The following is a 72089-nucleotide window of genomic DNA, read 5'->3' as shown; positions in this document are numbered from 1 at the left end:
TTACTGCCGCCGCCGCTTGCAAACACGTCCAGCTTCCAGCTCCCTCCTTCTCCTGCTCCTCCTTTTCCTCCTCTGGCTCCAAACGCCAACCCAGCAACAGACAACTAGCCGCCGCGGCAGTTGCTATCACCCCCAGCGGAACGCAGCGGCAACCTCTGGGAAGCGCTGCCTGAGTTTATTACCTAAGGGGGCTGCTCGGGACTCCCTTGGAAGACTGCCCTTTCCCAGCCCCTCACGGTCTCTCCTTCAAGGACCTTCTCTCTTAGGGTAGGGAGACGCTCGCCGCCCCTTCTGAAATAACACTTTTTTCTGTAGCCAGGCAGTCCTTCAAATTGTTTCCTAGACCATTATGCTGTGTTCTCCCTCTCTTTTCCTCTGTTTTCACTTGGCGTTTCTCTCTCTGAGCTTCTGAAGTTCAACTTGGAGGGTACTGCTGCCAGCAGATAACATCACGATCTAGCTGGGGAGGTGAGATTTATAAATTCTCTCTGAACCACGTGTTTGCTTACAGCAAAGTGACGTGCTAGGATTACAGTTAGAAATCTCTTTAACTTAGACCTCCAACTCTCCCCTTAAGGGTGAAGGGGTGTGGAAATGTGGATAGCTGTGGGGGAGGGAGGGAGGGAGGAGGTGGAGTGTGCGCCCTGACAACAGTGATTTACGGTATTTATATAGTCATTTGGGGCCCATCTGCTGAAGAGCAACTATCAAGACTCCCGTTTTAACTTAGTGTGGTTCACTCACTGTCTCCACAGTGGAGTTAACTCGTTAGAATGGAAGTCTTCTATCCTGTATGTGTGTATACACACACACACACACACACACACACACACACACACTCACTCACACTCTCTCTCTCTCTCTCTATGCACACCTCTATGCCAAGATAGTATGTACAATCAATCGACTTGGGCCCGAGTCAGACTTGAGGCCAACCTCCCAATGTAAAATATTTAGAATTTTTTTTTAAATCCTATAATTTTCTAAAATTTCCATCCTACTCTTAATCTGGGGGAACTCTTATAGCCTAGTGGATAAATTGTGCTGCCAATTCAAGGGCAGGAAGTTTGAATCCACAAACAGCTCCTGGGGAGAAAGACATGCAGTCTCCTCCCACTGGATTAAGTGCCACTACCAAAGGGCAATGGTGTCTCTCTGGAGACTAAGGTGCATCTGATACAGGCCATGGTCTTTGCTATCACATGTTATGCATCAGAGAGTTGTACAATGACTAAGGAGGATAGAAGAATTGATGCCTTTGAGCTCTGGTGCTGGAGAAGAGTATTGAAGGTACCATGGACTGCTAGGAAAAGTTTCATCCTGGAGAGGGTTAACCTGGGCTGCTCCTTGGAGGCAAGGATTCTGAGGCTTCGTCTGACATGCTCTGGACATGTTGTGAGGAGGGACCGGTCCTTGGAGAGGGACATCATGCTTGGTAGGATGTAGGGACAGTGCAGGAGGGGAAGGCCTTCTATGAAGTGGATTTATTCAGTGACTGGGGTAATCTGTATGGGAGTGTCAGAGACAGTGCGACTGGCACAGGACAGAGCATATTTTAGGGCTGTTGAATATAGGGTCGCTATGAGTCGCAAGCCACTCGATGGCACATAACAACCACCACCACCAAAGGGTTAGCTATGAGTCAGTTCCAACTCAGTGGCACATAACAACTTTTAATCTTACCATTTTCTGAGATTCCATGACCTGTCACCAACCTTTGTCTTAGTCCTTATTTTTTAAGTTCTTTTCCATCGAGCACTTGACTGTGCTGTAGTCTTTTGTTGGTGATCTGCAGAAAAGCAAGAGCTCCATCTCCTTCCCTACAGAAGAAGGTGTGTTTGTTTTACTATTTCAATGATTACCTTCTTGATTTGCTGCTTAAACCACTTTTTGATGTGGCTATCTCTTCACCTTCCTCCTAGGCTAGACCTTATCAGCCAGCTTCATTCTTTCCATAGCATACATGCAGGAAACTGGAATTTTAAGTGTTTGATATCTACTGTTATACACTGTGCATAACTTTTTTCTATTTCAGGCTAGTCCAAATGAGATGAATACAATTCTTGCCACTGTTCAATTTTCCTTTTTTACCTCGAGTTAGGCAGAGTCAACATCTTCATTTCCTTTATGACCCTAGCCATGCTGACAAGTATGAGGATTTAAACTGGAAACTATTTCGTTTTCCCTGAACTGAAAGTCTCTATATTATTCCTACTTCTAATAATTTTTACTATTAGGGGGAAAACCCTAAAACCCCAAAAAGTCACTAGGAACCTTCTAGAACTTTTGGAATATAAGTTTTCAATATGTATCTTTAGTAAACAGAGAGCTGAGTAACAGTGTTGTGTGTCCTCTAGCGGATTACAAATCATAGTAAGATAAAGCTTTGTATGATAAAGTTGATTCCAACTCACAATAGGATGAAGTAAAAGTACCTTTTAGATTTTCCAGGCTGTAATCTTTAAGGGAACAGATGTGCAGGACAATTCTCCTTGGAATAACTGAGTGGGAGATTTTCTGACAGCAGCTATTGTACCACTAAGACTCCTGATAATAACAACAGTTACACAGCACCCTACTGTGCCAGTCATTATTTTAAGTGGACAGACAGATAGGGTCTTATTCTCACAACCACATTATAGAATATTATTACTATTCCTATTTTGCAGATGAAGAGATTGAGGCACAGAGAGGTTAAGTTCAAGATCACAATGAGTGGTGGCAGAGATGGGTTTTGCTGTCAGAATCCGCTGTCAATATTCTCACCATGTGTTTTAAGGGAACACTGGAGGCCTAGTATCAAGCAGCTGTGATGCCAACCAAAGGGCACAATGTTTGAATTCACCAGCTGCTCCACGTGAGAAAGATGGCTTCTCCCATGCGATCTACTGCCCCTGAAAACCGACTGGAGGGTAAGCTGAGTCAGTTTCAGCTCAGGAGTACACAAAAACAAGTGCTTCTAAGGGAGCTCTGGTGATGTAGTCCATAAGGAGTTGTGATTCTAACCCAAAAGCCTCTATTCTCTGGTGTTTCAAATACAGTGACTCCACAGGAGAAAGATGGGTGGGTCAATCTCCTCTCACATGTGTGATCAAGTCTCTGCAACCCAAGGAAGGAGCAGCTGAGCAATTCTGAATGGACAGCAAGGAGTTTTGGGTTTTCTGTTGGGTTGGGGTTGGTCTCCCCCCCTCCCCTTTTTTGTTAATATGCTTTTAAAGGAGCCCTGGTAGCCTAGTGGTTAGAAGCTGCACTGCCAACCCAAAGTCTCTGGCAGAAAGATGTGTGATCTGCTGCCTCTGAAAACGCAATGGACAGTGAGCTATGGGTTGGTTCTGACTTGATGGCAAACAAAAACAAAAGCATAGAGGGTCAGCTATGAGTCATTTCTAACTCTAGGGTACATGACAACAAAAGGGCGCTGGCAGTGTGTGTGCTAACTAAGAAGTCAATGCTGAGCAATGGTCAATATGAGTGAGAACTGACTTGTTGGCAGTGGAGATGTACTTCTAAGAGAAAACACCCCAGAATACATTCTGAGAAACAGGGATTCTGTAGTCAAGATGAAAGTGGGCAATAGCAGGTACTTTCTTGCCCTCCTATAGATTGATAATGTCCATTATCATGCTAAAATATCTGATTATCACCAAGAAAATTGCTTTTACTTTTCTAATACAGCATTTTACAAACTCTAAATATGGAATTTCCTCCTCTATGATAGGTGAGTTGAATACTTTGAGCTGTGATGCAAGAGAAGAGTACTGAATATACCATGGACTGCTAGGAGAACAAACAAGTTTGTCCTGGAGAGGGTGAGACCAGGCTGCTCCTTGGAGGCAACGATTCTGAAGCTTTGTCTGACATACTTTCAGCACGTTGCAAGGCAGAATCAGTCCTTGGAGAGGGACATCATGCTTGGGAGGGTAGAGAAACAGTGCAAGAGAGGAAGACTTTCGATGAGATGGATTGATTCAGTGACTGGGGAAATGGGGGTAGGTGTGTCAGAGACTGTGAGATTGGCATAGGATAGGGCAGGGTTTAGGGCTTTTGTACATGGGGTTGGTATGAGTCACAGGCAACTCGACTACATATTAACAATTTTGAAACCATAGAATAAAGAAATAGACCTAATCCATTTCTAAATAATCTTCAAAAGTATGTATAAATGAGCATTATCAAGTTTATTTCCTTGTGGCAAGTACCTTAGGAGGGGTTAGAAATAGTTACCATCCCCAAACACAGAACAATATATCAAGAGGAATTGGTCTGAGCCTGGTAGCTGCTTCATGGGAAGTTCACCCTTTTGGGTTCTGTTTGAGAACTATAGGTATCTAGTTGTATAGAGATCAAAAGTGACTACTCTTACGTAAGCCCATAGATGTTACTGGTAAGATACAACTTAAGCCAGAAAAGCAACAAGTCCCTTCCCAATATAAACATATACATTTTTGTTTATAACACTTAGTTTGGTGAACAGTCACTGCTTATTTTCTAGAGCTTTAAAGCTGAGGCCCCTGACTTGTAAAAGACTACTTCAGAGTCCTGGAAGGTTAGACAGGGGCTAGTTGGTTAAATCTTCTAATAGAAAACAATGTGAAGACAGCAGGGGAGGGGCCTCCTGCTATCCTCATGGCAGATATCTTTTAAAAAGGTAAGAAGTAGAACTGCAAGAGAGGAGCTTGAATGGCTGCCCATGCATAGACACACTGCAATTATGCTGCCAATGTAAAGAGACACATAGTTCGAATCCACCAGCTGTTCTGTGACAGAAAGCTAGGCAATCAAGCTTCATGTGATTTACTGCTTCTGAAAACCCACTGGAGGATCCGCTCTCTTCTGACTAGATGGACAATAACAGAACTGTAAGAGTGATCTTCTAGGTAAACAGAGATGAATCCTTTATGCCAGTAAGTAACCCTGCGGAGCCTTTTTACCTCTATAAACAAGAATCAAAGATTCACTAAGTTCACTGAAATCGTATGAGGTGCTAGGGTCCTCCAGAAAGTCTTCATAGTAAGACAGTATTGAACCAATAATAGCTCATCTCAATTATCACAAAAGGGAGAAGAAGATAGTGGTGAGTCTTGCCAAATTACTCAAACCCTTAATTTTGGTTTCTTTATCTGCAAAATGAGTATTACTGCCATCATAAAATTGTGAGGATTAATTATTATCCATGACTTCTTTCAATTGTAAAATCACTGAATGAATTTATTGTAGCCTCCACTCTTTCTCCATTGCCAGTAAACAAAGGAGCCAGGGAAGACAAGAATGATTTGCTTCCTGGTTGTTTCCTAGCAGTGTCTAAGTACATGCTCAATTATTTTAAACATAACAGTATTTTTCCTATGAAAATACAACTAAAATGGAGGGGTTTTTCCCTTTCTAGATCAGAGAGGTGAAGGTTGCAGCTGTTTCAAGCACTAACCCCTCTCTGCTCATTAATGGGTCTATTCATTTAAGTAATCTGGAATTCCTACAAGGGGCTAAACAAATGTTTGATATCAAAACAATCACTCATCCCTGCCCTGAAGTCAGACCCTATGGATCCCAGGAGTAAGATGATGATTATCTAAGAGCTGCTTCCTAACTCAGAAAAAAGAGTAACTTCATTTTCAAAATTTTGACAGTATTCTAGAGAGAGTAAGAAAAAGTAACTATTATAATTTATTAGATTCTATGGTGACTCTTAACAAATACAAGGCAATAATTTAAAATAAAAATATACCACCTTTAAATTCTTTTCAGTCTATTTTTTGACTGCACAGTTTGAACATTTGGTCTGTAACAATTTTTGTCCCATGTTGGTTTACACTGCTACAAATAAACAAATTTATTCTCTTAGAATAATGAAATGGGAAGGTGATTTCCTCATGAAAAGCCCCCACTTAGCATTGCCATCTTCTGTCTAAAGTTTAATAGAGGGAGTAAAGATGTACAGGAAAAGAAATGTACACAGACAGGAACATGGAAAGAGAAAGAGGTCAGAGAAATGATCAGAAATCACAGAATCAGAAATGGCACAAGACAAACTTCAGATAGAAGGGAAAAGCAGAGCACGACAGTAGGTTGTGAAGTTTTACGAAGAAAAACTCATCACACTTTCTAACTCACTTGCTGGACTTTGGATTAGCTGATTGCTCTGTGGGTTTTGGGCCAATGGTGTCTCTATTCAGCCGTGAGAGATATACCAAGAAGAAACTCTCTCTGGCATCCAGTTTCTCAGTGGCCAGGGCTATTATCCCCATGGTCTACTGAAATCGCTACCAACTCCAATCTCATTACCTAGTTGAAATTCATCACTAAATTCTGGTTGATATAAATAAACAAACATACAGGGACAGTAGTATATGACATACAAAATACTGATGCAGATAAAAAGAAGCCAGTAGAATGCCTTGGCTTTTAGGGAGATGTTGGACAGCAGGGAGAAAAAATAAATAATAATAATAGAATTCTCTATTGCTGCAGTATTCACAATAACAAAGAGATGGAAGTGCCCATCAGCGAACAAATGGACAGAAAAACTACAAATATATTCACACAATGGAGTATTATGCAGCACTGACATATAATGAACTTTGCAACTACGACACAAGGGTAAGCCTGGAAGACATCATACTGAGTGAAATATCTCAGTCACAAAAGGACGAATGCAGCATAAATAACAGCACTATTATAAAATAAACTGACCTAGGAGGTTGGACATAATATAGGAAAAGAGAAGATAGATGATGAAAAAATGCATTGGAACAGATGAGGGGAAGAAAGGAATGTACAATTAGGCATTATATGTATGACAGTAATCTGGAACAAGGGGTGCACTGCAAAGTGGATGGGGGAGGGAGGAAAATGTGCAGCAATGAAACCCAACCTTTCTGTAAACCTTCATTACAATTACAATGAAAAAAAATACAAAAAATTAATAATTTTCCATGATTATTGCATTTAAACTACAATCCAACAGTCTATAGATATACTTTATGAACCAAGGAAACAAAATTAAGTGAAACTACCAAAAAAGAGAGGAGAGGAAATGATATGCATATACAAATAGTACAAAAAAGATCACGTTTTCATAATTAACATGAGTATGACTTGATCTAACAAAGTTACTTTCTAAGTAACTTTAAGTGAATTTGTCATCTTACTGCAGTTCATGGGTTGTGTAAAATTAAAACTGTGTAAATCTCCATTGACAAAATTAAAAACATGTCTTTTTCACAACCTTGCTTTTCTGCTACCTCGTTTCATCTGCAATTAAAAAAAAGCAATTGTACATAGAAGACATTTAAATGTTAGATGATAAAATCTACAATCTATTTTTTAAAGGTAAAAGGATGCCATTTATAAATACATCAGGAGGGCTGTTTTCCACTTACTTAGAGGGGAGGAACTTTCAAGTCCAAGTCTGTAACAATACTTCAGACTTACATCTTTTTTGTTGTTAAAATGGTGACCCTATATTTTCCATATCCCTATGATTTCTATTCCTTTGCCTATGATTCTAATAATTACTGTCAGAGCTGTTTGGTTTCTTTTTTTAAGAAAAAACTTTTATTTGCCTTGACTTTGCATCAAGAGCTGCTTTGTGAAAATAGTTAATTGTATAATATTAACAATGATAGACATCTCCACAGCCACAAAAAAATAATGCTCCTTAAGAGCAGCTTGGTCTGAGGTTAACACAGATGAGAAGGGAAGAAAAGGAGAGCAAACGAACAAACAGGAGCTTGGTCAAGATTCTGAATTCTTTGAAAGCCAATCTTCCACATGGAAATGAAGCTTAAGATACTGATGTCTAAAGGGGAAGAAGCATTTTATCCATGCCTTCAATGCACAGCCAAGGAAATGTACTTATAAGTTTCAGAAAATGAAACCTAGTTACCCTTTAGAGAAAAAAAAATGTAAAAAATGAATTCTACCCCTTTGTCGTTTTAGTTGCAAGACAACAGAGAGAGAGATGAGAGGTGTGGGGATAAGGGAGGGGAGGGGAGGGAAAGAGAGAAGAGGAGAGGAGAAAAAAAGAGGAGAATGAACACAGAATGTACTGGTTGCCATTTAGCGAGTATGGGTCACAAAATAAAATAGTAACTGCCTCATAAATGCAGTGATACCTGGATGTTAACTTCATGTAATTGGAAAACTTTCTGATCAAGATTCCAGTAATTCCTGGCTTCTCTTTTAGATTATTTCAGTTTTATGTGTCCTTTCTAGTAAGTACAAATGCAGTAACCTTCATAGTTCTCAGACTTTATAAAAAAACACTGAAATAGATCAGAAATACCTTTTACTGTGACCTGAAGACACTGCAGTGTTACTAAAAAGGATTGTGGCTACCGAGCTATTAGAGATAATTACATCTTTTTTTGTTGATTTTTGTCTTATAAACAACAGGCTGTTAAACAGAATATTAAGCAAAGTTATTCTGGCTATTGATCAAGTCTACCAAGTAATCTAATCAATACTGCAAGTGTACAGATCGTTCAGAGAGTAGCCACTCATCTGATGATGGAAAAAGATTTATCAGTTGATTCATAACAATCTAAATTACGCCACCTAGAGGAGAGAGGCTGTACGTCTTAGAACTTCATATTTGGGGGAAAACCACCCTGTTCAAGTGTCTGTGAATATTCTCATCACAATTTATTAACTAATCAAATAATAGTATTACTTGTCTAAGTTTTTTAAAACTGTAATATATTGAAGTTTAATCTTAACAGTATCTTCTGTTGATTTCTGGTTTTATTTCCAGAGGAAAAACACTTTTTGAAAAAATGCTGCACATTAAATTTAAAAAACCTACAATTTTACACAAATGCTATAGGATATACTTTATTTTTTCAAATTAGATTAATAATAATGGGACTTTTCTGCTTAGAAAGTTTCAGTTACCTCTTATTTTGCAGCTAGTAACATTCCAAGCTAAGGCTAGACTTCAATCATAAAGCATCATTTGATAAATCCTTAATTTTTATATTTACAATTAATGAGTCATGGAAGAGCATTAAATAATAAACTCTCATTAAATAATAAACTTCAGGATATTGGCAAATACTCTGTAGTAAATGGAACAAAAGCAAAAAGAAAGATGACTAGTAATCACTCCAGTGGTACGTTAGTTACATTTCTGCCACATGCAGATAATTAAAATGCTAAAATTTAATTTTCAAGCTTGTTCAGGTAATATCTAGAATATATCTTCAATAGCATATTACGTAATAAACTGACAACAGCTACCAAATGATACCTGAGATATGGCTTACTTTCTAACATAAATACACAAAGATTCCTTGTGGGTAGGGCAGTTATGTGACTTATTTCTGCCTTTGAAGATTTTAACTGTGTAACCTTGGAGAAGCTATTTGACCTATTGCCTCGTTTTTCATCGGTACTAATAGGAACATTAAGAACCCATCTATCATAGGGTGATTGTTAAGGACCATCAAGTGAGAACTGACTCATAGCTAACCTTCTGGTGAGTTTTTGGTGCCTATAAATCACAGGAATTTGCCTATCTTTCTCCTGGGGAGAAGCTGGTAGAATTGAACCAAAGGTGATGTGTGCCTGTGTGCTGGCAGTACAACTCCTTACCACTAAGCCACCAGAGCTCCCTATAGGGTTAGTAGAAAGATTCAAGGACCCTTTCAAACTTTTTAATCTGGCAGATAGGAAATGCTGTTATGTTTGCTGTTGTTATTATATGTTGTATCCCAATTTTTTATGAATGATTCTGCAAAAGGTGATGCTTTAAAATGAAATGGTAACAATATTTTAAAAATAGAGCTGTGATCCCAATTTCAAAAGAGCTTTTCAGTAATAAAGAGGTATGTGAAAGAGGTGAAAGCTGAGAGGGGAAAATATCATTTCTTTTACATTCAATTTTCACTGCACAGTAACTTCTTATGTACCATCAACTCAGAACTCACAGCTGACCCTCCAGCAGCATTTCAGAGGTAGCAAATCACACAGGAGATTGCCATCTTTCTCCTACAGAGTAGCTGATGAATCCAGACCTGTGCCTTTGGGCTGGCAGCACAACTCCTTACTACTAAGCCATCAATAAAATGCAAAAGATAAAAATAAGGTCCTTAACAAATAGGACTCTGTAGAAGTTATCTACTGCAGCTCTCCCTTTCAACTCTTTCAGATTCATTAGGGTTAGGTGGGTTCTGCATCCTAGATGCCCCCACTGGACTTCTGAACTTTCTCCTGGAGAACAACAGCTGGTATATTTGAACTGCAGATTTTTTGGTTAGCAGAGTAACACTAACACAATAAATAGAATTTGGGAGCTGAAACACAGACATCCATAAAACCATGTTTTTAACATCTCAGATCTTTTCACTCAGTGTAAGATTTATTTTTTTAGAGTGACAAAAGTTCCATTCCTATAAAAAAAAATAAACTGTTGTATACTTCTATTCATATAATACATTTTTTATATTAAAAAAATTTCTTACTATTAGTATACCAATTACAGTAATTTTCATTTTACATATTCAGTTAACACATAAGATACATGTTTCTACTAGCTTTAAGTCATCATTTGAAATGTAATAGAAAAGTAGAAGCATGAGCTTATCTCCTCTAATCACTAACTGGTTGGCTGCTATCAACATGCTCACACAGCACTCTATAATCAGCATCGTTCCTAGTTGTAGCAAAGGGTCTCCTCAAACAGCATTAGTGGGTCACAATAAGCTATCTGCCAGCCTTTATGTTTTTGTGGGGTAACCCTTAACTCGGAGAAATGCGTGACAAATTTATGTATAGAGCACCTACTTTGCCTCATATCTAATAAAGGAGAACTTCGTTTGAGCCTCTACTACATTTCAGGCCCTGTGCTAGATAATATAAATACATTATTCTAATCCTTTTGAATCATATTATGTCTGATTTATAGGCAGCCTCAAAAAGTTTGTACGAGGCCAGTGCAAAAGAGGAAGCCACTCAATGAGATAGACTGGTACACTGGCTGTGTCAATGGGCTCATAGAAATGATTGTGAGAATGGTACAGAACTAAGCAGATTTCACTTTGATGTACAGAGTATCACCATGAGTTGAAATCAACTGGATTGCACTTTTCAACTCGTTTAACAGTGAATATTAACATTTCCAAAACTGTCCAGTGTAAAAGTTGAATTTGAACAACTTTAAACTATGGGTTAACATTTGGCATGTGTCACATGGCGTTAGTTATCTGGACCATTCCTGCCATTTGTAGAGAAGGATTATCACACCGAAACCTCCTGAACTATGAGCTTTTATATTTATAATACACTTAAGAGAACCCAGAGTTATCCTCCAAAACCAAATATTATGGTGTAGAAACAGCTCTGATGTTATACTTGGTACTGCTCAGTATTTCAGGGAGACTGCTGTGTCTGGCCGCCTCACTGATGTTTTGAGAGCTGATGTGAATCCATTGTTTATGTCCATTCCATGAGAGGGGATATATTTTTACCTAAGATTGGAGTCTGGTTCTTCCACAGCAAAGCAGCAACTGTTTAGCAGCCTGAGGGTGGATCAACAGCTGCGAGGCCACCCACAGATAAGGACACAATTCTCAGCTGTCTCTCTATTCACAGCCCCAGTTGGTCCTGACCCCATACAAATTTGGTATTCCTGCTTTGATGTTTATGAACTCACCGCATTGAAAATGCAGGATAATGAATCAGGGGTTAAAGAAACTGTTATTGATACAAATGTGGTTTAACGCTTTATCATTTTAACCTGGCTGTGCTAATAATGTTCATTGTGCTTTTTATTTTGGGGGAATGGGGAGAGGGTTGCCCCAATCTTTAACCTACATTTGCTCTGGCAAGATGTCAGATGTGTCATAACACTGGAGCTGGTGGACAACTCTAGGATCCGGCAGTCCTGTGACTAAGACACTGCATTTCAGGAAACCTCCCAAGTTAGTATGTTACCAGATACGTGTCCAAAACATTGGAAGCACTGGAATAGATGCTATCAGATGTCTGTTGCTGTGAGAGTCAAATGTATCATTTCTAGTGCATCATAAGATGAAGAGAAAAACAACAATAAAAAAAAATCCTCCACCCTGGGGTCCATTCTGAGGTGTGGCAATCCTCCCTTGGGTAGCCAAGTCGATAAATGGGAGGAGACTGCCCTTCTCCCATGAAGTGGGGGCTGGATTATAACTTTTTCAGGGAGCAGTGCTTACATGTTATTTGCTACCTCATGAGGGTTAGAAATCTACCCTATCAGAGTAGAGCAATAAGACATTTATTACATTTAGTGTAGTAATTATGAAAGTTACAGATAAATCTTAAAAAATAACCACTACAAAAGCCCCAAAACGGACACTATTAACAAATGCCCTGATATTTAAGGACAATAAATACCTCTGGAAAGAATTTCTACTTTAGTGTCACTCTTATCCAAAATATTAATAGTGGAAAAAAGAGAAATTAACAATAACTTGAATCAATAATCTTATACCAGTATTTACATATGCTTCAATCATATCCCTAATAGCTTATGAGAAAAGCTCAGGACAAGATTCAGTATTCCCAAGTTTACTGATATAAGACTAAATACATACTATGTAGCCTTATTTTTTTTCATAGAGAATAGATCACTGTAAGCCACAAAGTGTTTCTAGCTGCCACTGAGTCACTCCCCACTCACAGTGAGCCTGTGTGTGATCGGAGTAGACAGAGCTCCTTCACTGGGTTTTCAGAAGCAGGCTGCCCATCTGTCTGCTGAAGAGCCTCTGGATGGGCTCCAACAGCCAGCTTTTCTGCGAGTGATCAAGTGTTTCACCATCTGCACCCTGGGGGCTCTCCAGGCCACAGGCAGCTTTTAAAGTAGAATTTAAAGTAATTAATAAAATTTATATTGAGTTCTTTCACAGTACACAATTTAATCACTATCTGTGCTAGTGGCCATATTATGGGCAACACAGATAAAAAAATATTTCCATCATCACTAAAAAATTCTATCAGGCAGACATTGCTGTTTGACTAAAATTGTAAAGATCAATGTCTGTCTATTCATCTAATATCCTTCTTTCCTTCACCCAGAAGAAAACTAAAGAGCTTTCAACAGAAAGTCAAATATGTACTTCTGTTACAGAAGGGGAGGGCAAGAAGGAAAGAGAAGTGGGGTGAACAATATCCAACCAGATACCCTTGGAAAGCCAAGTATTCATGTTTTGAAACTGACTCTGAGGACACTTCTGAGGATGAAAAGTTATCTACATAAAAAGTCCTAAATCACAATACCCTATGATGTAACATACAAACTAGTGTCTTTTTCCTAAGCTAGAAAATACTTTAGAAAACTTACTATATTTGTTAAAAGATAACACTCACCATGTCTAAAATATGATTAGAACCATGAGAAGTCTTAGTATTTAGTTAAGAACAATTATTAAATTATTAATGTCCAATCACCTGCCTCAAATATCATTACTTGTAATATGTTCAATGAAGCTTCAGAAAAGGGTCACTAAGCCAACCTCTGCCCCAACAGCGAGATTCCTCTACCCAGCTGGACAAACTTCACACTCCTGTTTTCTTAGGGAGGGAATGAGAGAAGCAAAGAGTTTGTAGGCAGAGTTGTTCTTTCCCTCGTTTCCAAGGTTTGTGTTCACTGCCAATTCACCTCAAATAGTCTTCACACTCCTATATGCAGGGTTGATCAGACGCTATCAATCACTGGCATACAGAGCAGAGTCGATTATCAGCTACAATGATTCTAAATAGATGACTCTAAAGAAAAAAGCAGGATGAATTTTGCTTCCTTCAACTGAAAAATCTTCTCAAATAAAAATGAAGCAAATCAAATCCCTGTTCTCAACAGGCTCTGTTAGAATAGCATCCTTAGTGACAAAACCCTTAAGATTTTTTTGTAATAGTTTTTAGAAAGGTTGCATCTTAAAGATTTTTAAATCCTGGTAGAAGAATTCTAACACTGTTATATTAAGACAAAGGAGAGTAGGAAAGGTAGACGAAGAGTTCTCCTTCCCTCCTTCAAACACAATTAAAATGCAGGGTAGAAAAATGGGGGAGATACAAAACTATTTACCAGATTGATATCATAAAATTTAAATGCTGTAGTTAAAAATATTTATGTTTGGAGGTGACAAAGCTAAAACAGACTCTTGAAAATATTCGTCTGAAGATTTAGTTTATAAAATAATGTACTCACCCTTAGATTCAAATTCGCACATGATGGTGTTTTGCTTAAACACTTTATAGCCAAGAGGAATAAACACTAATATGAAATATTCCAGTTATATGTAAAATTATTTCATGTAATTTACATGGGGCTTCTTAACCTAACAGATTTCTTTTTTACTGATTGCTCTATTTTGGAGTAAAATAACATTTAAAAGAAAAAAAATCTGCAAATATTATTGTTTATTATAAGTTTAAATTTTTTGTTGATTTCCTAAATTGAAAAAAAAATAAGTATTTTCAATAAGAGTGTGTTTTCAAATAAATTAAAATTTACTCATTTCCTTTACCCAAATGTACTAACCCAACAAATTACTTGAAATCTTTAATATGATCCAGAAATAGATTAACAGCAAGAATTAAGCATAATCTTTAGTTTTGAGGAGAGAAAAGTTTTTCTTCTACAAAATAAGTGCCAAAAATACTTTTAAAAAATTATGGTATAAAAAAAATCTGTTCTTTTACAGTAGAGTTGCTGTTGTGGTGGTCCACAGGGTGGTACCCTGCTAGCCTAAAGAGAGTTCTTCTCTGCCACTCTGAAACTACCAGCCGCTTCGAGGAAGAAAGATGGGCATTCTCCTTCCCTGAGAATTACAGCCTCTGAAAGATCCTCTGGAGGCTGAGCTGTGAGTAGGTTCTGACTTGACAGTGAGTTTAGATGTTATACTGAAATATTTATCTGTATTTTAGGTGTACACCTTCTTTTCAGATAAGAAACCTCCTGTTACAATATAATTAAATTTTAGTTATATAATGCTTTTAACACTCAAATAAGTTAGAAAAGATAAGCATCTCTGTTCTAGCACATCGATTTGGGGAAGGATTATCTTTCAGTGTGTACCAGATGCAAGTACGTGGGAATAGGAAGGAACTATTTTTATTCTGGAAGAGTAGAGAAAAGGAAGGAGTCTTCTTAAAAGGTAACAAATCATATCTAGTAAGTAATTCCTTCGAAAATTTTAAATCCTGGACCTAATATCACATAAATTTTGGAATGATACTAAACAGGCTTAGTTTCTATTTTCTTTTTGTTTAGCAACAAGATACTGTAAATCACTGAATTAAATCATCTTAAAGGTGTCAGTAAGAAATATCAAGCTTCAAATCCAACATACTATTCTGATGCAGACTACCTGTTGTCTAACTCCATTTTACAGGTCAATCTAGGAAAGAAACTAACTCAAAGATCTTGAAAGAAAAAATGAATGATGTCAAATATTTTTTTAGGATGCTAATGACTAACTGTATAGCTTAAGCATGAAAGTTTCAAGTTTAGTAAATCTAATATGCAAAACCAATCTAACATGTTTTAAAAAATAGATCTGAGTAATTGATATTAATAAACTAGAAAATGAAATAAAATTAGTGTACGTACCAGATTATCTAAAATCACCACTACAAATCCTCATTTTAACTAACTACTTAGTTTTCTAAGCAGCTCACCAAAAACATATGCAACTCAAAATACTCTTAACACACCAGACTTAGAAACTGGACAGGAGTCCTGGTGGCTTAATGATAAGGAATTGTGCTGCCAACTCAAAGGCCAACACTTTGAATCCACCAGCTGCTCTATGGGAAAAAGAAGGGCAATCAATCTTCCCCCTAGTTATTTACAGCTTCTGAAAACCCACTAGAAGGTCAGCTATGAGTCAGTTCTGACTTGATGGTACATAACATCTATTGGATGTCAGAGAAGTATTAACTTAAAATTATTTTATTTATGAATTAATATTGCTGTTTCTAGAAACACTAATGACATTAACACAATATCTATAACAGTTAAACTTGTAAAAAATTTTATAATATATTGGTCAGGTAGATATTTTATGTTTACAAAATGTTTTAAGGAACAATGTTTAAAATATTTACATGGTGTGAAAACAATTTTAACAAAATTTAATAATGTTGAAGAAGTAAACCCCAGAGTTGATCAGAATAAGTCTTTGGGCTTTCATTATTATCTATTTTGAGGTTTCCTTTTTCCATATTAAACTTTAGTTTTATTGTATCACTATAATGGCATTCATTATAATTCCTCAACTATCAGAGTGTCAAGCGTTTTTCTAAGGGAAAGAAAGATGGCTGCCAATTCTCCTTCTCCATCTCTTCACTCATCAGATTCACTTCCTGCTCCGGGCTGTGGCTGGCCGTCATCTGAGCCATCACTCTCCTTGTCCCAGTCCTTCATAGATGCTCCCATCATGAAATCATCACGAAGAATACTCCAGCCTGGATTATCTCCTGATTTCTCTTCATTCTGAAGGAAATTACAGAATTAAAATATTAAGATTAAATTTAAACAAAAGGAAAGAAAAGAAGCTGAAGCTATAAAACAAACTTCAAGAACTGGTCTTACCATAGTGATGAAATCAAAACAAATTACAGGTTGACTTTCTACAGTAAGATCACATATACACAAATGTATAATAAAGAGCTTTATGCCAGTAAAATATTCCAACAACCATATAAAGAAAAATTATAGTAAACCCTTGTTTTGGTAACAATTTTTAAAATCTTTTGTCAATAAAGAGAGATGCACAGTATTCTTTAGCCTCCAATGAAAACGAGACAATATTTTGCAAAATATTGTTTCAGAAACAGACATTTCACAAAGGCTTTCAATGCAAATAAGAGAAAAAGAAACTAGCCTGATACTGTGTTTTTTTACAGATGTCACCCCGACAGATACTTTATCAAAATATAAGGTATGTTCTCATTGACTGACTCAGCCATTCAAAGGATGAAAGGCAAGCCAAAATTACAAATAACTGACCCAAACAATAAACGTAACAGACAGTGGCTGTATTTCATTCATTCATAAGACTTCAGCAATTCCACAGAAGCTGGCCTGTGACATTCAGACTCCTATTTCACAGCACAACAGTACCACCTTGTGGTATTAATTAAGCAATACAATATAGAGAAAATGAATCACTTTTCATTCATCCTACAATTATTTAGTGAAAATTGTGTCCCCAAGTAGGGGAGTTTTAATGACCTACTAAGTATGGTGTATCACTGGTAATTAAAATGCTGCACTTCTCTGATGGTTTGAAGTAACTAGTGGCTCCAAGGGAGAAAGATAGGCAATTTTTTCCTTTTTGATTTATAACCTCTTAAACCTGCATGAGGGTAAGTTATAACTCACAGCAGTGAAGAAGTTCCTTGGGCTTTTTTTTTTCTTTTAGTATTTCAAAGTAGTGTAACAGTTAAGTGTTCAGAAAACACAAGGACAAGTGGAAAGACTGCTGTTACAATGTAGGGATTGTAATCAATTTGAAATCACAAAACAATAATGACTCAGTAAATGGAAAACCAATTTCCCTTGGAAACTCACTCAAATCACAATAAAAATTAAATTTAAAAAACAAAACACTAGTAGCTCTGAGGGAGAAAAGATCCGGCAATCCAGTCCCTTGGAAATTCTGGGATGGTCGGTCTATTCTGTCCTATGGAGTCTTTATCTCACGTCTTTGTACTAGAAACAGTGAGCAAAACAGTCATTCTCTTTGTAAAGTTAAAAGGCTATGTTTAGCTATTTATTCCATTCACAGAAAACACGATAGGGAGAATCCATGCATACAAGAACCCCATGCTTATTTAGAAAATATTGGTATCATTATGGGGACTATAGACCATGTACAAAGAAATTTTTGGAAGATGCTAAAGATACTTGTTGGGTTACAGATTACTTATCTAATTGGTGAAGATACGGCTCTTAAAATACTCATTAAAAAAAAAAGAAAAAAGAAAGGACATTTCTGTTCATGTTCATGTATAAATCATGAATATACCATGAACTGCCAAAAGAACAAATCTGTCTTGAGAGAGTGAAGCTGGCATGTCCCTTCTTAAAGGGAAGGATGGTGAAACTTCACCTCACATGGGCATGTTGTAAGATAAAGTCAGTCCTTAGAGAAAGACATCATGCTGGGTAAGGTCAGTGAAAGCAGGGAGAGCCTAAAAAAGAAAGACTGATCCAGTGACAGCAATAATGAACTTGAGAAGAGATCGTGATGATGATGCAGGATAGTGCAAGATTTCACTCTTTTGAAGGGTTACGATGAGCAGTAGTTGACTCATCACAACTAACAAGTGGCTAATGCCTATTCCTGTATTCCTAGGTTCAAAAACTCAAGCAGGTATTACTGACATATGACTCAGGATTGGACAGCCTACAAATATGAGCAAATACTTTATATGAAAATCTATTATCAACATATTTCCTACTTTAACCTACAAAAAGACAAAAACATCTGCGCTATTTAGAAACCAACAGTTTCAATGGAGACGTTTCAATGCTACTTATAGCAAACTGTGAAAAACTGAAAAAGAAGCAATAATGTAAGAAGGTGTACTAGTAAGCTTTTAAAAGTCACTTGTTATAATGAAAGAGCTGACAGAGTTCTGAAACTACTTTATGTTCAGTTCCTGATTCTGCATTCCTGAGAAAGAAGTCAGATTTCTACCCACATATAAGCACATAGCCTCTGACTGGAAGCTCCAGTCAGTCCTTAACTAATTATGCTGCTAACTCAAAGGCTTTGTGTCTCTCAGATGGTATCAGAGTGGCTCCAATGGAGAATGAGGCAAAGTCTGCTCCATTTGAGAAGCAGAACCTCTAAACCCTCAAAAGGGTCAGAACCGACTCATTAGTGGTGACTTTGAGAATTTTTTCTTCAAAACACTACTCTAAATACTTATATAAATGGAATAGCCCAAATATTTCTAGAAATTAATAAAAGTGACTTCACCCTGACATTTATTTTCAAGATTAGTATGTCTGTTATAAAATCAAAACCTTTCTAAGAAAATTAAGTTGAACATAATTAGAAATATGTTTTATTTAATGAAAGTAGACAATTTTGTCTGAAAATAGAAACTAAGCAATATCTGGCAAGCTTATAGGGAAGAAGAAAAGTGTCTACCCAAGAATTGCTGTGTTCATTTATAAAATTACTTAAGTTTCTTATTCACTGAGTAAATAAAAGGCTATGATAAAGAAAAGGCAAACTGTTTACCAAAAGAATTTTGTCTTTGAAAATATTTGTCTTTGTTGGTTGTCATCAAATAGCAACCCTATGAACAAAAGACTTGAAGCCTTTCTACAACTATTGGCATTTCTCAAAGTTCATAGAGTTTCCAGAGGCATGCTATTTAAGAAGTAGATGGCACTCCAGCTTCGAAACACGTCTTAAACTGTGAGCTCCACCAAACATTGTCTACCCTGGGTTACCATTATGGCATTTGACACCCCGGTGGCAAAAGGTTCAGCATATTGACAGAAGAATGCTATACCACTTAGAAGAATGTTCCTCCAGAATATAATAACAATCAACTTTTAATACAAAGGCCCTCCACAGGTCTTGCTGACTCTACACAAGAGACTTGAAAAAAAAGCAACCAATAAAATATGTTGTTATTGATTGTTGTTATGTGCTGTTCACTTCTCTGTGACCCATGAAGTCCTTATGTACAGCAGCTCTGAACCCTTCCCTATACTGAGCCAGCCTCACCAATTCCGATGCATTAACCCCCACTGCCCTAGTTACCGTATCAATCCATCTCATCTGTGGTCTTCCTCTCCTGCACTCTCCCTCTACCATTCGGAGCATGATGTCCTTCTCCAGGGACCAGTCTCTCCTGGTCACGACGTGCCCAAAGTATGTGAGAAGGAGCTTCAAAATCTTAGCCTCCTCCAATGACAGATGTGGGACCTATTTGTTTTCCTGGCAGTCCAGCACTACAACTCGAAAGCATCTTAGGCCAACTTAAATAAATGTCAACTGACTGAGGTAACTAATTCTTGTCTTCTGCTGTTCATATGGTGGCTATCAGTAGTAGTGGATACCTAACAACAATTCTCATCTTTGGCCACAAATAAAAAGAGCAGGGCAGGATCAGGTTGCCTCAGCCCTAGCCTCCGAGGTCACACAGCTCCAGGAAAGCTTTCACAGGATCCCTGACAATGAAACAAAAATCTATTAAGAAAACTGCTGTCTGTATTGGTTTTGATTTTTTTTTTTTTGGTGTCATCAAGTGGACTCCAACTCATAGCTAGTCTACAAACAACAGATTCTGTACTCTCCTCCTCAGGATCTTCACCAAGCTCAAAACCGTAGTAGCAGTTGATGAGGACCTTGTTGAGGACCTTCTTCTCTTTCACTGGCCCTTTACTTTTCCCAGTAAAATGTGTTTCCAAGGGCTGGAACCTCCTGTCAACATGTTCTAAGTATGTGAGACCAAGTGTCACCATCCTTGTCTCTGAGAAGCACACTGGTTGCACTACCAGTAGGATAAGATTTTGAATATGCTACTGTTGTTGGGTGCTGTCTTGTCAAGCACAGCTTACAGTGACCCTATAAACAACAGATCTGAACCCTGTCCTATCCTGTGCTATCCTTACCACCTATAACATACTTGAGCTCATTGCTGCAGTCACTATGTCATTCCACTTGGTTGAGGGTTCTCCTCTCTTTTGCTAACCCTTTACCTTTCCAAACAAGACTTCACTCTACAAGGAGTAGCCTTTCCTAACAACATACCCAAAGTATGTGAGACAACGCTATGCCATCTTCGTCTTCAAAAACACTCTGGCTATTTTCTCTAAGACATACCTGTTTGTTCTTTTGGCAGTTCACTATCTAGCTATCAGATAGATAACAGCGATTGAAAAGACCATGGCCTGAATTAGGTGAACATTAGTCTTCAAACTCACATCACTGCACCACAGTTAATTTGGAGAGGTCCTTGACTGCAGACTTTCCCAATGCAATACTTTTCTTGATCTCCTGACTACTGGTATCAAGGGTGTTGACTGTGGATCCAAATAAGATGAAGTCATTGACAGCTCCAATCTTTTCTCCATCCAGCATGATACTGAAATGCAATTCATACTAAAGACTGTGGTCTGGGAGGAAAGTCCTCCTTACTTTATGCAAGCAAGACTACGTCATCTGCATAATGCAGGTTGTTGATGAGCCTTCCTCTGATCCTGAGGCTATATTCTTCTTCATAAAGTCCAGATTCTCAAATGATTTGCTCAGTATTGAATAGATATGGACAAAATACAAAACTGGTGCACACCTTTCTTAATTTTAAATCATACAGTGTTCCTATTTCAATCACTTGCTATGCATCTGAGAGCTGGATAATGAATAAGGATAACAGAAGAATTGATGCCTTTAGGTTGTGGTATTGGAAAACAGCAGTGAATATCACATGGACTGCCAAAAACTCAAAAAGATATGTCTTGGAAAAAGTGCAGCCAGAGTGTTCCCTGGAGGCAAGGATAGCATGTTGCTAGGAGAGTCTATTACAAACATTATTTCCAAAAAGGGATATGATACTTGGAAAGGTAAAGGGTCACTGAAAGAGAAGACACTCCATGAGATAAATTGACAGTGACTGCAGCAATAGGCTGAAGTGTGTCACAGATGGTGAGGACGGCAAAGGACAGGACAGGGTTCACATTTGTTGTGCACAGGGTTGCAAAGAGTCATACTTGACTTGAAGCACCAAAAAACAACATAGTGCTCTATTCACACAACTACATCTAGAATATAGGTTTTTCATGATCACAATTAAGTGTTCTGGGATTCCCATTCTTCTCAATGTTAGCCACAATTTGTTATGATCCATATAAATGCATTTGCAGTCACCTAATGGACTGCACTGGAATCAGACTGACCACACCTGTGGGAGGAAACACTGGAAAAAATAAATATTAGCAATCAAAACCAGACCAGTTGCTGACTGTGAAACAGACCATCAATTAATTCCTCATGCCCAAGTTCAAGTTGAGGCTGAAAAAATTGAAAACACATCCATAGGAAGCAAAATATGATCTTTTATCTATCCCACTTAAATTTAAAAATCATCTTAAGAATAGGTCAGAGGTCCTGAACACCAATGATCAAAGACTAGATCAGTTGTCGAATGACATCAAGGATATCATCCACGGAGTGAGTAAACAGTTTTTACAAAGACAGAAAGAAGGGAAAAAACCAAAATGGATGTCAGAATAGACTGAAAATTTCACTAGAGCACTGAGAAGCCAAAACAAAGCTAAGAGATGGTGAAGTAGAAGAGCTGAGATAAAGATTTCAAAGGGCAGCATGAGAGGACCAAGCGAAGTATTACAAATTAATGTGCTTAAAGCTTGAATTGGAGATTAAAAGGGGAAGAATTGGCATGACATTTCTCAAGCTGAAAGAACTGAAAAAATAAAACTTTAAGCTGCAATAATGAGAGATGGTATAGGCAAAATACTGAATGACCCAGCAAAGAGTCACTGTACCAAAAAGAATTCATGGACACTGAAATACTTCAGGAAGTTCCATATGATCAAGAGCCAGTAGTAATGAAGGAAGACATTCATGTTTACATAACATCCAAATATAGCATCTTACTACAGAGAACACAGCAGATGTTAAGTAATATATACCTTTATGTGGGTCTGCTAATGAATGTGAGGACTGTAGCCTTCAATATAGACTGAAGCTCAACATCAAGAAAACAAAGATTCTCACCACTGGGCTGATTGGCAGTATCATGGTGGATGGTGAAGAGATTGAGACTGTCAACTGCTTCAGTTTGCTTGGCTCTACAATCAACACTCTTGGTACCAGCAGACAGGAAATTAAAAGACGAATTGCATTGGGAAAGTCTGCTGTTAGAGACCTCTCCAAAGTACAGAAGAGCAATGAGGTTAGACTGGAGACTAAGGTGCACCAGATACAGGCCATGGTCTTGGCAATTATTTGTTGTGCATCAGAAAGCTGGACAATGACTAGGGATGACAGAAGGAGAATTGATGACTTTGAGCTGTGTTGCTGGAGAAGAGTACTGAATGTACCATGGACTACTAAGAGAACAAACAAGTTCCTCCTGGAAAGGGTGAAGGCAGGCTGCTCCTTAGAGGCAAGGATTCTGAAGATCCATCTGACATACTCTGGACATGCTGCAAGGCGGTATCCATCCTTGGAAAGGGACCTCATGCTTGGGAGGGTAGAGGAACAGCACAAGAGAGGAAGACCCTCGATGAGATGGATTGATTCAGTGACTGGGGTAACAGGGGTAGATGTATCAGAGATAATAAGATTGTCACAGGATAAAGCAGGGTTTAGAGCCGTTGTACATAGGGTCACTATGAGTGGCAGGCAAGTTGACAGATAATAACAACCACACCAGTGGTTTGTTTTCTAAAATATGCAATAAAGATAATGAATAAAAGGTTTATTATTAATACATTCAATGTATCTTTCTATTATGGTTAATATTTGGTATGTTAAAGAGATTTAAAAAACAAAAAGAATACAGATATCTCATGGGTTAAGCTTTTGACCAATAATAAATTTGAATAAATTTTAATTGAAAACCAAGTACTAAAACTTTGGGGGAAAAGTTAAAAGTTTTACCTTTAAGATCTTTGGTAAAATTAAAAAAACTATTTCTTAGTGACATATTATAAACTAATAACTTTGAAACTTCATGGCAAGTCAAAGATTTATTCCTAATTTTTTAATACACCCGATTTCATTTGCATTATTAAAAATTTGTTAGTGTTTTCTTTTGTCTGATATTAGACATTAAGCTGCATTTCATAAGTTTTGTTTTCACTCATTCATCAGCAATTCAATTCTGACTCACAGTGACCACTTCATCTACTTTCCAACACTGCAAATCTTAAGAGAAGACAACTCATCCTTCTGTGGACCTGTTGATGGAGTAAAACTCCCAGAGAAGCCTGGCTTTGACTTAACAGTGCAACTTGCACTGCACCACTGGAGCTCCCAGGATTACTATGAATCTTATAGGAAAATTTTGCTAATGTTTCATTGCTCTGTTTCCTTATATCCAGAAATCATTTTATTCTGTTCTTCTAAATAGAACAGTAGTAACAGGACATATGTTAAGCTTTTTAAAAGCCATTTTTATATATTAGCATTAAGGAAGCCATTTTGTTCTAACAGCTATTTTAAGAAATGTATGCCTCAATAATTTTAGCAGTAACATGTTTCGCTGAGCTTTATATTCCAGTATATGCTGACCCAGCTTGGCTACCACTCCCTGACCACATCCTGCACCTTGCCTAGGGCTTGGACACTGGATGTGATAAATCTCAACTGCCAACCACAACTAACTCTGTGTAACCCCCATGCCCAATCTCTATATAGAAACCTGATCTTTGCTTCCTCTTGGAAGTGAAGCTGTTTGAGCACTAGCTGACACCCTGGCCACACACAATAAAGTTTTGTTGATCTCTTAACTTTGGCTGAGTGTTCAGATGTCGTGATCTGCTACAACAGACTTTGGGTTTTATCTACAGATTTGAACAAGTACTATATATAAAGTCAGGGGCTCCTTATATTGCCTTACAATTTCAGTCTTTGAAAACTGACTTTAGAAAATCTTCTAAAGCACCAACAATTGACCCAGTCATTAGAGAGTGAGACACGGAAAAAAGCAAGTTGTTATCCTTATCTTATTATTAAACTAGGGACTGGATTTGATAAACAAATTGCCCTACTTAATTTTACTAAGTATTCTCAACCTTTAATCTAACAGTTTAAAGAGTATCTTTTAAAGAGAAACCTTTTATGGACAAAACATGGACCAGTCTTGCATGCTGTTATAAGTACAACAGCTCTGAATCCTATCATATCCTTAGCCAATCCGTCTCCTACTTACCTGCCCCCATTACCCTAGTCACTGAGTCAATCCATCTCATCCATGGTCTGCTCTCTTGCATTGTCCCTCCACCTTCCAAGCGTGATGTCCTTCTCTAAGGACTGGTCCCTCCTGGCAAGATGCCCAAAGTATGTGAGATGGAGCTTCAAAGTCCTTGCCTCCAGAGAGCAGCCTAGTTTCACCTCTCCAAAACAGACCTGTTTGTTCTCTTAGAGTACATGGTATATTCAACACTCTTCTCCAGCACCACAACTCAAAGGCATAGATTCTTCTGTCATCCTTATTCACTGACATCTATGCACTATTCACCACAACTCAAAGGCATCGATTCTTCTTCTTCTGTCATCCTTATTCACTGACATCTATGCACTTCAGCACTTCCTTTTCAGCACTCTGGAGAGGTCTCTGACAGCAGAGTTTCCTAATCCAAGACAATACCTCTTTTAAATTCTTGGCTGCTGGTGGTAAAAGTGCTGATTGTGGACCCAAGCAAGTTGAAATTACTAGAAATCTCCATCTCTTCTCCATCTTCATGATGCTGCCAATTGATCCAGTGATAAGAAACTGTTTTCTTGATGTCGAGCTTCAATCTATATTAAAGACCACAGAAGCTCATATAAATTATACTTTCTTCTCAAGCTAGCTTTTGAAATCTTATTCAGTTCTCTTCCTTGTGCTTTAGATCTTTACATTCTAGAGACAGTTTCAGAGTCGCAGAGCTGATCATGCAGCACTTGTTCATAGTTAGTAAATTGCACAGGAGACTGCTTCTTCCTCCCACCATGGAGCGGGTGGGCTTGAATCACTGAGTTGGCTGTACCACTAAGTCACCACAGCTATAATCTACAGAACACAATTTTTTAAAAACTGTAATCTAGCTCTGATTTTCTCTTTGTTTATATTCTCTTAAAAATGATTAATAGGTTAAAGGTGACCACACTGTTTAAGAATCCAAATTCAATAGCAGACTGAGACTTTTGACACAACTGCTCTACACGATTTCATATCAAAGTGAAACAGAAATCATGCTGAGAATAATTATGCCATCAAGACTCGTTTTTAAAGGGTATTTCTGATCTTACTAGTAAAGAATTGCTAGTAAATGTACTAGTAAGGTACAAGTAAGTTACGCAGTTTGACTCTACCAGCTAAAGATGAGTGATCTCCTCCAGAGTGATTTACTGCCTCTGAAAACCCACTGCATGATCAGCCAAGCTTGGTTTTGATTCACTAGTACATGATAACAATCCACTAAATTAATAGTAGATTACTAAATTAATACCAGAATAGTATATAAGTGAAAACTCAAATTTATAAGTAAACATATTAACAGAACTATTAATTCTTCTGGGGGGAAAACTACTTTTTTCACACCGCAAATTTGTTTCATATTTATCTACTGAGCTCCATAAAAAATTTAAATCAACTCTTTACTATGAAAAGTATTAATCAAAAGATGTATTAGGGAGCTCTGGAGGCCTAGTGGCAAGAAGCTGCACTGCAGTCCTGAAGGTGAGTGGTCTGAATCCACCAGATGCTCCACTGGAGAAGGAGGGGCAATCTCCTCCTGTGCCAGTCGGATCTGATTCAACGTGTGTCTGTCTCTGTGTCTCTCTTCTCTCTCTCTCTCTCTCACACACACACACTGCTTCCCTTTTCAGGAACTTTAATTTATACTCAGAAAAACAGCAAGTAAATTACAAAATAAATAAGAAAAATTCTCTAATTTCTAATGATGTAACTGGATAATATGTGGATTACTTAATAATTTGATAATTAAAGATAATTAACTGATGTTAAAAGACAAAATGGTGGAGGGAAAAAAGAGTGGAGAAAGTCATTTGTTCCTACCATGGCAAAAATTACTTTCCAACTGAATATAGGAGGAGAAAAAATGTAGTAAGGAGAGATTACATACTAACCAAATGATAAACTAGCATCAATAACATGGAACTGCTTGTATTGTCTCCTGCTGTGATACAGCATTAAGCTCAAAGTATTTAAGGATTCCACCTCTGAAAGAATCATGCCAAGAAAACTAAATCAAAATACAAAGAAGTCTTTGTTTCTCATTCACAGGTTACATATAATGGGCACAGAGGAACAAGTAAAAAGATACTAAAATAAAACAATCAAATTCTGAAATAAGGATATATTTTTCAAGATAAATACCTTGTCTTTTTAAAAAGACAATTAAACAAGTGAACAAAGAAAAAAAAGATAGGCTGTTCTAGAATAAAAGATGATGATACAACCAAATGTAATGCATGAACCTAAATGGAATCAATTCCAAAGAATTTTTTAAACTATACAGAATATGAATGATCTCAGTAAAGGTGCTTTAAAACAATACCCATGGGATTGTTGTTGTTATCAAGGTGAATAGGATTCATAGTGACCCTATGAACAACAGAGTTGAATCCTGTCGCATTCTCAATAATCTCTGACATATTGGAGCCCATTGCTCCAGTCATGGTGTCAATTCTTCTCACTGAGTCAATTCTTCTCACTGAGGTCTTCTTTCAGCAACCCTCCACCTTTCAAGTATGATATCCCTTTCAAGGAATGGCCTCTCCTAGCAACATGCCAAAAGTATGTGAGAAAGCTTTATCATCTTTGTCCCCAAGAAGCACTTGGGCTCCTCCTTTTCCAAGACAATCTATCTGTTCTTTGGTCAGTTCCCCATGGGATATTCATTACTCTTAACATCACAGTTCAAAGACATCAGTTCTTCTTTCTTCCTTATTCATTGTCCAGCTTTCAGATACATGCACAGTAAGTGACTGAAAAGACCAAAGCCTCAATCAAGCACAGTCCTCAAACTAACATCCTTTCTCCTCAATAATTTGGAGAAGTCCCTGACTGCATACTTTCCTGGTGCAATATATCCCCTGCTATCCTAAATGCTTTACTAATGGTGTTAATTGTGGATCCAAGTAATATGAAGTTGTTGAAAGTTTCAATATTTTCTCCATCTGTCCTGATGTGGATTTATCACCAAAGTGGTAAGGTGCTTTTTTGTTGTTGTTGTTTTCTTAACACTGAGAAGCAATATCAAAGGCAGTATTCTTTGAGCATTATCTTCAAAATAATTAGCCCAAACAAGGAAATAAAAACTAGATGAGAAAGACCACTGTATTAGACAACATGGGAAAAGTGCTAGTATTTTTTTAAAACCAAAATTAAAATAAATATAGATGTTCCCTTTTAAAATTTTCTGGTGGGAAAATAACAAATTCTGAAACTGTTAGGTAAATAAGGATTAAAAACAAGCTACAGTGAATTTCTAAAACAAGCTACTTGAAGTTTTTACATCAGTAAATCTATAAAGAATTTTCTAAATTAATTAGTTTTATAATTTTACTAAAACATTCTTTTAATCCCACAAAAGTTTTGTAAAAATATATTAGTCAGCATGTGTTCTACAACAAACAAGGGAATGAAAGATATAGAAAAAAAATCATACTACATGCTGCCTCCTTCAAAATTCTCTTTCTAGCTCATTAGCTTGCCTTGGTCCTCTAGAGAACTTTCTATTCTAATTACTTTAAGGACCTTAGATCTTTTTTAGACAGTAGACCTCCTTTGGGAGTCAAGACTGGGTTTGAATCATTACTATCCATGTGACACAGGGCATGTCAATTAACCTCTCTGATGTGGAGTTTCTAAAATGTAAAATGGAATAGTATCCTTTCACTACACCTATTCAAATTATACTCTGAGCAAATAATCTGAGAAATTTAAGAATGTTCCATCAAGAGTGGAGTTAAGAAGAGTCTTCAATAACTTATACTAAACAAATGGCACAATCCTGCCTGCAGAAAGTGACAACTATTTGAAGCTCTTACTAAAGACTAAGGCAAATATCCTTCAGTATGGTTTCTACTTCAACTGAAAGAGAACAAAAATCTTTACTACTGAAACAAAACACAACATCATAAGCAGAAGAGACTGAAGTTGCCAAAGATTTCACTTTTACTTGGATTTACAATCAACACCCAGGGAAGCAAAGCAATTAAAGTATGTATTGCAGTGTGTATACCTGTGTGTCAAGGACTTCTTCAAAGTGCTTAATGAGCAAGAATGTCATTTTAAAGACTAAAGTGTGCCTGACATAAGCCATTATATTTTTATATTGGTGAAGAATACTGATCATGAACTACCAAAGAACAAGCAAGTCTATCTTGGAGGAAATGCATACAGAATTCTCCTTAAAAGCTCCTTAGAAGAGTTTTAGCCTTTGTCTCACATACTTGCGCATTATTTCCATTAGGGGCCAATCTCTGGAGAAGAACATCATGCATAGTAAAGGAAAGGGTCAGTGAAAGAGAGGAAGATCCTCTACATGGGTTCAAAGAGTGAAACTCTGGGCTTAAGCACAACAGTGATTGTGAGAATGGTGCATAATCAGGCATGGTTTCATCCTGCATATTATTTACAAAGGTCAGAACAGTATGACAGGACCAGTTTAAAAACTAAAGTCTCCTTTGTGTCATGGATTGAAATATCCTCCTAAAAAGATAAAAAGTTTTTATTCATAGTATCTGCAAAGGTAATGTGGGTTAATAAATAGAATCTCTGAAGAAATGACCAGTTAACATATAATCAGTGTTGCAACTCGAGGCTTCATTAGTGGCAAGAGTAAAAGTGAGGAGAAAGAGCTGCGAACATTCATTAATAAATAGCAATGAATGTACGTAATGTCAAGAGAAGGGCCCTGCTTATGCAGGTGGCTAAGCGCTCCACTACTAAGTAATAGATCAATGGTTTGAATCCACTAGCCACTCACAGGGAGAACTATCTGGCAGAATGTCTCATAAAGATTGCAGCTTGAAAACCTTAGGGGACCATTACAGGATCACTGTAAGTTGGAATTGCCTTGATGGTAATGGATTTTGAAATGGCAAGAGACAGAAAACAGATATACACATATCACACAAACACTGCAATGTAAACTAAACCCAACCAAAACCAATGAACAAACACAACACTGCCAGTGAATTATGTCTGACTTAGATGAAACAGGACTGAGAAGAACCACCCTATAAGGTTTCAAGGTTATACATCTTTATGGAAACAGTGCCACAGTTCTCCACTGTAGACGAGTTCAAACCACGTACCTTTGGGTTAGCAGCTGAGAACGTTAACCACTGTGCCATCTAGCTTTATAAGAAGCCCATAAAGGTAGGCTAAATAAAATTTTATTTAAACGAAGTCATTTTGTCAAACAAAATGAAATTGTAGTAGGTTATTTTTTACTATTACTGTTTTACCCTATGAAGTTTATCCTTTCAATAAAATTTTATAATAAGCTTAAAAAAACCAAAAAAACCTGGAAAACGGAATGTATTAAGTATGAATTTAGAAAAAAAATAAAATTGTAAAAAATGAAATGGAACATGTTGAGATGGACATTTTGAATAAGACAATCACATGATCTAATATGCTAGAAATGAGAAAAATGAAGAGGATTGGTGTGGCAAAGTGCTTATCAAGATCTATCCTGAAATACAATACTGTGCGTGACAGAATATCATCCAGATACATAAAAGGAAGGTCTGTTAGCTCAACTATTATTCAAATATACACACCAACCATGAAATCTAAAGATGAAGAAATCTGAAGATTTGTACCAACTTTTGCATCCTGAAATTGCCTGAATATGCAATCAAGATGTATTAACAATAACTGACAACTGGAATGCAAAAGTTAGAAACAAAGGAATACTGGTAATTGAAAAGTATGGCACTGGTGACAGAAATAACTAAGATTGCAAGACAGAATTTGTACATGTATGATTTATTCATTATATTTTTTTTAAAAACAGAAGGGTAACGATACACATCAACTTCATGTGATGGACTACACAGGAAGAAAATTACTATTGAAAGGAACATTTACGAGGCTCAATATCATCAGTCAAAATCAGGTTGTGGCTAATTGTGGAGCAGATCACCAACTACTCATATGCAAATTCAAACTGAAATTGAAGAAAATGAAACAAGCCTAGAGGAAACAAAACACAACCTTGACTAAACCTAACTAAATTTAAAAACCACCTTTTGTATAGATTTGATCCACTGAACACCAAGGATCAAAGACCAGACAAACTGGAAAGACATCATTCAAGAAGAAAGCAAAAGGTCATTACAAAGATAGGGAAGAGAAAAAAAATAAATAAAATTGATGTCAGAATAGATTCTAAAATTTGCACTGGAACAAAAAAAGTCAAAGGGAAGAAACACTGAGGTGACAAAGTTGAACAGAAGATCTCAAGGGGCAACTTGAGAAGAAAGAGCAAGTATTATATAATGAAATGTGCAATGAGCTGGAGTTAAAAAATCAAAAGGGAGGTAAACATGAGGCATTTCTCAAGGTGAAAGAACCAAAGAACATCCATGTGAGGGAATGATTATTGTTTGTGTTATTGTCGAATAGAATATAACTCATAGGGACCCTATGAACAAAAGATCTGAACCCTGTTCTATCCTGTGCCTTTCTAACACACAAGAGCCCAATGCAGCAATCACCATGTTAATCCACCTGCTTGAGGGTCTTCCTCTCCATGGCAGACCCTCCACGCTGCCCAGTATCATGTCCATCTCTAAGAAACAGCCCCTCCTAGTAACAAGACCAAAGTATGTGAGGCGAAACCTCACCATTCATGACTCTAAAGAACACTCTGGCTCTGGCTGCAATTCTTCTTCTATCATCCTTATTCACTGTCCAGCTCTCAGATGCAAACAAGTGATCAGAAAGACTATGGCCTGGATCAGATATGCCTTAGTCCTCAAACTGACATCATTACTTTTCAATAATTTGGAGAGGTTCCCAACAACAGGTTTTTGCAGTGTAATGCATCTCCTTATTTCCTGACTGCTGGTACCAAGGGTATTAACTGTGGATCCAAGCAAGATGAAGCTGTTGACAATTTCAGTCTCTCCATCCATCATGATGTTGCCTATCAGTCCAGCAGTAAGAATCTTTGTTTCCTTGACATTGAGATAGAATCTGTATCAAACACTGAATACTAGAAAAATTATTTTAAACAGATAAAAAACCTGGGCATATCATTTCCTATGGGCCAATATACAGTAAAGGCAGACTAGGCTTTGAACTTGGGTAATTTAGTGTTACAGTCTATGAGCTCAGCCTTCCTAATACCCACCCACCATCTTTGAGACATTTTTTTTTTTACCTTTAAAAATTTTTTATTAATTTTAATGAAAGTTTACAGACACTTTGGATTTCCATTAATTCACTGTTGCACTTTTCTCCCTGCCCAACCTCCTGGCCCCAGTAACAGTTTAAACTACCTACAAGTCAGGATAAATTATTCATTGAAAACAAAGCATTCTTTGAGAGAAGGAGGAAAAAAATAATAACGAAATACACAAAAGATGCAGATATGTGATTCAAGATTTTTAACATTTCCAAAGAATAAAAAATAATTTTTAAAAAGCCTCAACCACATCGAGAAAATTCCTATTTAGGCATTCAATTCAGTAGTTTCAAAAAGTGACAGCCTTTCCTTAGACAGGCAAAATGAAGAGATGATATTCAGTACCATAATTAATTATCATTTTAACAGTAAGATTTCTATAGCAGTTCTGCAATATAGTTCTTATTCTCCACTTAACATTTTTCACATGTCAAGATGTAAAATACGTAATATTTTGCAAAATCTAAGCTTACTTGAATCATAACTGCAGTTTAAATCAGAAACTACTCTACGTTAAAAATTCAACAGTGTATTTTAAAAGAAATGAATACAATGAGAAGCTGGCTTTAAATGGTTCCCATGAGCTATAATGTGTACAATTCTGCTCAGTCTCATTTCAAAGGTGGTGGGATCTTTCTTTTGTCTAGACTCTAATCTAGGCATTTTCAGTAAACAAACATTAAGCTGAACTATTTACAAAGTTGGAATTCCAATCATTCCTCTAGAGGAGCTTTTATGTGAGAGTAAAACACTCTTGCTCTGAAATGCAGGGGCAATTTAAGGACAGTATCTTTCTCCACTCCTCTGCCTGACTTCCATATCCTCAATCCCCTTCAAAAAACTAGGGCCTGAATACTGTAAACCCTAAGGACCTGTGTGAGGAAGTCTGTCCATTTCTAAGCTTCCTCCTTTGGGGTCAAGAACTCATTAGGTCCATGAATTGTAAGGAATGCATAGTTGTAAAAGTGCATAGCAATTTAGAGTGTAGGTTGTTACCAAGCACCAAAGAAGTCAGGTATTTCAAAAGCATTCTCACTAGGAAGTATCTATCTACTAAATACAAACTGCATGGCTCCTATTTATGAGGAAGGTACACAAAACAAAGCATCAAGGCCTAACTCTATTTCTGACTTTGCATCTAAAATGTCATGTCACAAAATCAGGAAAACAAATAAAATAAACCCAATGTTCTGCGCTTTTATTCTAGGGTATTTATTCAAATATTGTCCTGCAGTCATTATGAAAATTACTTTCTATCTAACAGAAACTAGCTTGAATTTTTACCTTACTAGAAAATTACTACTGTGGTTTCATTTTAACATGTTAAAATTGGCATATCTGCAATTTTAGACTTGTGCCATGTCGGTAAGCCTTAACGTAAAGATAGTATACAGCTAATGCTTTCGTAATAGCAGTTAATATATTTTTTGGGGGGAATCACAGATTTAAAATTCACCACACTTGGCTTCATGCCCATCTTGTGTGAAATTGACATAATAGTTTCAGGAAATTTTACTGACTTGGTTTTTTAAGAAAAAGGAAAAGGGCAATGCCTTTATCGAACTCCTGATTTTTCAACATACTAGGCACACAATTCACTCTAGATACAAAATTCACTCAAGACAGGAACACGTTCTATTAAGTACAGGTAATAATACTCTTTTGCAGGTTAACTTGAATTTTTTAGATAAAGACTTTTCCTAAATAAAATATAACATTTTGTTGCTGCCTTAAACAAACCATCCTAAAAACACACAGTGTTAATATTAAGATATTATTGTTGTTGTTGTTGTTATGTGCCGTCGAGTCGCCTGCAACTCATAGCGACCCTATGTACAACAGCCCTAAACTCCGCTCTGTCCTGCGCCAATCGCACTGTCTCTGATACTCCCATCCCAATTATCCCAGTCACTGAATCAATCCACCTCACAGAGGGCTTCCTCTCCTGCGCCGTCCCTCTACCCTCCCAAGCATGATGTCCCTCTCCAAGGACCGGTCTCTCCTCACTACATGTCCGAAGTAAGTTAGACGGAGCCTCAGAATCCTTGCCTCCAAGGAGCCACCCGGCTTAAGTATACTTTTCCATAACGGTATGTGATTAATATGATGTTACATTTATTTTATTTGGTCCAAGGGAAAGATTAAGGGGATTAGAAAGTTCTCGCCAAGTAACTGGAAAGTATTTCTCTAAACCCAGACTTTTTTAATCATGAGAAATATTCTGCCTAAAATCTACTTTTTCTGTCTTGATTAACAGGTTAACTGCCCTTAAAGATTCAGTAGCATCTCAAACACCATGTCAGAGAACTTTTAGGGCTGTTGAAACCGCTGAACTCATTAAAATTCCTAGAACAAATGTCTCCAACATGCTCTGCTATTCTGGCTACCTCCTCCTTTGTGGTCATGTTATTTCTTCAACCTCTCAGTGTTTCTGTCTTAAGTGCCTCTCCTCATGTACTTATACCGCTGCTTCAGCTTGATCTTCCCTGTCATCCTTCCCATTTCTGATTATAGCCTGGAGCTCATACTCCTCCAAAGACTAGATATCCTTGACTTTTCACAAGTTCCTTTCATGCCATTTCTACAGATCTACATTAGTCCGTGCTTTCACTTTCTGAAGAGGATTTTCACTTTTACCAAAAAAAGAAACAAAAAGAAAACAAACCTGAAAAGTCAAACTAGTGCTCAGGGTCTATTTTGCAGCAAGGTGTTAGAGGGGCAGAGCACATCCTGAGTAGCAAGACTGGAGTCACCAAGCTCCTTCCCCAGAAACGATATGCAGCTCAGCATCAAGCTGCCATAGTTTTGAACTAAGTCTGTGAACACTCTCTGTTAGGGAATTTTAATATTATCTGTTAGTGGTATTTAACATTAGCCGTAAGCCCACTTTTGAAATTATACTCTAAATGCTTTGCTTTGCTGGCCTATTGGTAAGGAAGTGCACTGCCAAAAAAAAAAAAAAAAGATTCCTATGGGGTGGAAAGAACTAATTCTGGCCATATTCACTGAAAAAAAAAAAAAAAAAAAGCATGCAGTTGGAATCCAAAAGCCACTGTGCAGAAGATGAGCACGGTGAAAACCTGCTGGAATGTCGGCTATGAGCTGGTTCCCACTCCACTGCAATGAGTGAATGAGTGTTATTTTGCTCAATGCTGAGCAACTGGCTCAACTTTCAATGACCTTCCATCAGCTTCCAAGGTTTTTAACTCTTAATAGGAGGCGACTGCCTATCATTCTGTAGCAGAGCTACCACCAGGGGATTTAAGCCACTAGAGGCTGAGTCAGCAGTACGACACACTATGGACTCTATCACCAGAGTCTCCATTCTTTTGTTCACTCCCTCACTGTCTACTGACTTATTTAGGGATATGAAACAATTAAATTTGTCACAATACTTCTAGTTTCCCTATCCCTTGAAGTAGAAAACCTCAGAAAACTCTTGGGGAACAGAAGGAATTTCTTGAAGGAGTTATAGTTATTTATGCAAATCATTAAGAGTTAAAAAAAAAAAACCAAAAAAACCCAACCCTCCTAAAAAGTATGCTGAGTATTCTAATAGACTCAATTCTATAAATCTACTCATTTTGTCTAATATACAACTACAGGTTCTTTTTGGATTTTTTGATATAAAATTTTCTTTATCAATTTATAAGAACAAAGTTAAATCAGGAAGGAAGATGATGAGTATAGTATTGTTGTTGTTTAATGCCGTCGAGTCGTAGACGACTCATAGCGACCCTATGAATGAACAGCCTGAGCACTGTTTGTACATAGAGTTTCCAGAGGCAAGCCATTTCGGAAGTGGATGCCGCTCCTGCTTCCAGGCTTGATTTAGTCGGGAAGCTCCAGCCAACACTGTCTACCATGGGTGCCCATTACCACGATTGGCACATCACTGTCACAGGCTTCAGCATCATAGCAACCATGAGTTACCTCTGTACAGCAACGCACAGACCAGTGCTATACCACCTTCGGCTTGGTAGCAGAGCTTCCTTCCTTACAGGATACATCACAATAGTCTTACAAGACAGCTGCTTCGGAAGCTGGCACCGACCAAGGCCAAGTTACCTTTCTCCAGATCTCTGGTTCGCTGAAGTCCTGTGTTGTTCTTTGCTTTACATTCAGAAACACATCTCTTGCCTAAGTAGAATTTTGCTTCATGTTGGGCATAAACACCTTCCATTTTAAGAGGGACTGTGTGCACCCTCTGTTTCTAGCCAGCAAAACCAGCCTCAGATCACAGCCTTCCAGACACATTTTGGGTTTAGAAGTAGAAAGTAGACTGCCGAATATAGTATAGATGTTTCCAAACCAGAATCTTTACACAGCTGCCACTAAATACAGATTATTTAAGAGTAAAATTTAAATAGACACTGGAACAACTATTAGAAACAAACAAACAAACAAAAAAACCACCTTTGTTCTGAACACCATTACACTTCAGGGAAGAGACAACAAGGAACTTCCATAAGATCTAAGAACAACAGATAGACCCTTGTCGTATCCTGGACCATCATGCTCAAGTTGCTGTGTCAATCCATCTCACAGACAGTCTTCTTTGCATTTGTGAACTATCTTTCCCAGCATGGTGCCTTTTTCCAACTTCAGGACCCTCCTTGGCAATATGCCCAAAGTTTGTCACACAAAGTTTCACTGTTCATGCCTCTAAGGAGCAATCTGGTTGCACTACCTTCGAGACAGACTTGGATTATTGGCTGTACATGGGGTAGTCAATGCATTTCTCCAAAACCACAATACAAAGGCACTGATTCTTTGGTCTTTATTCACTGTCCAACTTTCAGCGGTATAGGAAGCATTTGGAAATACCACAGCTTGCATCACAATCCCTTTAGTCTTACATCAACTATTATTATAGTTTAGCAGATGAACAGTTTAGCTGTTCTGGAGTGCAGAATTTCCCAATGCAACCTGCCTTTGATCTCTTGACTTCTTGGTACCCTGGATGTTGACTGTGGAATCCAAGTAAAATAAAATCTTGACTACTTAATCTTTTCTCCATCTATGATGATTTTACCTCTTGGCCCAGTGGTAAAGATTTATGTTTTCTTGATCACTGAGATATAACTCAACTTTAAGGCTGTAGTCTTCAATCATCTCAGTGTTTCAAGTCTTCTTCACTCTGCAAGCAAGGCTATATCACCCGTATAAGGCAGGTTATTGATGATTCTTCCTCTAATCCTGATTATCACATTCTTCCTATATATTGTTATTGCTGCTGTTGTTGTTGACTTCAATTAGAGCACGACTCAAGCGACCCTATAAAAAAGGCCTGAAGCCCCTCTACAACTGTGGATATTTATCAAAGTTCATAGATTACCCAGAGGCATGTTATTTGGGAAGTGGATGCTACTCTTCCTTCCAAACCTGTATGTTATTGTTGTTATGTGCTATTGGATTGCCTGCAATGTATAGCAACCTTATATACAGCAGCTCTGAACCCTTCCCTATCCTGAACCAGTCTCACTAACTTCGAAACACCGCCCATCACTCCTGTTACTGTATCAATTCATCTCCTCAGGGTCTTCTTCTCCTGCGCTGTCTGTCTACCCATTGGAGCATAATGTCCTTCTCCAAGGATCGATCTCTCCTGGCCATGTGCCCAAAGTAAGTGAGGCGGAGCTTCAAAATCCTAGCCTCCAAGGATAGACTTGGTTTCACCCTTTCTAAGACAGACCTACTTATTTTCTTGGCAGTCCATGGTATTTTCAAGACTCTTCTCCAGCATCACAACTTTTTCCTGTCATCCTTAGTCATTGTCCAATTCTCTGAAGCATAACAAGTAATTGAGAAGACCATGGCCCGGATTAGGCACACCTTTGTATTTATACTGTGTAGCTTATCAAATTATTTGTTTAGCATTCAAATCAAATAGGTGTGGAAAGACTACGATCATTATGCACACCTTTCCTGCTTTTTTTTTTTTCACACCTTTCCTGCTTTTAAACTACGTAGTGTTCTCTTGCTCTGTTCGGACAACTGCTTCTTGATTCTTGATCTATGGACAGGCTTCGCATGAACACAATTAAGAGTTCTGGGATTTCAATTCTTCACAATGCTAGCCATAGTTTGTTATGATTCATACAGTCAAATACCTTTCCATTGTCAATAAACCACAAGCACACATCTTTCTAATATCTCTCCTTTTAGCCAAGACTCATCTGGCATCAGCAATAATGCTCTCTGTTCCAGTCTTTTAGAATCCAACTTGAAATCCTGAAAATTCCCTGCTGATGTACTGTTCCAGTTGCTCTTAAAATAATCTTCAGAAAGATTTCACTTGCATGTAATATTCATATTTAATAATATCACATTCTGTTGGATCACTTTTTTTTAAAAATTCTTTTATGTTGGTTTGCTTACAAAGTTCGTACACATTGTGTTTCACACTATTCTTCACTCACATTGTGTTTCTTACGATCATTCCTATTCATTACATTTTACAAAATTAATCACCATTGAACTATACGCATCATTAATTACCCTGTTGCTTCAGGTCCTACCAGATCTTTCCCATTTCTTTTAACCTCTCTTTCCACCCACCAAATTGTGCAAGCCTCTAGCTTCACCCCTACCCGTCCTCACCCCTCTGCTCCTACCTCTCCCCCACCCCTTCGATCCCTATACATATTTTACTAGTTGTCCTTCTATTTTTACAGTAAAGGTCTTATATGGATCTCTTCCAGTCAATTGGCCAGGTAGCTCCCTTTCAAATTTCTTGGCATATGCTAGTGAGCATATACAGGGCTCCATCTATTTGTGGGAACATATCAACTGGCATTCCATCAATTCCTAGGGCCTTATTTTTTGCCAATGTAACTTGAATGTCTTCCTTCATCATTACTGGCTCTTGATCATATGCTATTGCCTGAAATGGTGCCATGTGGAAAAAAAATCTTTTTGGTACAGTGACTCTGTATGTTCCTTCCATCTTCTTTTGATGTTTCCTGTATCATTCAAGATTTTGCCCAAAGACCCTGTAGTATTATTACAACTTGAGGCTTGAATATGTTTTTCAGTTCTTTCCGTTTAAGAAATGCCAAACATGCTCTTTCCTCTTGGTTTTCTAACTCCAGCTCTTTGGACATTTCCTTATAATACTTTCCTCTGTCTTCCTGAGCTTCCCTTTTAAATCTTCTGTCAAACTCTTACTTGAGCATTTGTTCTCCTTGCTTTTTTTTTTTCAGTATAAGTTTCAGAGCTTCTTCTGACATTTTTGTTCCTTCCTGTCTTTGTAATGACCTTTTGCTCTCTTCAAAGATGATGTACTTGATGTCATTCCTCATCTTGTCTGGTTTAAGGTTATTAGTGTTCAATGCATCAAAACCATTTGTGAAATGGTCTTTTAAATTCAGGTGGAACAGATTCATGGTCATATTTTGGTTCTCGTGAGCTTCTCTGCATTTTCTTCACTTCAACTGAGTTTGTGTATTAGTTGATGGTCTGTTTTATCAGGCTCCTGGCCTGATTTTGACCGCTGATACTGAATTTCCCCAATGTATGTCTTTTCCTCTGAGGTAGTCAATTTGATTTGCGTAATTCATCAAGCAAGGCACATGTGTACAGTTGTTACATTTTTAAAAAATTTATTTGCAATGAATAAATTACTCATTTTACAAAATATTATCATTAGATCTCCAGCTTCATTCTGTCACCAAAAACAAATTTTCCAACTATCATTCTTTCTTCTTTGTAACTTTTCCATTCTAGTCATTAATCATCTTGATTATATGTTTGATCAACGGCAGACTGCAGAGTTAGTAAAAGTCTCAATTTTTTCCTCTTTGGCTTTTGTGGGTGCTGCATCTATTTGAGTAATAGGTGTATTAACAGGTCTTTTTTTATATTTATGGATTGTATCCTATCACTCACAGCACTGTACTTCCTAACAGATCCTAAAATGCTCTTTGTTGATGAATGCAATACCGTTCCATTTTGTCATTCCCATTACAGTAGAACACGTATGATTAAAAATGGCCAGTATCAGTGCATCTCAACTCAGCAATGACTAGGATGCTGATCTTTATGTGTTTCATTTCACATTTTACAGCTTCCAGTTTTCTAGATTCATATTTCATGAATTCCATGTTCTAGTTTTAATGGATTTTGTAGCTCTTTCTCCTCATTTTGAGTCTTGCCATATTATTTTTTATATAAAAGAATCTGGTACAGTCACCTCATAAATATGTCTGATATCTGATATTTCTAACTGATCTTATTCTAAATACAACATTTTTATAAAGTTATTCATATGCAAATTCTATTATTTTTTTTTAAAAAAGTATTGTCTTTGGAAGTTCTTTTTATCTCCATGAATAAGAAATCAAATTAAAACAAATACCTTTAAAAGAAAGGAATTTCCTGAAATGTTATCATGTGGTAAGTAGACAGTTCTGACAACAAATGATATTTAGAGCAAAAATTCATGGACTTGGGTTTCATGCTATTTTTTACTCATCTCATACTAATTCTATACCTATAACAACAACAACACAAAGAGAGAGCTCTGTTGGCACAGTGGATAGAAAGTTCTATTACCAAGCCAAAGGTGGGTCATGTTCATCTATGGCCCTCATGACTGGTTTTAATTGTTTTTGGTCAAACATTCTAAGTGGTATAGCACTGGTCTGTCTATTTGCTGTACCTCGTGGTTGCTGGGATGCTAACCACTGTGACACTGATGTGTCAAATGTGATAATGGTTACCAATGGTGGACAGTGTTTGGTGGAGCTCCCCAATTAAAACAAACTTGGAAGCAGGAGTGGCATCCACTTCTGATATAGCTTGCCTCTGCAAACTATGAACCTAGAGAAACTATGAAAGTTATACAAAAGTTCAGGTCTTATCATTTACGGGGTTGCTTTGAGTCTGACACAACAACAACATCAACATACAGAGAGCTCTGTTGGTCTAGTGGATAGAAAGTTTTGCTATCAAGACAAAGGTAGGTTATTGAAATCTGCAGCCCTCAAGCCTGGTTTTAATTGTTTTTGATCAAACATTCTTCTATGGTATACAACTCGTCTGTCCATTTGCTGTATAGAGGTAACTCATGGTTGCTGTGATGCTAAACATTGTGACACAGATGTGTCAAATGTGATAATGGTGGACAGTATTTGGTGAAGCTTCCCAATTAAAACAAGCTGGGAAGCAGGAGTGATATCCACTTCTGAAATAGCTTGCCTCCAGAAACTCTATGAACTTGGATAAATGATTAAAGTTACTCAAGTGTTCAGGTCTTTCGTTTATAGGGTCTCTGCACTTAACAATAACAACAACATAACTACTGAAGTAGAAAAAAGCAATATTAAGGACAAATGCAAAGATTAAGAAAGAAACTATAATGAAATCATAAGAAAGAATCCCCCTTACATTGTCACAACTTCTAAAAAAATCTCATAGCAAAAGAAAATCTGCCTATAAAATGTTATTTGTAATCAATAATAAAGGAAACAAAACTTTCCTTACCTTGTTCCCACTAACTCTTCATCATTTTTCCTGCCAAATCTTTCTCTAATTATTAACAGTAAAATGTCATTAGTGAGAACACTAAAAAGCATAAATTCCCTAATAGTGTTCTCATGTTTAAAATTCTGACAGACACATCAAAATAGAAACAAAAGGCTGAGAAAACACTTGTCAGAATTCAGTAAAATATCAACTTAATTAAGGTACTTGATTAAAGTACTTGAAAATACTTCAATGTTACAATGGCATGAAATTTCTAAATGTGCTTCTTAAAAAGTGTCAAATGATCACAAGTAAAATTACAGAAGAAACTCTCGTCTCTCAATTGATTATTTTTGTTTTTTTTAACTTAGTAAATCAAGAAATCAAAATTAAATCATCAAATACAATTATGTACTTTTTAATTTTTATTTATTATGTATTTTGTTTTATCTAAAAAAAAACACAGCAAAAGCAAAAACTAGCACTTCTAAGATTAAAGCATATTTCACAAACTTTTTGATCTTATACATAAATAGAAAGAAAACAATTAAGGTCTATGGGTAAAAGAGCCTAGAGGAAAAAGTTATTATTTCAAAGCTCATGAATGTTATTTATGGTTTTCATATCCGAACCAAATTCACCAAAGCTGTTTCAGTACAAGGATAACTTTCTAACATATTTTCTAAAAGTTCAAATCTAAAAAAAAATCCAATACTGTAAAAATCATACATAAGAATTATCTCTATAAGTTAAAGTCTCAAATTAAGGATTTTTTACTTAAGATTCTAGTCTCTAAAATGCCAAAATTAAAAGATTTCATATGGAAGAGCTATTAGCCCTATCTCTAAAAAATTTACCAAAATCTAATCTCCAACACTAAGTAAATAATCACAGAAGTAAAAACTTAAAATTCTTAAGATGTAGGCATAGAAGGTGGTCAGTAAAATTAAAAAAAAATAAAAAAATGAAATTCTACATTGTGCTTTTCCATGTCAAAATTCTCTGGTTTAAGAGTTACAACATACTGAATCTAATGTACATAAAAGTTTTACCTGTTTGGCTTTAGAGTTCTTCCCAGCAGAAGTTTTCTCATTTGCACTTCCATCCATTCCTCTAAGAACACCGATGAAATCTTTCTTAGAAACAGTTGATATCAACTTAGCACGCTTCCTCATGGAACTTCCAGCTTCTTTAACTTTTTCGTCAATTTTCTTTTGATGTTTTTGAACAGCATTAAATAATTGTACCACACCTCTATGGAATATAAAATAATGAGAACAATGGAGTTAAATAACAATCACACTAGAAGGTGAACTCTGTTAGAGTTGGGGCAATGTATTTTCATTGCACAGAAAAAAGGAAAGGACTTAAATGAAAGTATTAAGTAAATAGCTAAAAACATGAGAAAAATGAGCACATATTTGAGCAAATGAACCCAGATTTCTGATAGAGAGAATAAACGTATTTGAGTTCTTTTTGGTATGTGACTGCTATGTGACTTTTTCTGCTTTAGTTTTTCTAAATTTCTGTAAGTAGAAATGAAAATTCCTTTTAACTCAAATATTTCTCAAATGAAATTATGTAACTGTTGAAGGTATCACAGAAAGCTATGGATTGACATACTGACTCCTGTACCTGTGAATTTGAGTGTGATCAGAAACAATCAAAGGTCTTTCTAGGAAGATGCTTGTTAGTAAGTCCATACCTGGGTAGTGTGGGTCCTTTGCTACCTAAAAGATGGTTTAAAAAGGAGGAAAATAGATACAGAAAAACAGAAAGGAAAGATTCTAGGTGAAGATGCATCTACAAGCCAAGAAACATCAAGGATAACGAGGAGTCACCAGAAACTAGGAGAGGGGCCGGGAATGTCTGACAGAAGGTATCGACAGGGTAAGTACCATCACTGGGGCACCTAGGCTCTAGAATCATGAGACAATAATATCTATTCTTTAAAGCCATCCACTTCGATGGTTATTTTTTTTATAGCAAAGCTAGGAAACTAAGACATAGTTCACAAGGAATTGCTGCTCAATACCATAGCCATTAGCCTCACATGACTGGCCGAGAAGTGAGATATACTCGAAGTATAAAATAGATAATCAGATTTCAGAGATTTACTATAAGAGAATGAAAAGTTATCTCATTGTTTTATACCAATTATATGTTGAAATGATAGTGGATTAAGTGAAACATATCATACCCATTAACTTCACTTCTCTGTTTTCCCTCCACATGAAAATTGGAAAATTTCCTGAAAGCAAGCAGCTAAAAAAAGATAGTACTGGGATTTGACTAGTTCTATCACAGGTGTTCTTAAACACCGTACCTCACTCACTATACCAAGGTACACCACTTCCATGGATTCGAAAATTACCAAGACAATGTAATTAACTAAGATCTCAAAACTAATACTACTTTATATACTGGGTACATTCTTTATGCAGCAGGCTAAATATCATCTCTTTGGTGATGCTTTTTCCAGCTACAAGACAATCTCTTGTTCTATGCTCCCTGCACATAAGCAGATTAACTCTATTCTTAGACTGCAATCGATTACTTTCACTCATACAGATAAGTGGGCAGGAACCACTCAGTAGCCACCACATCTCTGGACACAAAGTACATTAAATGAATGTTTGGTATTGATGGGGGAAAAAAGTAGCATGAAACAGTAGCATGATGCTGTTGTAATACATGTGTAAAGTGCGATGACTTACGATACCAAGGGCCCTCTGGTGTCCTAGCAGTAAAAAGCTGTGCTACCAACCTGAAGGCTTATGGTTTGAAGCTGCTTTGAACCTACTCCACTGGGAACAAACAATCTTCTCTCTCATGATATACTGCCTCTGAAAACCCACTGGAGGGTCAGCTGTAGTTGGTTTCAACTCGACAGTCTTAACCACCAGCACCATAAATTTAGATAACCACCACAACAGAGGCCGGAATACCCTGTTCCTGTGATCATGAAAACACGATCTGGAAGAGCTTCATACTGAATATTCACTTAGCACATGAGATCTGCAAATTCTTTAGCTGATTACAGTATTGACTAGACAGGCTTAGATAGAAATCACTTGGTCCCAAAAGGCAGGTGTAAGATTCAAATGCAACAAGAAACACATCATGATCAAAGCTTTACTACACTTATTTTTTAAAGGGCAAAATCACTGTCTTACCTTGTTGCAATCCTCTGGAGATTCCTCTCTGTTTCTTTGTCTTTGACAGCATCTGGCTTTACTCTGCACATCATTTCCCACTCCCGCTTCTTATCAAGCTGTGTTATAAATATTGTAATGTGAAAGAATATTAGGTATTTTTGAAAGTGCAGCATACTTTGATATGATACTCTGTGAAAGGACAAAGGTAATAAATCATTCCGGCTTAGTTTGTCACTGAGACTTTCAAAGAATCCAGTTTTGGGGGTGCAGCTCAGGGAGTCTGTGGTTAGACTTGGCGTGCCATGTGAGAGGCACCAAGTGAGCTTCTGTCAGGTCGGACAGCAGGAATCTGGAGAGCTGCCAGCATTTCAGTCAGGCAGTACACGGCAAGGGTCTGAGAGGGCCACATGTTTGACAGCTACATCACCAGATAACCACAGCTAAGACTCCTAACTACTTACTGTTCTGGTAACTCTAAGTTTGAGTACTTTTTATTTTCAGAAAATGACTTCTTTAGCAACCAGAATTATTAAAAATGTCTATCTACTTTTAAAGGAACAGCATCAAATCCAAGTTCTGTATGTCCAGGATAGGGTGGAGTTCAGATCCACTTATGTCACAGTCGATTCAAGGACACTTAATAACAGTATCTTTATTTACAGCAAATAAAGGTAATTTGTATCTTTTCTTGCCGCCCATCTGACTAATGTAGCTGTCATATAAAGCATTTTAGTCACAAACTAGAGCCGAAAGCAGAGAAAAGGGAAGTGCAAAATAAGAAAGAAAATCCTAAAGACAAAATAATCTAGCTCAAAATTGTATTCTGCAGTATCCACATTCCATGCATCTGATAAGATAAATAATTTCTCTGGGCTCCCTTCTTAAGTCATTATGTCACAATTATCAAATATATTGAATACAATGATTAAGGATGACAGAAGACGAATCGATGCCTTTGAGTTGTGGTGCTGGAGAAGAATCTTGAACATACCATGGAATGCCAAGAGAATAAATAGGTCTGTCTTGGAGAGGGTGAAACCAATTTTCTCGAAGCTAGGATTTTGAAGCTCACTACTTTGGGCACATGGCCAGGAGGAAGCTGTCTGTCATTGGAAAAGGACATCATGCTTGGAAAGGTGAAGGGGTAGTACAGGAGAGGAAGACCTCAGATAAGAGGAGTTGATACAGTAACTGGGGCAATGGGAATAAGAGTGTCAGCATCAGTGAGCCTGGCTCAGGACAGGGCAGGATTCAGAACTGTTGTACATAGGGTAGCTATGAGTTGCAGTCAACTTGATGGCACACAGCAAAAACAACAACTAATCACAAGAAGTTGGAAAGCACCAAAATATTAAGAAGGGCCAGTGAAAATGTTTCCTTTTATCTCCTCATTTTCTCCACTCATGTATTTCTCATTTTGTATTAATGAAAATATTCACAAAGTAAATAAAATTCGTATTCTTAGTATAAGGATTAGTGTGATTGCTGAGTAACAGCTTTTCTCCAAATCAGATAACTGATTTTAATGATCATAAAATTCACTGTCATAGTAATTCAGACTATTCCATTAAAATAAATTAATTTCAAACAGTCCTGCCAAGCCAACGACACATGGTTCAAATTCACCGGCCAGTCTGCAGGAGAAAGACAATCTCCTCGTCTCTGATTTACAGCCTTTGAAAACTTGCTGGAGGCTGAGCTATTAATCAGTTCTAACTCAACAGCTTATATACAACAATAGCACAGTACTCAAAGAAGAATAGACAGTAGTAACCTTACAATGTTTTGTGGTTTGTTGAGATGTTTGGTTTGTTTTTTTTTTCTTGTTTATTTCAAAAGGTACTTTTATAGTTATAATTAGAAATATAGTTGATATACTAGAAACTCTAAATGAGAACATTAAGAAATAATGAGAATTTATGTAGACTCTACTTACAAATGTACACAAACTGAAATCAATGCTACTTCAATCAAATTGATTCTCGGAGCAACCTTGCAGAACAGAACAGAACTGCTCCACAGATTTATCAAGACTGTGAATCTTTACAGTAGAATGTCTAATGTTTCTCCCTCAGAGTAACTCAGGCTCACATCACTGACCTCTCAGCTAATAGCGTAGTATTTTATCCACTGTGCCACTATGGCTCCTAAAATATATGCAAAGCGCATTTGTATTTGCTCTGACATGTTTCTGGCATACATTTTCTTGCAGGCTTACATGTACACTATATATGTACAGTCTCTAACATCTGAAGCTGTGGCTTAGAACAAAGTTAGAAACTTTTTCCTCTCAGCGTCAAAATGCCTACAATTGTACTACTTGAACTGGAGAATATGAAAGATTTTTTTTAAAAAAAAAACAAAAAGCCTTTTCTAGCTTTCTAAATAATAAAAAAGATTAAATAATAATAAAAACTCATCACTAAGTTTTAGAGACACAATTGATCTTTAAGTACAATGAGAAGAATGGATTACTAATAGAGTACAGTCTATTTCCCAGAGCAATGCTTGAAAAGTTCTACCTTTCTATTACCTTTCACACAGAGCAACCAATATTAGGAATAAAGAAATATTAATCTTTAGACAAGAGGATGGTGAATATAAAAGGAAATACATGACAGTTCAACTTTATTTTTCTTTTATTCCTCAGGCATGTTGTCAGGAGGGGCCAGTCTATGGAGAAGGACATCATGCCATCATGCTCAGAAAGGCGGATGGTCAGTGTCAAGGTAGGAGCCCCTCAACAAGATGAACTGACACCGTGACTGAAACAACAGGTTCAAGTATGTCAGAGATGGTAAGGATGGTTCAGGACAGGACACGGTTCAGATTCACTGCTCACAGCTGACACAATGGCACATAACAACAAACAAATTGTTGCCTCACTTAAGAGTCATAGTTAAAAGTTAGTGTTAACATGTCCATGTGTGTCAAGAGTACAAAACTGTATTTTACAGGATTTCCAGAGGCTACTTTGTCAGAAGCCTTTCTTCCAAATCATCTTTGGGTGAACAAAAAACCTTCAAATTTTCAGTGAGCAGTTGAGTGCATTAAACATTTACATTACACAAATAATCTCCCTGTAAATTATTAGAAATTAGCACTTTAAAATTATATTGCCAATGATTGTAGATTATTTTTCTTCTTTTATAAAATAATACATATTCTAGTAACTATTTTAGACAGAGAAACGTCAAGTATAAAGTGTTTCCTTATGCTTAAAAGTCAGCAAATTCACATTTAACTTTTGAGCTTTAATTAGCTAACACCTATCAACAGAGTTATAAAATGCAAAATGAATTCAAATTGACCTAAAAATAATACATTGCCTTCAAGTCAGAATTAACTCATAGCTGATCTTAATTTTTGGAGGCTGTAAACTGCACGAGAGAATTCCCATCTTTCTCCTATGGTGGTGCTGTCTGAGTTGCAGTGCAACTCCCTATGGATTATGCCATAAGCCATCGAGTTTATCTAGTAGTAGCAATACAATCAGTTTACAGAACTGCAACCATCTCTTTGCTTGTGACTTCTACACAGATTTAAAATAGAAAACAGGTTTTCATAAAAAAGTAATTAGCATGTCTCTTAGAAAATATAAATACAATGATGAGTTTGAGACCAGAAAAAGTCAGTACACAGCAAATTAAAATATTTATACCCAGTAGTCATTGCCACACTTATAATCATTAAATTTTAAAAGAATAAATTTCCTTGAAATTTACATTTGTATTGCTTGGCTTTGATGATTAAAAGAGAACATGCTCAATGACATAATTTACACCTAACATATCTACCCTTACATAAAAAGAAAGTTTAAAAATGGAATGTAAATTGTGCAACAATGAATAAATGGAAATCTAAAGTCTTTGTAAACTCTCATTAAAATAAAAACAAACACAAACAAAAAACTGGAATGTAAACTGAGTAAATACTACAAAGAACAATTTGTTACAGATAAGAATGAGATAAGACAAATTAATCTAAAAGACAACTTGTAAACACACCTGTTTTCTTTTCTCTAGTCTCTCTTGCTTTAGCCTTTCTTTCTCCTTTTCCAACTCTTTGTTTTTGATCAGAATGCTGGGTTTGCTTTTAGGAGTCTTTTTGTTAAGAATTTTAGCCATGGCATCTGCCCAGCCTGTATTTGTCCCAATACCAGATTCAGCAGCATTTTCATTTTCTTTGTCACAGGGTTCATCATCTTCTTCATTGTCAGCATCTATTGCTTCATCATCAGGAGAAAAGTGATCCTCTTCAAATCTACAACTTCCTACAGAATCTATAAGCAGAAACAAATGAAATTGTAATACCCTAGATAGATGTGCCCAAAGTAATGACGTGGGACCCTTCATGAAGCTAGCAGCTTTATGTCTATTGTAGAATGAGATTTGTACAAGACCCACAGCTACAGAAGCAGTGAAGAACAAAAACCCCTTTATTCTACTTGCATCAACCTCCAAAGACCTGACCAAATCAGGTAGCTAGGGAAAGTTATAATGGCTGCAAGATCTAGGACCCAGGCAGCAGAAATCAACCAGACATCCCCACCACATCACAGCTATTTAGGCTGGTGACAGAGTCTGAGACATGAAGAGATTAATAAAGATTATGCTAAAACCAAGTAACAACAAAACCCTTTCAGCTACTAAGAAAATGGTACAGTACTATTAAACTAGCTTCTCTGATGATTTGGCAGATATTTAAAATCCTGAATCCTTATTTAAGAAAAAAAGAAAAACCATTTTCATTTATGTAATTCTAATATAATATTGTGATACTATTTCAATATTTTTATTTAATTATATAATGAATTTACTTATGTCTTCAATATAGAGATGATTCAATTATAAGATATGACTGTGTAATATATACATCCACTCCTCACTTAATGGTATTTTAAGTTTCAGAGATCAAGTTGTTAGTGGAAAATAGACATTATGTAAAATGTAAGAGGATCACATCAGAGCATAGAAAGGAGAATGGCTACATCTTTACATAGCTGCTAAATTCCATCACTGCACAACTACTACCAGACCACTGAGAAGCGGAGCCCAGTCATGCTGGCACCACAGCTTAATCACCATATATAATGGAAACTAAGCTCTCTATAAGAAGACAGAAAACTGATGTCTTTGAATTACTGTGCTGGCAAAATATATGGAAAACACCATGGATAACCAGAAGAATGAAGAACTGTATCTCAGGAAAAGTATAGTCAGAATGTTTCTTTGAGGTGAAGATGGTTTGTCTCACATACTCTGAATATATTACCTAGAAGAGCCCATCTATGGAGAAGGGCATCATTCTTGATAAAGTGGATCTGTACAAATGATGAAGACTCTCAATGAGATAGACTGACACAGTAGCTACTACAACAATGGGCTAGCTTAAACTTATCAAAGACTATGTGAATAGTGCAGAGCCAGGCAGTGTTTCATTCTCAAGCACTCAGAACTCAAGTGCACCTACCAACAATAGTAAATACAATGCAGAGCAGCTATAGGGAGTTATGTTGCTCACCTAAAAATAACTGTTCTGAATCCACCAGCAGCTCTGAGGTACAAAGATGAGTAATATCCTCCCATGTAATTTATAGCCTCTGAAAACTCAGCTCTGCAGGGTCAACTATGAGTCAGCTCCAACAAAACAGCAACGATTGGCTAACTGCATCAAAATAAAATATAATTTAAAGTAACATTAAAAGGAAAAAGAAAAAAGAAGAGGGGTCCTAAACATAAAGATTCCCTGATACTCCATACTTAATTCAATTCTGATATCCTCTCATTCAAATCTGAATAATCCATAGCCTCAAAACATTGTGTTTCAACTGCTCTGTATCTATCTAGGCTTTTTTGCTTTCTACTTTCTGCTTGTTGTTACTGTTACAAGCCATGAAGTCTTGAGGAAGCTACTCATAGCTGACCTTAAAGAGGGTTTTCGGAGGCTATAAAGTTATATAAATTGCACTGGGTATATCTGTCCCTTAGAGCTGCTCGTGCATTAACAGTGTTAAGTACTTATCGCTAGGTCAATAGAGCTCCCTAATTTCTGCTTAATCCACTCTTTGCTGCTGTCACTTCAAAACAACAGATTCTTTAACCCCAAATTCTGGGTGTTTTCTTTAGATAATTTCAACAAAATGTACACACTCTTACTATTGTTATAGCCTTTTTTATAATAGCTCAATACCATATCCAAAGAAAAAAAAGAAGCAAGACAGGCAGATATTAATTTCTATTCAAAATCCCTTGATTTTAAGCCATGAGTTAAGACAGAATTTCTGGAAAGACCTGACATTCAGGAAATGATTTTAAAACTTATTTTTGACATGCTGAAAATGTGTAAAGATGGAAAGAATATGGAGCTACATATTTGGTACTGTATTTCAAATAAAAATAATCTATAACTCATTGTTTGTTGCTGTCCAGTTGGACATATTTTAAAAAAGCGTAAAGGTCTGTCCAAAAGTGAAACTCAAAACACATGGATAAAAATTACATCTTTTCAGTAGTACCACCTACAGATGCTGGTAATAAGTAAATCTCTAAAATAGTCCTTCTAAAAAAGTCCTTTCTAAATGTGAAAAGGCAAGAACACTTAAAACTTTACATCACTAAAGAATATCACAGAAAGGAACAAATACTGCATAAGACCACTGTTAACAAAAATAGGATGAACATGGAAGGGGAGAAGAACAGGAAAACAATGAACTAGGTGAAGGGAAAGACTATCCGAAAGGAATGGAAGATGAGGCATTATATGTATGCCAATTAACAATCTGGAACAAGACAGCATTACAAAGTGAACTTGGGGAGGACTAAGAAGACAGGAGGAAAATGTGGATCAAACAATGAAGTCATACCCAACCTTTCTGTAAACTTTAAAAAGTCACAGCTGGGGAGAGAGGAAAGCAGAGAATTCCTGAAACTGCTTCTGGTAAAACATCAGAACTACAACACTGACATCTAGTGTTTTGCACTGATCAATTCACAAAGAAATTGGAGTAAATTCAAAAGACTTTATGACGGTCAATGCTACCAAGTCAATTCCAACTCCAACAGATCAAGGCTGTGTCGTATAGTCGCACAGGTGATTATCTTAGAGGAGTGACCTACTGCATTTCTTTGACAATCTGACCAACCACTCCAATTTCTGCTTTCAAATCCTAACTATCTTTTCTTCAGCACGTGTCTTATCCAACTTAACTATCACAATATGCGTTATTATGGGCAAAATAGATCCACAAGAAATTTTAAAAACATCATTTCCACCACCTGTACACACTTCATCAATATAAAAAGTTTCAGACGAATTCACTAGTATTTTCCAAAAGATGTACTAGCTCAGGGACTTTCAAGCAAGCATTTTCTACCAATAGAAATAGTGATGTTTTCTATAAATAAATTTAAAATGTCAACATAATAAGTTTTTCCAGCACAATGAAAAACAGGATTTACTTCTCAGATACCAAGGATTATCATTATGCAAATTAGAAGAACTGGTTCTTAAAAACTGGTTCTTAAACTGGTTTTTAAATATCTGCTGTATTCTACCAAGATGAGACTTTTCAAATTATCTCTTAACAGCTGGATGTAGCAAAGAGTCTGATGGCACAAACAGAAATCACCAGATAAATGATTCCAATTCCATTTCTCATCTTAAATTTAATTATAATTTTGCATTGTTTTAAAAGAGTCATATCTGACCTTAATTAATTCATTACGCTGACTCTTTTATAAGGCATGAGAGTATATTCTGAAACATCTATAAAATGTTTAAAGGCAAAATAAACAAAATAAAAATGTGAGAGTTAAGGAAGATGTTTGGGTTAAATTGTCTTGTAAAAGCTGTGTTCTAAAACCTAACCTCTATGCCTCTGTGATGATCCCAGATGAGACTGGATTTTGTTTTGTCAATGATAAAGTCAAATAGCTGGGGAGATAAAATTCATTTCATTATCATTACAAGTCAGCCTCAGATCTTGGTTATAACCCATATCCCATTATGTGAGGGAATTACCATGTACATGTGACATTTGACTTTATTTCAAAGCAGACACATATACTGACCCTTCATTAATCACACAGGAGACTGCTCATCTTTCTCCCATGGAACAGCAATGTATCTGTTCTGTATTTTTTAAAATAATGATACTACGAAATAGCTAAGAGGTTATAGCTAACCCTCAAGTAAGTTGTCAGAGACTGTAAATTACATAGGAGAATCTCTTCTTCTACAGAGCAGCTGGTGGTTCGAGCCACCTGTTTGGGTTGGCAGTACAAGTCTCTTCTGTCCTATGCTTTTCAATATAATGATATATTGATATATAATTCAATATAATGATATATCAATATAATGATAATCATTAGCTAAGAGGTTCCTGGGTGAAGCAGGTGGCTTGTGCTCAATTACTAACTGAGAAAATGGAAGTTGGAATCCACCAATAAGACTGCTTCTATAAAGAGCACAGACACGAAAGCACAATGGAGCTAAGCTACACATGGAGTTACTGAATTGAACGAACCTCACAGTTACTGTGTATGGTCGGATAGGAATTGGCTCATAGTTAAACCTCTCCCCTAGCAGGTTTTCAGAGACTGCACATCACACGGGAGGAGACTGCCTATCTTTCTCCCTTGGAAAAGATGGTGGATTAGAAATGTCCTTGGGATTGGTGGTGCAATTCCTTGCCATTAATCCACCAGAGCCCCTGCAACCTCATAGCAGCAAATTTTAACATGTATAGAAAGCACAACTCAAAAACTCAACTCAGAACAATTCATTGCTGACCCTACACTGGATTTCCCAGGCTATAAATTACATAAGAAAAAGCTGTTTATATTTCTACCCTGGAGCCACTTGTAGTTGTTGTTATGTGCCATCAAGTTGCCTGCGACTCACAGTGACCCCATGTACAACAGCCCTAAACCCTGTTCTATCCCGTGCCAATCTTATTGTCTCTGATACACCTACCCCCATTACCCCTGCCACTAAATCTATTACCCCAGTCACTGAATCAATCCATCTCACTGAGGATCTTTCTCTCCTGCGTTGTCCCTCCAATCTCCCAAGCATGACGTCTGTCTCCAATGACTGGTCTCACCTTGCAACATGTCCAAGTTATGTCAGATGAAGCTGGAGCCACTGGTAACTTCAAATCAACAGAGGCTTGGCCTTTGCATTAACTGTACCATTCTCTACAGACTATACCAAGAGAGCGTCCCCGTACCAAAGGCTAGGTACTACAAAGCATTTTTACTGCAATTTCATTAAATCACACAACACTATTACAAGTTGCTTAAACTATCCTATTTATAGACAAGAGGATTCTGAATCTTAGAAAAGTTAAAAACATGACCAAAGTCACAATGCTAACAGGGTGATAAGCAGTTTGACTTCTGAGGTTCTATAAAGTTCTGAATCAAAAATTTATTAAAATTAATGTGCACTGATATATGTGAAACCCATACTTGGACCAGGAGGCAGTCGTCAGAAGAGAGCAAAACACTGCATGGTTCAAAACTGGGAAGGGTCTATGCCAGGGATGTGTCCTATCTCCATACCTTTTCAACCTATATGCAGAGCAGATTATTCGAGAGGCTGGGCTCTATGAGCAGAAGTGTAGCATCAGGATTGGAGAAGACTCATCAACAACCTGCGTTATGCCAATGACACAACCCTGCTTGCTGAAATGGAAGAGTACTTGAAGCACTTACTGCAGAAGGTCAAAGACTGGCTTTAAATATGGACTGAAGCTCAAGATTAAAAAAAAAAAACAACTTAAAAAAAAAACCCAACAAAAAAACAACAAAGATTCTCACTATTGGGCTGACTGGCAGCATCATGATAGATGGTGAAGAGATTGAGGTTATGAACAGCTTTAGTTTGCTTGGCTCCACAACCAACACTCTTAGTACCAGCAGCCAGGAAATCAAAAGATGAATTGCACTGGAAAAGTCTGTTGTCAGAGACCTCTCCAGAGTACTAAAAAGCAATGATGTAATTCTGGAGACTAAGGTGCACCCGATCCAGGCCATGATCTTTGCAATTCCTTACTATGAATCAGAAAGCTGGACAATGACTAAGGATAATAAAAGGAGAATTGATGGTTTTAAACTGTGGTGCTGGAGAACAGTATTGAATACTATGGACTGGTTGTTGTTGTTGTTGTTGTTGTTATGGGCCGTCGAGTCGCTTAGAACAAAAAGGTTCATCCTAGAGAGGGTGAAATCAGGCTGTTCCTTGGAGGCAAGGATTCTGAAGCTTCATCTGACATACTTTGGGCATGTTGTAAGGAAGGACCAGTCCTTGGAGAAAGACATCATGCTTGGGAGGTTGGAGGGCCAGCACAAGAGAGGAAGATCCTCTATGAGATGGTTTGATTCAGTAACTAGAGTTATGGGGGTAAGTTTGTCAAGAGACAATAAAGTTGGCATGGAATAGAGCAGGGTTCAGAGCTGTTGCACTCAGGGCCATTATGAGTTACAACTGACTCGACAGTATATAACAACAACAACAACAACAACAACTCCAAAACAATGTGCACTGAACTAATGAGACTTCCATTGAATACTTCTAACGTTCTAAACATATTTTAATAAAACTTAAAACAAGAAAGAATTTCTAAGTTTCCGTTAACCAGAAAAGTCCATTTTGGCTCTTTCCAATTTTACATAAATGGAGCTCTGTTGGCCTAGTGGTAAGAAGCTGCACTGGAAACCCAAAGGCACACAGTTAGAATCCACCAGCTCTACCACATGAGAAATATAGGCAATCTCCTCCAGTGCATAATTGCGTCTGAAAACCTGACAGAGGGTCAGCTACAGATCAGTTTCAACTGGATGGTATACAACAGCTACAACAATAATATACATATCCCTAGAAAGCTCTGGTGGCCTATTAGTAATGAGTCGCACCAAAGGCATGCATTTCAAACTCACCAGCAGTTCTGTAGGAGAAAGATGGACACTCTCCTCCTGTATGTCTTATAGCCTCTGAAAACCCACCGGAAGGTCAGCTATGAGTCAGATCCAACTCAATGGCTCATAACGATGACAACATATATACATCCTATTTACGAAAAGTTCTCTGATATAATTATTTCCTATTCTAGTGTAAATCTTTTGTTTTATAGACTTACCTTTGAAAAACTTAAGTCATCCTAGGTTTCCATAAAAATGACTGAAAATAAACTTAAAATGCTCTCATGGGACTCTACTATCAGATGCTATTACAAGTGCTATTTGAACAAACCAAAGCAGATAGTGCCTGGAAATAGTCTGTTTCCTGCAGTCTGTCCTATAAATTGCTAAACCACTCAAGTAGGACTATGATATACTTTATTTCTTAGGCACATTCTTTTGCTATTTTAAGTAACTTACATGATAAAGGAGGTTATAAGCTACAGTTTGATGAAAAGCACATTTATCTGCTAGGTTATTATATCTTAAGCTTTGTAGTTTATCAAAATGAAGGGAAACCTCCCAGGATCTTCTAAACTGAACTGTTATCAAGTGGCGTGTCAAAAGTACATGGTCATTTTTCACATATGTGTCCACAACAATCCGGGCTTTTTAACTGTCCAGAAAACATGAAACTACAATTCCTCCCTAAGAGTTCACAGTTACAGAGCACAATCTATGAGGGAGGGTAAATCAAACCATGGCATTTAAAGATGGTCAAGGCTTGTTCATCTGAACTGATTTACTGACTACAGAAGCTTTTATTTTTTTTAAACCAAAACCAAAAAAACCCAACTGCAAAGCTCAAGAACCAAGTTAGCACTGGGTATAAATCCCCAACAATGTATCAATTCAATAAGTCTGAGTTTAAGGACAAGTCAGAGGTAGGATACATCATTCTCCCACTTAGAATGGTAGAGATGATTTATATAAAGTGTCCTAGCTCTGGTGTCATACTGCAAAAAAGCTGCGCTACAATCCCAAAGGCACAAAGATAAAAGCTGCCAGCTGTTCCATGGGAGAAGGATGAACAATTTCCTTCTGCTCAATTAACTGTCTCCGAAAACTGCTGGAGAGTCAGCTATGGGTCAGTTCTGACTTGAAGGCATAAAACAAGAAGTCACATGATGGTCTGTTACTAATCAAAGACCAGTGGTTCAAATTTACCAGCTGCCCCACAGGAAAAACACATGATTATCTGCTTCCACAAAGATTATGTCCAATTTCCTAATGGAAACCCAATAGGAAAATTCTACTCTGTTCTACAGGATTAGTATCAGTCAAAATGTGACTTGACAGCAAGAGGTTTTTCATTTATTCACCAAAAAGTTTCCTTTTGGTTTTATCTAAAAATACAAACTTAAGCACGAAGTATGGTCTGTATTGAATACTGCAATCCACTGAATTGGCCCCACAGAGTTTACAAGGCCGTAATCTTTACACCTTCCTTACAGCAGCAGGTAACAAAAGCCATTCTTTCAGTTAGCAGTCCAGTGTTTTAAGTACTGTGCCACCTGGGCTCTTTACTATATTTAAACCTCTAACAAAACATCAATTCAACAGCATAGTATTTAGAAGATAACTGGGTAAAGGGGTCATCTTCCCCTTATGAATGCTTCCACGTATCTCAGATATGTGAGATTTCACTACTATGAACAAGTTTCTGAGGGACTCAATTTTGTAACCAATATGTCATTTTAAAATATATATATGTGCCTCTAGAGCAGTAAACTGAAAGCTGTGGGGAAAGGGAGAAAAGAGCCCCCACCCAAACATCAGCCAATCCTGTATCACCCTGTTTTCGCGTGCCTTCCTGTGAATCAGCCAATCCTGTATCACCCTGTTTTCGCGGGCCTTCCTGTGAATCAGCCAATCCTGTATCACCCTGTTTTCGCGGGCCTTCCTTTGAACCAGCCAATCCTGTATCACCCTGTTTTCGCGCCCTTCCTGTGAACCAGCCAATCCTGTATCACCCTGTTCTCGCGGGCTTTCCCCTTTAAATAGGCAGGACAGCCCAGAATCGGGGCCGCGGCCATCTTCCCTGTTGTATGGGCATGGTTTGGAACGCGGCCCGGATTCGAATCTGAAATAAATTCCCTCTTGCCCTTGCATCGGTGTCGGCTCCTTGGTGACTTGGGGGGAACTGGATTTGGGGTATAACATTTCAAATCCTATTCACTCATTCATTGCCATTAAGTCAGAAAAAACAACTCATACCTGTCCTGTCAGTAGGTTTTCAGAGGCAATAGTGCAAAAGGTCATTACGAAGACATAGGAGGAAAAAAAGACCAAAATGAGTGTCAGAAGAGACTCTGAAAATTGCACTAGAGTGCCGAGAAGCCAAAGCAGAAGGAAGAAGTCACGATACTAAAGAGCTGAATAGAAGACTTCAAAGGACAGAATGGGAAGACAAACTAAAATATTACAATGAAATGTGCAAGGAGCTGGAGTCAGAAAACCAAAAGGCCTGAACTCTCTCAGCATTTCTTAAGCTCAAAACACTTAAGAACAAATACAAACCTTTAGTTGCTATACTTATGGATGCTTTGGGAAGAATATTAAATGATCCAGGAAATATTAAAAGAAGATGGAAAGAATATACAGAGTCACTATACCGAAAGGAATTGGCAGACACAGAAAAATTTCACGAAACAACATATGAGCAAGAGCCTATGGTGAAGAAGAAAGAAGTTCAAGTTGCTTTGAAGGAACTGGCAAAATATAAGGCCCCAGGAATAGATGGCATACCAATTGACATATTTAAACTAACAGATGCTGCCCTAGATGTACACGCCAAGCTGTGTCGAGAAATCTGGACAACAACCACTTGGCCAACTGACTGGAAGAGATCTATACTTTTTCCCATTCCAAAGAAAGGTGACCCAACAGTGTGTGGAAATTATCGAACAATATCATTGATACCACATGAAAGCAAGATTCTGCTAAAGATTATCCAAAAACGACTGGAACTGCACATCAGCAGAGAGCTGCCAGAAGTCCAGGCTGGATTTAGAAAGGGTTGTGGTACAAGAGGTATTATAACTAATGTTAGATGGATCTTGACTGAAAGCAGGAAATACCAGAGGAATGTCTACCTGTGTTTTATTGATTATGCAAAGGCGTTTGTGTGGTTCTCAACAAATTGTGGCTGACTCTAAGAAGAATGGGAATCCCAGAACACTTGACTGTGCTAATGCAAAACCTATACTTGGACCAGAAGGCAGTCATCAGAACACAGCAAGGAAATACTGCAAGGTTCAAAACTGGGAAGGGTGTACGCCAAGCATGTGTCCTATCTCCATACTTTTTCAACCTATATGCAGAACAGATTACCCGGAGGCTGAGCTGTATAAACTGAAGTGTGGCATCATGATTGGTGATTGGTACAAGATTCCTCAACAATCTGTGTTATGCAGATGACACAATCCTGCTTGCTGAAACTGAAGAGGATCTAAAGTGGTTGCTGCTGAAAGTCAAGGACTGCAGCCTTCAATATGGATTGAGGCTTAATATCAAAAAGACAAAGATTCTCACCTCTGGCCCAATTGGTAGCATTAGGATGGATGGTGAAGAGATTGAGATTGTTAACACCTTTAGTTTGCTTGGCTCCACAATCAACACTCTTGGCACCAGCAGCCAGGAAATTAAAAGACATAGTGCAATGGGCAAGTCTGCTATTAGGGGCCTCTTCAGAGTACTGAAGAGCAATGTTGCCACCCTGGAGACTAAGGTACACCTGATACAGGCCATGGTATTTGCAATCACTTGCTATGCATCAGAGAGCTGGACAATCACTAGGGAGGATAGAAGGAGAATTGATGCCTTTGAGCTGTGCTGCTGGAGTAGAGTACTGACTACATAATGGACTGCTAAGAAAATGAACAGATTCATCCTGGAGAGGTTAAACTGGGATGCTCCTTGGAGGCAAGGATTCTAAAGCTTCGTCTGACATACTTCGCAAGGAGGGACCTGTCCTTGGAGAGGGACGTCATGCTTGGGAGGGTGAAGGGACAGCACAGGAGAGGAAGACCCTCTAGGAGGTGCACTTATTCAGTAAATGAAGTAATGGAGGTGGGTGTGTCAGAGACAGTAAGACTGGCTCCGGGCAGAGCAGGGTTTAGGGCTGTTGTACATGGGGTCGCTATGAGTTGCAGGCGACTCAACAGCACATAACAACAACAACAACATACCCACACAGGAGACTTACCATCTTTCTTCCAAGGAACAAATGGGGTATTTGAACTATGTGCTTTGGGGTTAGCAGAGCAACTCCTTACTCATTAGGCTACCAGAGCTCCCTCAAATCCTACTAAAGTATGACAATTCATCAGAAATTCAATCTAAGTCATTTTGTTGTTATTCCAGTTGCAATTAAAGACAATTTCTTAAATTTTATCTTCAATGATATCTGATAAATGGGGGGGAGTATAAAAATCACAATGAAATTTTTTACCATTTATTTAGCAAATAAAAAGATATTAACTCCACTGCTATGTACTGGCATGTCTAAACTGACTCAGCTCATCCTCCAGAGAATTTTTAGAGGCAGTTAATCACACAGGAGGAGAGTGTCCATCCTTCTCCCATGGACATATAGGAACTAGATGCCTTTGGGTTGGCAGTGCAATTTCTTACCACTAGGCCATAGCTGTTAACAAACTGCTATGGTGCTCGCCCTCACAATACATAAAAAAAAGCTCAAAGACAAATTTGAGAATTTCATTATCATAGAAATACAAGGTTCTACCTTTCTTGCACAATATGACAAGGAATTAAAAGTTGAAAGGTGAAAAATAATGTTCAAACAATAAATGAGTTACATATATGGGGTTTCTGATAAATTTAATTAGCAGCTTGATAAAGAAAATAGTTTTACAGCGCTGACATGGTCTGGCTATCTATCTTTTTGATCTTAAGTGTTTGCTGGAAAAGCTCAAGAACTGTAGTCTTCAATACGGATTCAAGCTTAACATCAAGAATACAAAGATTCTCACCAGTGGGCCAATTGCCAGCACCACCATGGATGGAGAAGAGCTTGAGATTATTAACAATTTCAGCTTATTTAGCTCCACAATCAACACTCTTGGCACCCGCAGTCATAAAATCAAATTGTATTGGGGTCTGCTGTCAGGGACCTCTCCAAAGTGTTAAAAAGCAATGATGTCAGTCTAGAGCTTAAGGTGCGTGATCTTGGTCATGGTCTTTGCAATTAATTGTTAAAAGAGCTGAACGATAATTAAGAAAAGAAGAAAAACTGATGCTGTTGATTTGTGGTGCTGAAGAAGAATACTGAACATACAATGGACCACCAGGAGAACAAATAGGTCTGTCCCGGAGAGGGTAAAACCAAGTTTCTCCTTGGGAGGTTAGGGTTTTGAAGCTCCATCTCACATACTCTGGGCACAAAGCCAGTCCCTTGGAGAAGGAAATCATGCTTGGAAGGGTGGAGGGACAGCACCGGAGATGTAGAAGACCCAGGATGAGATGGACTGACACAGTAATTAGGATAATAGGTATAGATGTGTTGGAGTCAGTAAGACTGGCTCAGGATAAGGCAGGGTTCTGAGCTATGGTATACAGGGTTGCTATGAGTTGCAGGAGATTCAATGGCACATAACAGCAAAAATAACATCTATATTTTAGATCCAATTAAAATTCAAATATGAGTCTGATACAGATTCCTGACATACGGTGGCACTCTTTAATGATGAGCCTTTAATTTGCACGCTGGTTCTTCAGATGTCTGAAGTCAGATTCAAAGTCAGCCTTTATACTTTTTCAGTGGTTATGGAGGTAAGACTAATTAAAAAATCTGCGTTATGCAGATGACACAACCCTACCTGCTAAAACAGAGAAGGACCTGAAGCGCTTGATGCAGACAGAAGGTCAAGGACTGCAGCCTTCAATACACATTGAAGCTCAACAACAAGAAAACAAAGATTCTCACCACTGGGCCAATTGACAGCATCAGTATGGATGGTGTAGAGATTGATATTGTTGACAGCTTCAGTTTGCTTGTACCTATAGTCAACACTCTTGGTACCAGCAGCCAGGAAATCAAGAAATGAATTGTATTGGGAAAGTCAGCTGTCAGGGACCTCACCAGAGTACTGAAGAGCAACAACGTCAGGCTGGAGACTAAGGTGGACCTGACCAAGGCTACAGTCCTTGCAATTGTGTGATATGCATCAGAGAGTTGGACCTTGACTAGGGATGACAGAAAGAGAATTGATGCCTTTAAGCTATGGTGCTGAAGAAGAGTGCTAAATATACCGTGGACTGCTAGGAGAACAAACAGGTTTGTCCTGGAGAAAGGTGAAGCCAGGCTGCTCCTTAGAGTTAAGGATTCTGAAGCTTTGTCTGACATACTATAGGCATGCTGCAAGGAGGGACCATTCCTTGGAGAGGGACATCATGTTTGGGAGAGTGGAAGGACAATGCAGGAGAGGAAGACCCTCGATGAGATGGATCATTTCAGCGATTGGGGTAGTAGGTGTATCGGACACAATGAGGTTGGCCTTTAATATGGACTGAAGCTCAACATCAAGGAAAAAAAGATTCTCACCATTCAGCCAACCGGCAGCATCATAATAGATGATGAAGAGATTGAGTTTGTTAACAGCTTTAGTTTGCTTGGCTCCACAATCAACACTCTTGGTACCAATAGTCAGGAAATCAAAAGACAACTGCATTGGGAAAGTCTGCTGTCAGACCTCTCCAAAGCACTGAAGAGCAATGATGTTAGTTTAGAGACTATGGTGCACCTGATCCAGGCCATAGTCTTTGTAATTACTAGCTATGCATCAGAAAGCTGGACAATGACTAGGGATAACATAAAGAGAATTGATGTCTTTGAGCTGTGGTGCTGGAGAAGAGTACTGAGTATATCATGGACTGCTAGGAGAACAAACAAGTTTGTCCTAGAGAGGGTGAGACCAGGCTGTTCCTTGGAGGCAAGGACTCTGAAGCTTCATCTGACATATTTTAGACATTTTGTAAGGAGGGACCAGTCCTTGGAGAGGGACATCATGCTTGGGAGGGTGGAGGGACAGCACAAGAGAGGAAGACCCTGGATGATATGGATTGATTCAGTAACTGGGGTATAGGTTAGGTGTCTCAGAGACAGTAAGAGTAGCACAATTTAGGGCTAATGTACATAGGGTCACTATGAGTCATAGGCGACTTGAAGGCACATAAAAACAACAAAAATTATCTGAAAATCTTCAGTAACCTGACAATTCTGGAAAAATTACATGAACACAAAAATCTGGAAAATGTCATTTCTCATGGTATGTCTTTCCAGAAATATCTGATTTCACCAGAGAAGAAAACAATTTTTATAGTTAAGTTCTGAGGTAAGCCTATGTACAATAGAACTACAATGAAGAATATCATACCTTTAAGCAAAGAATCAACCTGAATTTACTATTTAAATCCTGAAAGAAAAAGTAGATGGTTACATCAAAGTTGAAATCTGAATAAATACTTAATGAAAATAAAGAATAATGAAAGAGAATGCAAACTGTCAACAGTCCACAATGTGCTCTCAACTGTTCACAGACATGGAGGTGGAACTAACTCAAAGCTAATCTTCTAGTGAATCTTCAGAGGCCATAACTTGCACAGGCAGAGTCTGCTCATTTTCATCCAACAAGTCACTGGTGGACTAAAACCACCACAGGGTACAGCTTTGGCTTAGCAAGGAAATTCTATACAAACTAGGCCAGCAGACATGCCAAGTCTAAAAACTGAGACTACTCATTTAAAAATGTTTAAAGAAATTTGACGTGGCCATGGTATTCAAGTATGTAACCGTAATCCTAATACTACTTTTTACTGATTTTTAAAGTAGAAACCAATATTATCTTTCACCAGTTATAGTTTAAGCAGCAAGGCTGGATGGCAGAGTGTAGGAAAATGGGTTACAAGCAGTGTACATTTGTGCTCATTGTTAGGAGCTGTCAAGTCTAATTCATAGTGGACCTCTGCAAGACAAATTAGAATATTCTATCCTACAATATTAGCAGCTAGTAAATGGTTGACTGGAATAGAGTAAAAGTAAAAAGAAATTTAAGAGTGAAATAGGAAGCTTGTCGATTATGCTTCCAGTGGAAGGGGATGAAGATGCCACTCTCAGAGACAGGAAAAGTGATCCTGGGAAAGGAAATTAAGAATTCAGTTTTGTGTCTACAGAATAACTAATAGAGATAAATAGATATAAAAATTATTATCATCATCAATACTAAACTTTATCATAAATATAGAATCAAATTATTAGACTCAGGAGTAAGAAGAGCAGAGTAACAAAAACAGGACCTTAAATCTCTGAGAAGTATTATGGTATAATCGAAATGTACCTAACAAGTTATTTTATACTGATTTATTTACGAAGTTTGAATTCATTGTTTTTCACAAAATATTCTTCCCTTTCTCTTTCAAGCTCCCATGCATTCACTTGTGCAACTCTATGATTAACATCCCCCCATCCCAATCCCTCCTCACCCCTCTGCTTCCACCCTCCCTCACCTTGGATTCTCATGCTCATTCTAAAATAAGGGTTTTATACAATATTTGTCCTTCTTGGGAACTGACTTAATTCACTCAGCATAATGCCCTCCAGTCCTTCCCAAGTTAGGTAGTAATTTACAAAATCATTGCTCCTGCATGCTGTGTAGTATTCCATTGTATGAATGTACCATAACTTCTCATTTGTGGCTGACATCTGGCTGTTTCCATGTTTATTAGAGTGCTGGTGATACTGTGACCTAAAGGTCAGTGGGCCAAATTATAGACATGGTCATGCAATCCCTTAAAATATCTGGCTATTTAGCATGCAACTGTCTGCTCTAGCCCCAACTTACTGATTCAGAGAAGTTAATCAAAATTAGAAACAAAAGTTAAAGCCACTGTGCTTTGTTTATCTTGTTGCTGTTTGGTATGATACACCAGCAAGTCCATGACAGAAAAATTTTGCTAGTCTACTTCTATCAAGATTACACAATGGAATACTACGCACTAAGGAGCAACAATTTTGAAAAACACTACATAACTTGGGAGAGACCGGGATCATTATGCTGAGCGAATTAACTCTCATACAGGCAAATACTATATAAGACCACTGTCATAAAAAGTAAAGGATAACTAGTAAAATATATATGAGGACCCAACGGCAGAAGGGGTTACAGCAGAGGGGTGAGAATAGGTGAGGGTGAAACCACAGCTATTTTTGTGCAACAAGTGTTGCACAATTTAGTGGGTGGAGGGAGAAGGTAAAGGAAATGTGAAAGATCCTGCAGGGGCCTGAAAAGACAGGCTAATAACAACGGGCAAAGTCCAATGGTTACCAATTATATAAAACATAACGCATGAGAATAATTGTATGAACCACAATGGGAATGAAGAATAGTGTAAAACACAATGTATACAAACTTTGGAAGCAAATCAATATAAAAATTTTTTAAAAACCCAAAACTATTATGGCCCCAGAAACACTTTGAGACAGTTCTATTGTCTCCTATTGTTATGTGCCGTCGAGTTGTCTGGGACTCATAGCACCCCTATGTACAGCAGACCTAAACCCTGCTTTGTCCTGTGCCAGCCTGTCGCTGACACACCCACCTCCATTACTCCTGTCACTAAATCAATCCACCTCATAGAGGGCCTTCCTCTCCTGCGCTGTCCCTCCCTCCACCCACCCAAGCATGACATCCTTCTCCAAGGACTGGTCCCTCCTTGCAACATGTCCAAAGTATGTGAGATGAAGCTTCAGAATCCTTGCCTCCAAAGAGCAGGCTAGCTTCATCCTCTCCAGGACAAACTTGTTTGTTCCTCTAGCAGTCCATGGTATATTCAATACTCTTTCCAGCACCACACCTTAAAGGTATCAATTATTCTATAATCCCTAGTCATTGTTCAGCTCACTGATGCATAGCCAGTAATGGCAAAGACCATGGCCTGTATCCAGCACACCTTAGTTTCCAGAATAACACCACTGCATAAATTACCCAAAAACGACTATAACAGCACATCAGCAGAGAATTGCCGCAGTCCAGGCTGGCTTTAGAAGGGGTCATGGTACTAGGGATATTGTTGCTGATGTTAGATGGATCTAGGCTGAAAGCAAGGAATACCAGAAGAATGTCTATCTGTGTTTCACTGATTATGCAAAGGCATTTGACTGTGTGGATCATAACAAACTGTGGCTGACTCTGAGAAGAATGGGAATCCCAGAACATTTAATTGTGCTAATGTGAAACCTATACTTGGACCAAGAGGCAGTAGTCAGAACAGAGCAGGGTAACACTGCATGGTTCAAAATTGGGAAGGGTGTATGCCAGGGATGCATCCTGTCTCCATACCTTTTCAACAAGTATGCAGAGCAGATTATACGAGAGGCTGGGCTCTATGAGGAGAATTGTGGCATCAGGATTGGTGGAAGGTCTATTAACAATCTCCGTTATGCAGATGACACAACCCTGCTTGCTGAAACTGAGGAGGACCTCATGCACTTGCTGCGAAGGGTCAAGGACTGCAGCCTTCAGTATGGACTAAGGCTCAATGTCAAGAAAACAAAGATTCTCGCCACTGGACCAATTGGCAGCATCAGGATGGTTGACGAAGAGATTGAGAGTGTTCATAGATTCAGTCAACACTCTTGGCACCAGCAGTCAGGAAATCAAAAAGCGTATCGCGATGGGAAAGTCTGCTGTTAGGGACCTCTCTAAGGTACTCAGGAGCAACAGTGTCTCTCTGGAGACTAAGGTGCACCTGATATGGCCATGGTATTTGCAATCGCTTGTTATGCATCAGAGAGTTGGACAATGACGAGGGAGGACAGAAGGAGAGTGGATGCTTTTGAGCTGTGGTGCTGGAGAAGGGTACTGAATGTACCCTGGACTGCCAGGAAAACAAACAGATTCATCTTGGAGAGGATTAAACCAAGCTACTCCTTGGAGGCAAGGATTCTGGGGCTTCGTCTGACATACTTTGGACATGTTGCCAGGAGGGACGGGTCCTTGGAGAGGGACATCATGCTTGGGAGGGTTGAGGGACAACGCAGGAGGGGAAGACTCTCTATGAGATGGATTGATTCGGTGACTGGGGTAATCGGGATGGGTGTGTCAGAGGCGGTGCGGTTGGCGCAGAATAGAGCAGGGTTTAGGGCTGTTGTGCATAGGGTCGCTATGAGTCGGAAACGACTCGATGGCACATAACAACAACTGTCTCCCACACACGCACGCACCCAGGACATAGGAAAAGTGACCAAGTGCACCATTTCTCTTTAGCTCTTGGCTCCCTATGCCTCCTACTGCCCTCTTATAATATCAACTATTCTTCTTTTCAAGTTTTGCTACGTAGGTTTCTTGGCAGCAGCGTCAGTATTTACGAAAAGGAAGCCCGGAAACGTCTGATCAAAAGTATGTGAAAATTAAAAATAACAGCTGACAGCCCGCCCTCCCTGAAGACTACCTGCCCAAAGACTCTGACAGACAGAAAGTTGTTCGGCTGACGCCACGAGGAGTTAAAACCGACTTGCATCGAACCCACCCACTTGCCCAGCTCTCGGAGCACTACTGCATTACCCCTGGCCCTGCATCCCAGACGCTAAGATCACATCTAGTAAATTACCTCCGTGATCAGCAGTTTCTTTATCTTCCTCTTCCAGTTTAGATGCTGTAGCCTTGGCTGCCATTTTTATCTTTTTCTTCTTCTGTAGGGAGTTTTTCAGCTTTTTCCCTGCACTCACACATGAGTTCTGCACGGTCGCGGCCATTTTTCCACCAGCGGAAGTGTCACTGCTACTTCCGACAGCAAACAGCGCACGTTCACTCTTAGTTCCGGAAAGCTAAGGTTCCGGGGCGTGGTCGCCTGTCCAATCTGGGACAGGAAGTAAACAACTTTTGAAGAGAGATCTGAATATGTAAAGTGAAGTTGCTTACAGGGTAGGACAAAAGTTACTGTATGTACGAACTCACCTGATTTCTCTGCTACCTCATTTCCCCCCAAAACCCTCTGTCCAATCCAATATGACCCTCTCAACAACTCTTATCTGTCTGCCTCTTCTTCAGTTTTTTAATGCTGGTGCAGTATATTCTACATCGCGTTTACTAGTCTCCTTATCGCGCCTAATTTGTCGGGGGTCGATATTAGAAGCTACTGGAATCCAATGCAATACACAATACACAAGATCTTCTCAAAAGCATTAGATTTCCTTTGAAACAATCTTTTCAATGGTTTTCACTGGCAAACTGAATCTGTTTATGCCCTTAGATATTAAGATTTATTAAACAGACACACAGCCCTCTCCCTGTCACTGAGAGATCCCTTCTCCCGCGAGAGATTCTCACTTTGTTCAAACTCCAATACCAAGTTTTCGCAGCCCCACATTCCCTCCAAACAGGTTGTTAATAGACACGAGTTCCCTTAAAATATTGGATCTTAGGATCGAGTGAAACCAGATTTCATTCATTATTGTTCTGCCAAGGCCCTTGCGGTGTTTGTGCAGCTTCTTACCTTTAGACCATCATAGCTCCTTCACTGTTTTTTAGTTGGTTCTCATAACCAACCATACATCAGGCTTCTCAGGCTGTTAATCTTTGCAGGAAGAGAGGGCCTAACTTTCTTCAGATGACAGATTGGTGGATTTGAAGCTTTTACTTTTTGGTTAGCGGCCCATGCTTTATTCACTAATTTATCCTTTCTAACAGGAAAAAAAATGTACTTTATAGCACACAAACAAATGAAGAAATGTTCAAAATCTATAGCTCTAAGAGAGATGCAAATCAAAACAACTATGAAATATCTCATCTCACTCCAGTAAGAATAGACAAATTTAACAGAACAGCAAACAACAAATGTTGGTGAGGTTGCAGAGAAACTGGAAACCTTATTCATTGTTGGTAGGAGTGTAAAATGGTGCAACCACTGTGGAAATCAGTATGGCGCTTTCTCAAAAAGTTGCAAATAGAAATACCATTTGACTCAACAATACCACTACTGGGAATATACCCCAAAAAAACCATAACTGCCACCCAAGCAGATATATGCACATCCATGTTAATTATGGTTTTGTTCAAAATAGCAAAGAGCTGGAAACAACCTAGCTGCCCATCAACAAACGAATGGATAGAGAAGCTGTGGTATATGAAAAACAAGGGACTCATGAAATATTATTCAAAATGGGTGACCCTGGAGGACAATATGCTGAATGAAATTTCTCAGTCACAAAAGGACAAATACCACATAGTGCCTCTGTTGTAAAATGGGACTGACATCGGGGTTGGGGGAAGACTGAGAAAGATAGCATAAATTGTGTATACTGCATTGAAACAGATGAGGGAGAGAACTGTTTGAAAGGCATATATGATTAGGTATTATCGTCATGACAGAAATCCGGAATGAAGGCTGCATAGTGGAGTGGACTTAGGGGAAGGGATTGTATAACAATGAAAGAATTTTTCTTTTACTTTTCAAAGAGAAGAGTGAACTGGGAAGGTGGGAGGGGTGGGCAGGGAGAAAAGTGCAACAACGAATGAGTGGAAATCCAAAGTCTCTGTAAATTTTCATTAAAATTAATAATAATTTTTAAAAGGGGGAAAGAAATGAAAAATTTGTATTGAAGGAAAATTTACATTGCAAATATGATAACAAAAGTTTAGAATCCTGCACAAACCTTTTGAAAAGTGCACTTATCATCAACCAAAGAGGTACACCCTACATGTATCTAGCAGGTTCCCAACACTGTCTACTAGTCCTGAGCCCATTTCCCTCTGCCTTTCATATTTAGTCTTTGTGGTTGCTTATTTTTATTCCAAAGTTGGAAAAATATTAAAGAAAATTGTAAATAAAGTCAAGTGAGACTGCTTAGTTCTCCAGACGAGCCACTGGTGGAGTCCAAGGAACAACGTGGTTTCACCTTCTCTGAGACAGACTACTCTTTTCCAGTGCTACAGTTCAAAGGATCTATTCTTCTATGATCATCATTTATATGCTCTCAGATGCATAGCTAGCTATTGAGGAAAACCATGGCCTGGATCAGACACACATTACTCTCTAGAATGATATAGTTTCTCCTTACCTCTTTGGAGAGGTCCTTGACATATTTTCAAATACTATTTGTCTTTTAATTTCCTGATTGCTAATGCTGTGTAGATTGTGAGTCCAAGCAAGACGAAATTGTTAACTTCAATATTTTTTATCTACCATGATGCTGCCTATTGACCAAGTACTGAGGATTTTTGGTGGGTTTTTTTGTTTGTTTGTTTTTTTGTTTTGTTTGTTTTTTATGTTGAGCGCCAATCCATATTGAAGGCTGCATTCTTTGCACTTCTGCAGCAAGTGTTTCAGGTCCTCTTTGGTTTTAGCAAACAAGGATATATCATCTGTATAACACAGATTGTTGATGAATCTTCCAGACAGACACAGTTAAAGTCACCTATATGCTTGTATAAGCAATTTTGTAAATATTTCTGTACAAGTTGCTAATTAGCTCAAAATTCATCCTTTTTGCTTGCTCCATTTTGTCAAAATTGAGTGGGTCCTTAATGCCCCCCCCCACTTAGTCAATTTGTAGAGGGCACTAAAGATACCTGAGAACATTGGGAGTGACAAGAGATCCTGTGGGATGGACAAGCAAGAAGGGTCAAGATAGAAGAGTTATGAGTTATGATAACTGAAATTATAAAATACTTAGTGTCAAAATCTGCCTAATTTCAGGAAAATAATAGTAATCACAATGATCTCAAAGCTAATTTCTATGAGGTAGTGTGGTCAGACATTGCTCCACTTTCCAAAGTTATACCACTTCTAACATCATCCAACCTTTCCATGACACACTCTACTCTTCTGGGTTCCATAATCTAATGGGATGGCAGAATTCACACAACATGATTAAAGTTAAGTGGTTTATAATGAAAGTAATCAGATGTACCTGAAGATCAAGCTCAATAGGCCAAAACTCAGGATCAGAAAACAATAAATATTAAAGACTTCACTAACACTTTACTCCCTTTATTGCAAGATAGATGCTACAGCTCCTTTCTGTCATGCATGTTGTTATTGTTAGGTGCCATTGAGTAAAATAAGACTGATAAGAACCCTACAAACAACAGATCTGAATCCTGTCCTATCCTGTGCCATCTTCACGCTTCCTAACACACTAGAACCCATTGTGACAGTCACCACATCAACGCACCCGGTTGAGGGTCTTCCTCTCTTTCATAGCCTCCTACCCTTCCAAGCATCATGTCCCTCTTCAAGGAACAGCCCCTCCTAGCAACACGCCCAAAGCACGTGAAGTGAAGCCTCATAATTCTTGCCTCCATCAAGTACTCAATCTGTCTACAACAATGAATGAATGGAAATCCAAAGCCTCTGTAAATTTTCACTGAAATTAATAACAAATCTAAATTTTTTTAAAAAAGAATTAAGTTAGAGTAAGGATGGCAATGGATATATAACTGCTCAAGCTAATAACACTATATCGTGACATGGGGGAGGAATAGTGGAAACGTATCCACATTTACAACGTTCCTCTTACCAAAACCATTTATGGAAAATAGGCACTGCATTGGAACATATATCTCTGGATTGGAAATGATGATATTGTTAATACTTCTAGCCATAAGCTTAAAAGATTATAATGTTTAAAATTATTTGTTATACATTTGCTTAAATTTTTCCCTCTTTTAACAACTGGGATATAGAGGGAAGAGAAAAGACCAGAGAATGGCCAAAATTACTGGGGCAGCTATTGCTGCCAGTTTAGGGCCCGTGTCAGGAAAAGGACGTCTTACACATATGCAGTGCCACCCAAAGGTAATAAAGGAGGTCAGAATTGCTTCCACTGTGGAAAGCTGGGCCACTTCAGTAGACAGTGTCACAGATGAGAGCCACAGATAGGCAAGGGAGTAGAGAGGAAGCTCCCACTCACTTACATTAAGTGTGGCTCTGAAGGACACTTGGCCAAGGTGGCCCACATCAGGTCCTCGTGGCAGGCAGGACTGACAGGCCCCAGCACCCAGCTGGAAATAAAGGAGGACGCTTCAACGATTTAGATCCTCCCAGAAGAGCTGTGGATGAGGATTAACATTACTGGTAAGTATATTCATTTTCTCCTGGACACAGAGCCTACTAATTGGTCCTAAAAGCCTTCTGAGGTACCAACTCTTCTCACTATCTCTTAGTTGTTGGAATGGACAGAAAACCTCATAAGCAGTTCCTTACTTCACCTCTACCTTGTATGTGAACTCCCAAGTTGTAAAACAGCCCAGTGGTAGATGGAATTTGCTCCAGGACTTAAGAAGCAGAAATGACATAGCTGAGCCTCTACATCTTGTGGTTCCTAACCTGTACACTATAATAGACAAAGTGCTA

At 38.0% G+C, this 72089-nt stretch overlaps 1 protein-coding gene across 1 annotated transcript; it reads right to left on the bottom strand.

Annotated features, from left to right (window-relative positions):
- Positions 1-16318: 16318 nt before the first annotated feature.
- RRP15 (ribosomal RNA processing 15 homolog (S. cerevisiae)) lies at positions 16319-67488 on the bottom strand. The gene is made up of 5 exons (XM_006890574.1): positions 67344-67488; positions 48759-49033; positions 44770-44867; positions 42646-42847; positions 16319-16468 (listed from the first exon to the last, which is right to left on the bottom strand). Exons 1-5 carry the CDS (start codon positions 67486-67488, stop codon positions 16319-16321), a joined length of 870 nt encoding a protein of 289 aa, XP_006890636.1.
- Between the last annotated feature and the right edge of the window lie 4601 nt (positions 67489-72089).

This window comes from Elephantulus edwardii, unplaced genomic scaffold (assembly GCF_000299155.1).
Source record: "Elephantulus edwardii isolate Elephantulus edwardi_28Jun2011 unplaced genomic scaffold, EleEdw1.0 scaffold00090, whole genome shotgun sequence".
Lineage (NCBI taxonomy): Eukaryota > Metazoa > Chordata > Mammalia > Macroscelidea > Macroscelididae > Elephantulus > Elephantulus edwardii.
The sequence above is the reverse complement of the archived record's forward strand: the minus strand, read 5'-3'. Positions and strand labels throughout refer to the sequence as shown.

Excerpts from the sequence above, each read along its gene's own strand:
- RRP15 (XM_006890574.1), bottom strand. The coding sequence starts at position 67,488 with ATGGCCGCGACCGTGCAGAACTCATGTGTGAGTGCAGGGAAAAAGCTG. Across the intron at positions 49,034-67,343 it reads AGAAACTGCTGATCACGGAG|ATTCTGTAGGAAGTTGTAGA; the intron begins GTAATTTACTAG and ends TTCTGCTTATAG. Across the intron at positions 42,848-44,769 it reads CTCCAGAGGATTGCAACAAG|AGGTGTGGTACAATTATTTA; the intron begins GTAAGACAGTGA and ends TATATTCCATAG.